The sequence below is a fragment of the Bombina bombina genome, chromosome 4 (genome assembly GCF_027579735.1).
Source record: "Bombina bombina isolate aBomBom1 chromosome 4, aBomBom1.pri, whole genome shotgun sequence".
Classification (NCBI taxonomy): Eukaryota; Metazoa; Chordata; class Amphibia; order Anura; family Bombinatoridae; genus Bombina; species Bombina bombina.
Window position 1 is genome coordinate 866,933,324 of NC_069502.1, and position 72,089 is coordinate 867,005,412.

A 72,089-nucleotide genomic window follows, 5' to 3' on the forward strand; every position below is an offset into this window, starting at 1 on the left:
TCCAGGTAAGGTACTACTGCAATGCCCCTTGGTCTTAGCACAGCTAGAAGGGACCCTAGTACCTTTGTGAAAATCCTTGGAGCAGTGGCTAATCCGAAAGGAAGCGCCACGAACTGGTAATGTTTGTCCAGGAATGCAAACCTTAGGAACCGATGATGTTCCTTGTGGATAGGAATATGTAGATACGCATCCTTTAAATCCACCGTGGTCATGAATTGACCTTCCTGGATGGAAGGAAGGATAGTTCGAATGGTTTCCATCTTGAAAGATGGGACCTTGAGAAATTTGTTTAAGATCTTGAGATCTAGGATTGGTCTGAATGTTCCCTCTTTTTTGGGAACTATGAACAGATTGGAGTAGAACCCCATCCCTTGTTCTCTCAATGGAACAGGATGAATCACTCCCATTTTTAACAGGTCTTCTACACAATGTAAGAACGCCTGTCTTTTTATGTGGTCTGAAGACAACTGAGACCTGTGGAACCTTCCCCTTGGGGGAAGTCCCTTGAATTCCAGAAGATAACCCTGGGAGACTATTTCTAGCGCCCAAGGATCCAGAACATCTCTTGCCCAAGCCTGAGCGAAGAGAGAGAGTCTGCCCCCCACCAGATCCGGTCCCGGATCGGGGGCCGATATTTCATGCTGTCTTGGTAGCAGTGGCAGGTTTCTTTGCCTGCTTTCCCTTGTTCCAGCCTTGCATTGGTCTCCAAGCTGGCTTGGCCTGAGAAGTATTACCCTCTTGCTTAGAGGACGTAGCACCTTGGGCTGGTCCGTTTTTACGAAAGGGACGAAAATTAGGTCTATTTTTTGCCTTGAAAGGCCGATCCTGAGGAAGGGCATGGCCCTTACCCCCAGTGATATCAGAGATAATCTCTTTCAAGTCAGGACCAAACAGCGTTTTCCCCTTGAAAGGAATGTTTAGTAGCTTGTTCTTGGAAGACGCGTCAGCCGACCAAGATTTCAACCAAAGCGCTCTGCGCGCCACAATAGCAAACCCAGAATTCTTAGCCGCTAACTTAGCCAATTGCAAAGAGGCGTCTAGAGTGAAAGAATTAGCCAATTTGAGAGCATTGACTCTGTCCATAATCTCCTCATAAGGAGGAGAGTCACTATCGAGCACCTTAATCAGTTCATCAAACCAGAAATATGCGGCTGTAGTGACAGGGACAATGCATGAAATGGGTTGTAGAAGGTAACCCTGCTGAACAAACATCTTTTTAAGCAAACCTTCTAATTTTTTATCCATAGGATCTTTGAAAGCACAACTATCCTCTATGGGAATAGTGGTGCGTTTGTTTAAAGTAGAAACCGCTCCCTCGACCTTGGGGACTGACTGCCATAAGTCCTTTCTGGGGTCGACCATAGGAAACAATTTTTTAAATATGGGGGGAGGGACGAAAGGAATACCGGGCCTTTCCCATTCTTTATTAACAATGTCCGCCACCCGCTTGGGTATAGGAAAAGCTTCTGGGAGCCCCGGCACCTCTAGGAACTTGTCCATTTTACATAGTTTCTCTGGGATGACCAAATTTTCACAATCATCCAGAGTGGATAATACCTCCTTAAGCAAAATGCGGAGATGTTCCAATTTAAATTTAAAAGTAATCACATCAGATTCAGCCTGCTGAGAAATGTTCCCTAAATCAGTAATTTCTCCCTCAGACAAAACCTCCCTGGCCCCCTCAGATTGGGCTAGGGGCCCTTCAGAGATATTAATATCAGCGTCGTCATGCTCTTCAGTAACTAAAACAGAGCATCCACGCTTACGCTGGCAAGGGTTCATTTTGGCTAAAATGTTTTTGACAGAATTATCCATTACAGCCGTTAATTGTTGCATAGTAAGGAGTATTGGCGCGCTAGATGTACTAGGGGCCTCCTGAGTGGGCAAGACTCGTGTAGACGAAGGAGGGAATGATGCAGTACCATGCTTACTCCCCTCACTTGAGGAATCATCTTGGGCATCATTGTCATTATCACATAAATCACATTTATTTAAATGAATAGGAATTCTGGCTTCCCCACATTCAGAACACAGTCTATCTGGTAGTTCAGACATGTTAAACAGGCATAAACTTGATAAGAAAGTACAAAAAACGTTTTGAAATAAAACCGTTACTGTCACTTTAAATTTTAAACTGAACACACTTTATTACTGCAATTGCGAAAAAACATGAAGGAATTGTTCAAAATTCACCAAACTTTCACCACAGTGTCTTAAAGCCTTGAAAATATTGCACACCAATTTTGGAAGCTTTAACCCTTAAAATAACGGAACCGGAGCCGTCTTAAGCTTTAACCCCTTTACAGTCCCTGGTATCTGCTTTGCTGAGACCCAACCAAACCCAAGGGGAATACGATACCAAATGAAGCCTTCAGAAGTCTTTTATAAGTATCAGAGCTCCTCTCACATGCGACTGCATGCCATGCCTCTCAAAAACAAGTGCGCAACACCGGCGCGAAAATGAGACTCTGCCTATGCTTTGGGAAAGCCCCTAAAGAATAAGGTGTCTAAAACAGTGCCTGCCGATATTATTATATCAAAATACCCAGAATAAATTATTCCTCAAGGCTAAATAAGTGTTAATATCAATCGATTTAGCCCAAAAAAGGTCTACAGTCTAAATAAGCCCTTGTGAAGCCCTTATTTACAATCGTAATAAACATGGCTTACCGGATCCCATAGGGAAAATGACAGCTTCCAGCATTACATCGTCTTGTTAGAATGTGTCATACCTCAAGCAGCAAAGGACTGCAAACTGTTCCCCCAACTGAAGTTAATGCTCTCAACAGTCCTGTGTGGAACAGCCATGGATTTTAGTTACGGTTGCTAAAATCATTTTCCTCATACAAACAGAATTCTTCATCTCTTTTTCTGTTTCTGAGTAAATAGTACGTACCAGCACTATTTGAAAATAACAAACTCTTGATTGAATAATGAAAAACTACAGTTAAACACTAAAAAACTCTAAGCCATCTCCGTGGAGATGTTGCCTGTACAACGGCAAAGAGAATGACTGGGGTAGGCGGAGCCTAGGAGGGATCATGTGACCAGCTTTGCTGGGCTCTTTGCCATTTCCTGTTGGGGAAGAGAATATCCCACAAGTAAGGATGACGCCGTGGACCGGACACACCTATGTTGGAGAAATATATATACAAATATTTGTATTTTTAAACTGTACATAATAAGTTCTAGTGCTATGGAGTGCACATTTAATCACTGCTTAGGATTTGTCTTTTTTCATTGATGATTTTTTATACATGGCATGCCTTCTTTTCTATTAACCTCTTTTTGCAATCCCAAGATGTGTTAAACATAGGTGTGTCAAATACTAATTAAGAGGTTTGCTGCTAGGATAGGTTGTCAGATTTTAGGGAGGTGCTATGTAGGTATATATTCTCTAGCTGTTTAGTCATTAGTTTGCAGGTGGTCATTAATAAAGTTTAGACAGTATGCTAATACGAAACATGTTTGACCCTGCCTGACTGATCATGTTTTTGGATGTCTAATAAAATACTTTTTGCTTTTACCTGATATACTGGTCCTGTTTCAAGTTTCCTGTGATTGTTGGAGACCGGGTGCCTTCTTTTGTTGGTTGGTATATTAGATTATATTGGGTTGAAAATAGTGAATTATTGTGGGAGTTAAGCTAAGATTTCATTGTGAGATTTGAACATAGGTGAGTACAAACAATTGTTAAATAAGCTATATATATTGAATTGGTTAAACATTCTGGCTATTTATAAATTGTTCTAGTATAATTCCTGTGTGATATTTAATAAGCAATTAATTTGAGTTGAGGTTAATTTATAGAAATATTTCATCCATTCATGGGGATAATAGACAATATCTACTGAATAGTGATATTATCTAAATATCTCTATAACCTGCTTTATGTTCTAATATTGTATTGATCAATTAATTAATAGATATAACTGGTCATAGGTGATATTCAGTTACTACATAAATATTATCAATGTGTATATAAAATTAACTGATCAGAATTTAGGAATATTTTATATTGAGATTAAATATTAATTTTTAATAATATTGTTGTCAAATATATAGATGTTTCAATAGTTTTATTTTGGGGCACACTACAGAGATTTAACATCTTACTGGAGTGTATTAACAAAATTCTGCTATATTAATTGGAGACATCGCTGACAATAGTTTTATACTGCTATTAATTATTAATATTCAGAATTACAATACGTAACACGTTGGTGGCAATTGCTGCAGATAAATACACCAACCTTACTGGAGGACACTTCTGAGACGTATAAGCAGTAGGGATATCACTGGTAAAATCATCTATTTCAAATGTCGATATAAAGGTCAATTAGTTATTTGTAAAGCATTTAATGGACTTCAGCAGGTAAAATGGATAATTGGAAACAAATTAAACGGGGAAAACATTGAGGCTAAACTGTCTATTTAAAAAAGAGAGATATAGATTTCAACATGGCAGCTCCCATTTCTATAAAGCATGGGATTTGGAAAGAAAACAATTTACAGCGTTACATTACAAAATAAAAAATGAATGCATATTACAAAATAGTTTTAATTCACATCATTTAACATTTTATATAACAATCTTTAAGTTTTTAATGTCCTTTTCGACCCTTCACTGCTGAACCATTTCACACCCCTGTGCTGAGCCATTTTTAGATGCTGCTCACATTTAAAGGGACACTGAACCCAAATTTTTTCTTTCGGGATTCAGACAGAGCATGCAATTTTAAGCAACTTTCTAATTTACTCCTACTATCAAATTTTCTTCATTCACTTGGTATCTTTATTTGAAAAGCAAGAATGTAAGTTTAGATGCCGGCCCATTTTTGGTCAACAACCTGGGTTGTCCTTGCTGATTGGACAGCACCAATAAACAAGTGCTGTCCATGGTTCTGAACCAACAATTAGCTGGCTCCTTAGCTTGGATGCCTTCTTTTTCAAATAAGGAAAACAAAAGAACGAAGAAAAATTGATAATGGGAGTAAATTAGAAAGTTGCTTAAATTCCATGCTCTATATGAATCATGAAATAAATAATTTGGGTTCAGTGTCCCTTTAAGCACTACTGGAAATCATTTCAAAGTGAGAAACCCACACAAACTATGTATTGTTTTTTCCCAGATTTAAACTATACTATTATTTTATGTATATTCTATAAATGTATGAGAAACCTAGAACAAAAGTTTTGAACAAATTCATATGTTTATTACAATTTTAATAAACATAGTTGTACGTTTTTATCTGACCTATATAGTCCAAACTTTTGTGGATCTATAATTGCATTAGGTGATCTTTCTAAAATAAGGAAAATTAAATATAAATTCAGAATAAATACACATTTTATTTGTGCCAGGTGATCACTTAGCTATTCAAACCTATATAGGGCCCCCAGATTCCCTTGGGGATGACTAACACACTGGGCCAACTTGTAACCACTTGAGATGCAGAGGGATCCTAAAACAGCTCCAAAAGATCGTCCACCAGAGGACCACATGTAGTCATCACCAGCCCTCTATACATTGTACAGATGATGACTAAGTGCCTCTACACTTAAGAGGTTAAGCTCTAATTTCCTTTAATATGAATTTTCTGATGAGTAATACATTTGATTTCTAAGTAAAACATTTAACACATTAAAAACACAAAAATTCTTTCTCTCCTGTATGAATTTTCTGATGTCTGATAAGATCTGATTTATGAGTAAAACATTTTCCACATTCAGTACATGAAAATGCTTTCTCTCATGTATGGATTTTCTGAAGATCAATAAGAGTTGATTTCTGAGTAAAACATTTTCCTCAGTCAGAACATGAAAATTCTTCCTATCATGTGTGAATTTTCTGATGATCAATAAGAGTCGATTTCCGAGTAAAACATTTCCCACAGTCAGAACATGAAAATGCTTTTTCTCCTTTGTGAATTTTGTGATGCATAATAAGATATGATTTCTGAGAAAAGCATTTTCCACATTCAGAACATGAAAATTCTCTCTCTTCTGTATGAATTTTCAGATGATCAATAAGATTTGATTTCCAAGTAAAACATTTCCCACAGTAAGAACATGAAAATGCTTTTTCTCCTGTGTGAATTTTGTTATGCATAATAAGATATGATTTCCGAATAAAACATTTCCCACATTCAGAACATGAAAATGCCTTCTCGCCTGTATGATTTTTTTGATGATCAATAAGATTTGATTTGTGAGTAAAACATTTCCCACAGTCAGAACAAGAAAATGCCTTTTCTCCTGTGTGAATTTTGTGATGCACAATAAGATCTGGTTTCCGAGTAAAACATTTCCCACATTCAGAACATGAAAATGCTTTCTCTCCTGTATGAATTTTCTGATGTTCAATAAGATTTGATTTCTGAGTAAAACATTTCCCACAGTCAGAACATGAAAATGCTTTATCTCCTGTGTGAACTTTGTGATGCCTAATAAGGCATGATTTCCGAGTAAAACATTTCCCACATTCAGAACATGAAAATGCTTTCTCTCCTGTATGAATTTTCTGATGTTCAATAAGATTTGATTTCTGAGTAAAACATTTCCCACAGTAAGAACATGAAAATGCTTTTTCTTCTGTATGAATTTTGTGATGCCTAATAAGATATGATTTCCGAGTAAAACATTTCTCACATTCAGAACATGAAAAGGCTTTTTCTCCTGAGTGAATATTCTGATGCCTAATAAGATATGATTTCCGAGTAAAACATTTACCACATTCAGAACATGAAAATTCGTTTTCTCCTGTATGAATTTTGTGATGGGTAATAAGATCTGATTTGGAAGTAAAACATTTCCCACAGACAGAACATGAAAATGCTTTCTTTCCTGTATGAGATTTCAGGTGGTCAAAAAGAAATGATTTCTCTGTAAAGCATTTCCCACATTCAGAACATACATTTCCTACGTGGTTTCTTTGATTTAGGAGAAGACTGAAAGAAGCATCTGCACTCTGACCAGAATAACTGCAGTTTGTGAATTCACCTGTTAATAAGAAATATAAGAGTTATGTTATTTATTATTGGCATAATTATTTTCTTTTTGAGAACATTTTAAATGTTCTGAATAAGTAGGTATAAGACAGGTTATGGCTCCTAGACCTTTTCCCAGCCTTCATGCTAAAGCTTAAATGCAGTTTACTGAACATTAGGGGCTATTTTTAAGGATGCCTCTGTATTCCATTTGTCAATCACTAAAATAAATAGAAATGAATGTAAACTTTTACCTGTTATTTTTCTTACATGTACGTACAGCTTTTATATTATGTTCATAGACAATGTGAGCAACACAATTATTTCAGATCCAAAACTACTCTTTATAATTGTTGCTTATGTGCACAAAGTATTCAGCTTTATTATTATTATTTTTTTTTTCGAATTTTGCATTTATACCACGTCCTTTACTTTCCTTTAAGGAAAATGTTCTACACATCAGATTAACATTTCTTTAAAAAGTAATGTATATTATTTAAAATAACCATATAATGAACATAAACAAATAAATATGTCTGGAATTAATTTTGCTATTACATTTTTTCCTATTGCAATTAATAAAATAGTAATTTTAAAATGTTCACATAAAATTTAATTAATAAAATGATTTCAGTCACAAAACTATTTATAATTATTGTTTGTGTGAACAACTGCTGCTTTAGTGCTCGCTTCCTTTTCACTACATGCTGTTGGATCTCTAGGCAATATATGCATTTGTAGTGTAGTTAAATATACATTTTTTATGATGAATAATTCAGTGGCATGAAAGTTTATTTAGAAAGAAAAAAAAAATCAGTCACCAATGCCATTGGAGAGTTACACTGCCAATCAAAAAGCACATTCCCCCCAAAAGCTAACTCACAAGAATTACTCCCATATCAGCTCTGGGTTGGCAGCAAGCAGGAAATGAAGCAAGGTTGTATTTTAAAGACAGGTATGTACTGCTTTTATTTGTTTTTTATGATCTAATTTTAAAATACAAAACACGTTCCTTTAATGCATAGAAAATGTAATCTTTAAAATGCACTAAAACTAAATAATAGAATTACTTGTACTTCAATTTCATATTTAAATCCATTAGGTGGTCTCCCTGATTTAAGGGTAGCGTAATCACTCAAACCCTAGAAACCAGTAAATTTGAAGTGTCCACTTGATGACAACTTTTGATTGCCAAACTGTATACCAATCTGAAAAAAGTACATTATTTAAAGGGACACTAAACACAAATTGTAAACTACATAATTATAAACCTTCATATACAAGAATCATTTTGCAAGGAAAACTGCAGCTTTATTTTGTCAAATGAGTATATTGTTTTATGTTTATTCTTTTCACTGATTTCCCTGTCTCCTAGAACAAAGTACTTACACAACTTGTTTACCATTAGAAAGAATTTCACTAAAGATTATCCATCTTTTAAAAGCATGTGACACCATAGAAGTTTAGGGAGGGAGTAAAAAGTAAACAAAAGTATGCAAAAATTGCCTTAAAGGGACACTGTAGTCAAAAAATGTATTTCATGATTCAGATAGAGCATGTAATTGTAAGCAACTTTCTAATTTACTTCTACTATCAATTTTTCTTCATTCTCTTGCAATCTTTATTTGAAAAGAAGGCATCTCAGCTAAGGAGCCAGCAAATTGTGGGTTCAGAACCATGGACAGCACTTGTTTTAAGGTGCTGTCCAATCAGCAAGGACAACCCAGGTTGTTCACCTAAAATGGGCCGGCATCTAAACTTACATTCTTGCTTTTCAAATAAACATAACAAGAAAATTAAGACAATTTGATAATAGGAGTAAATGAGAAAGTTGCTTAAAATTGCATGCTCTATCTGAATCACAAAAGAAATTTGTTGGCTACAGTGTCCCTTTAAAGCATTAACCCAAGCCTCCCTGGGAGAAAATTAAACAAAAACATTTTTTAGATGTATTTTACAACAAAAGGTTTCAAAAAATAATGAATGTATATTGCAATAATGTTTCATTTGCAATTCTGAAACATGTTATGCATTGTTAAAATGTAAAGTTTAAGAGGTAAATTAAAGCAAGAATGTGAGTAATCAATACAGAAGGTAAAATAATACTATATCAGTATGGCAGTATGGCGCCTCTGCATGGCAATTTCATAATGTAAAGTAGGTTTTGCTTACTTAATAAATTAATTTCTTTCATGATGGCAAGAGTCCACAAGATCATCCCATGTGGAATTACACTCCACACCACTAGAAGTCCTGCCACCAGCTGTACAGAATAACAAGGGTGGTGCTTGTGGACTCTCACCATCATGAAATAAATTATCAGGTAAGGATGAATTTTGTGTTCATTCATAACATGGTGAGAGTCAACAAGATCATCACATATGGGATCAAATACCTAAGCAGTGAAGCACACAAAACTACTATAAGTTGTCCCCACAGAAGTATGCCTTATGAATTAAGGCCTTAAGCTAAACAGCTAAAGTAACTGCTGTAGCTTTGTGATTCTTTCGTGGTCCAGAAAAATAGACTAACAAAGAAGAAGAGAGTCTGAAGGATTTTGTGGCTTCCACACAGAACATAAGATTCCTTGCCACATCAAGGTAGTGAAGACGTCACTTTTAAGTATTGCTATAAGTTTAGGCACATGGGGGGAACTACTTAGGTTCAAGTGGAGGAGCTTGAAAATCCCCAAATCCAAGGAGGAGTAACTGGCTGAATCAGAATCTTAATTCTAATCAAGGGCTGAACAAAGGTCTGAATATCATGAATTTTGTCAATTTTCTTGTGATACAGAACAGATATGATCAAAATCTGACCCTTAAAGGGACAATAAATGCTAGATAGAATGAAGCATTCAAAGAAAAGATTAGTCTAAGAATAGCATGTAGATTTATTTTTTAATAAATTAGCTGTTTAAAGGGACAGTCTACACCAGAATTGTTATTGTTTAAAAAGATAGATAATCCCTTTATTACCCATTCCCCAGTTTTGCATAACCAACACAGTTATATTAATATACTTTTTACCTATGTAAGTCCACGGGCATGAACACAATGTTATCTATATGACACACATGAACTAACAGGCTCTAGTGGTGAAAAATGTAAAAATGCATTCAGACAAGAGGCAACCTTTAATGGCTAAGAAATTTGCATATGAGCCTCCTAGGTTTAATTTTCAACTAAGAATACCAAGAGAACAAAGCAACATTGATGATAAAAGTAAAATTACATGCCCTTTCTGAATCATGAAAGTTTATTTTTGACTAGACTGTTCCTATTGACAAAATAAATGTAACGTTTTAGTGTCTATAAAACAATGGAAGCTGCCATGTTGTAACTTAGGTTACCTTCTCTGCTGTGGCCAATTAGAGACAGTTATAAATAGGCCACTAGAGTGTGCAGCCAATGGCTGTGTGGAATATAACAGTTTTCTGCACTATTTCTTAACAAGAACTGTAAAGCTCACAATTTCAGAATGTTTCATGTCTCTTTAAGAGAACTGGCTGATAAGCCTTGCTCCAAGCTATCCTGTAAAAAGTACTCTAGGAATTTAAAAGGAACACCAACAGTATCTATTTTTAAGTACACCACGCCAAATAAAGTTTTTCATACACTGTGGTAGATATTTCTGGTAACAGGCTTTCTGACTTGAATTAAGATATCAATGACCCCATTGGACAAACCTCTGTTAGACATTATTAGGTGTTCAATGCCAGTCCATCAAAGAGTTCTGAGTTCCTGATGAAAGAATGGACCTTGTGAGACAAGGCCTTTTCTGACAGAAAGCTTCCAAGCAGGCAAGAGGACTTTTGAATCAGGTCTGTGTATCAAGTCCTGCGAGACCATGCTGGAGCAAGCAAAATCACTGCTTGCTTCTGGCTATCACTCTGCATAGCAATGACAATGGAGGAAACTGTAGATCAGTCTGAATGACCTGGAAACGACTAGGGTATCTACTAGATCTGCTTGAGAATCCCTGAAACCTGGCAAAATAGCAAGGTAGGCTGTGATTAAGGCAAGAAGCCATAAAGTCCATCGCTGGCAAACCCCAATGTCTCATGATTTGGTCTAACTCTTGGTTCAGATTCCACTCTACCGGGTGAAGTTGCAGTCTCCCAATTTTCCACTCCTAGAAACTGAATGATGGCAATCTGTCTATTTAATTATACAGCACACTTCCTTAATCTCCAGGAAACTCTAAATTAGACATGATTAATGATTTAAGTAAATATCTGCTGAGACATTTTCTGACTGAAATCAAATGGATCCCTGTCTGCTGCTGGGCCAACACTGTAGAGCCTCGAAGATTGCGTGGAGTTCCTGCATGTTTATTGCTAGACTTGTCTCCTCAGAGGAGACCAAACTCCCTACACTCTCAAAGACTCCCAGACAGCTCCTCAACCATTCAGGTTGTCATCTGTCATGATCACAGTCCATACTGGCTAAAGGAAGGAGGTCCCCAAGACAAGGGATTGGTTTGCCTACCAGAAACAAAAGTTATGGTTGTGCGCTGGATAAAGTTTATATAAAGCTAAGAGACTGAAGAGAAAAGGGCCTCTATTCCCCAAAAATGCCTAATCGAATCAAAGAAAATAGTATATAGCGCAGTATCCATTGCTAAATCTATGTCAGGGTGCCAGGAATCAGACTAAGACGAGAAGTGCAAAAATAATCACACCTTTATTAATAACAAAAAATAATAAAAAGTCCACAAGTCAAATAATAAGCCAGGAGTCAAAACCAGAGCTGGTAGTCAGACGAGCCGAGTCAGGAGCCAAAGCGAAGTCAGATGAGCCGAGTCAGGAGCCAAAGCGAGTAGTCAGACAAGCCTGAATCAGGAACAAGGAGAACAGCAGAGTCAGGAACAAGCCAGGGATCAGGAACCAGGAGGGACGTCAGACAGCCAGGTAATACACAGGAACTGGAACTCACAAACAGGTCTAAGACAACGCAAGGGCAAAGCATACTGAACAGAGGCCCTCTAAATAATATGTGATGACATCACAATTCTGAGACTGCAACGTGTCTCACATGGATGATGTACACCAGTCTGTCCATAAAAGGGCGTGCAGGAAATGAGCAGCATCACGCACTATGCACCACAGTCAGCAAGAGATGGGAGTAAAATGGCTGCCAGCAGTACATGGCAAACAAAGCAGGGAAAAACCCCTGACAATCTATAAACGCAATATGCCTGGATGTGCAATCAAATTTAATAAAACATTTTATTTTATTTACATATATATATATATATATATATATATATATATATATATATATATATATATATAAAGAGCAATTAATAAAAACATTCATCAAAAAAATACATAAAAACAGATCAAATGCAATCGAATATATATATATATATATATATATATACAAGAAAATCCAGTTTAAATATATCCATATGAATCCACTTTCTGAAGAAATGTGGACCAGAGAGGGATACATTTGGTGAATGGTGTGCTGAAAGAGAAAAGAGTCAGCGCTCTTTAAAATGAAAGCCAGAACCGTGAAAATAAGTTGCAATTATTTACTTACACCGGTAAGTTTTCCTTGTCTGTATTTATTGCTTTTGGGAAATCTCTGTCAGTGTCTATGTATTGACCCTTCTAGATGTGTCTGGTCCTGCCGAACTTGAAGTCCAGTCTCGGCATCCACGGATCTGTACAAAAATCCTCTCTTCGGTTCAAGATTTTGGTGCGGTCACATAGTTTGACAAACAACGGATCCCCTTAAGTGTCAGGTATTTTGAGCAAGGCGTTTCACTGATGTGCAGTCTTTTTCAAGCTCACTGTCCTGCCGTTACAATGTTACTTTTATAGGGCATTCTGTGTAAATTGTAGCTTCCCATTTGTTCTTCTCTCCTACAATCTAATTTGCAAGTGTTCAGCTTCTGCATTGCTCAAAATACCTGACGCTTAAAGGGATCCGTTGTTTGTCAAGCTATGTGACCGCACCAAGATCTGGAACCGCAGAGAAGATTTTTGTACAGATTTGTGGATGCCGAGACTGACCTTACGGAATTTCAGACAATCCTAGATTGGATAAATCTCTAGCCATTAGCACAGGGTACACTGACAGCTGGTAGAAACAGGAAATATGCCAGCTTAAATAGACCTCCTATGGAAACCTTCAAGTTTCAAATTCATGGGGCCTATATTTTTAACTTTTGGCAATAAAGTCTTATAGTTTTTAGCCCTTGTACATCTCTGTGCTCTGGAACTGTGTGTTCTTATGTGAGCCTCAGCGGATTTGGTCCAGTCTGCATCCTTGATGCACAATTTGGACTGTGGGTATGGTAGTTTTTTCAGTCTACAGCAACCTTATAAGGACGACACATCTACTATCAGCCTTTGAAAGAGGTGCTATTCTGCTTCAGGAATGGTGGTCATCTGGCAAGGGTAGAAGTGGACAAAGAGAGAAAAGCAACTAGAAATTAACAATGGCTCAGTAGCTTGTAGGGATAGACCGATATATATGATTATTAGGGCCGATATTTGGAATTTTTGAAATAATCGGTATCGGCCAGAAACTTACTGATATTACCGATATGGAGCCAATCAAAAGAAATTTAGCTCTGTGTACTTCAGGGAATCTATGTCGTTTTAAGTGACACAAATCACCACACAAATCATCTATAGCACATACTGTATAAGCTGGACATAGCATAGCATCTAATAATAAATAGCACTGATAACAGAGTCCAAGCCCATGTGTTCCTGGGAGCTCAGTTACCAACTACCATACCCCCAATGGCAGGCCTGTAGATAGACTTAAACAAATATATATGATTTGTGAAATGGAAAATGTGATCTTTAAGTGGCACTTAAAGCTACATAGTTTCACTGAAGTACACAAAGCTAAATTACTTTTGAGTTGCTCAGAAGGGTCAGCAATACATAAAATAAATCTGCTTGCTAATTGCTGTCACAAATAGAACATTATTTATTTGTTGCATTCTGATACATTTTACCCATTTGCAAAACATTTCACTAAACCTGCTATATTTGACCATTTTTTAATTTAAATATTTTATTTTCCCCTTTCATGGGCATAGAAAAAAACATTAAAAAAAATATAGTTCAGGCACATCAATTAAATGTCCACAACAAACCTTGAGTAGAAAGCTATGCAGTATAGGAGACTAGTTACATTATTCTCTAGCAGTGGATAACAATGGTCTGATCATTAGGTGGTCCTGTTACACATGTATAAAACTGTCCATAAGTGACAAAATCAAGAAACTTATAGTCCACTCCTCAGTACCAGGGGAGGTATTTGCAATCCAGTAAATATGGAGCATATTAAACATTTAAGCAAATAAATAATCCTAACACTGATATTCTAGCATGTCCTTTCTTTCCCTGTCAAGTGGCAGTATAGGCAGTATATATATATATATATATATATATATATATATATATATATATATATATATATATATATATACATATACATTACTTTACTTTACTTTCAAACCTTATCTGTAAAGTGTACCAAATGAGCTTGTTTTTAGTGAAGTGGCAGCAATATATGAAAAAAACAGAAGCCATTTAACAGGAGAAAATGCTGAAATGTTATGCTTTCTGCACTATAATGTTTTTCTACTTAACTAAGAGTATTAAAGAAATTGTGTAGTGTCTAGCTTTGCAGTAGTGACTTAAATTTATTTTATATCAGTGTGTGGTTTAAAAGGGATTTATGCAATTTTTCTATGTTTTGGGAAGCCCTTTAATAAGTTAATTTTCAAGCACTTTATTTTTCCCAGTTGTTAACTTTTAAATGTTTTTTTCAAAAAAAATTTCCCCTTTAAAGCTTTGTCTTTTTTTTTTTAAGAACACGTTTTTATTGAGGTTTCAGATAAACAGTTACAAACAATCCCAGATGCAATATGATAGGTACATGCAGGAAAAAAAAAGGAAACAGAAATAAAACAATGCAATACAATACAGTACCTCCCAATCCAGGGTTCAAATTCACATATATGTTGTACATATTGCAACAGAAAATAAACCTCAGTTTATATTTTAAGGTGACCCCTTTAAGCTAACGGCCACTCTTGGGCCTATGTATATATATATATATATATATATATATATATATATATATATATATATATATATATATATATATATATATATATATATATATATATATATATATATATAACATAACAAAAGGGGTAATATAATTTGAGGACCACTCTTGGGTCATGATGCAGTATAACATCATTGACTAGAGGGTAAACTAGGTGGTAACAGTAGCCTTGAAGTTGCTACATGTAGCTTGGGTAAGAGTATCGTGTCAAGGATATAGTTATAACATGCTTCAACAATATAAAAACAACAAAACTGCAGATTATCTGTAGTCATCTTGAGACATAAGATTCCAGGTGACTAGTTTATAAATGATGGTATTTTTGTGATGTGTTATGTGACCAAGGTATTATTACCAGCTGTGCAATTAGAATTCAGAGGAGTACTGATACATTGCCACAGAGTCTGTTTTATGAGACCTCAGTGAAAAGTAAGCATATATGTTCACTTTCTATTGCTGTAGAATGGGAGCCTAAGCTATATTTCTTATGACTCAGGGATCCTTTTGTATATCAATTAATGACCATCAGTTATTTATGCTCACCCTAATGTACCTTGAGAGGGTCCTATATTGGTGCTTTGTTATGCCTTGGAGCCTCTCTGTCTAGGGAATGCTATTTGGTAATACGACAAACACCCTGATTGAAAAGGGGGCAGTCCATCAAGTATAATTTCGCCTAATACATCCCTCCGTCTCAGCCGCAGACAGAGCGGAGATGGGGCAGAAGGTAAGCAGTTACCCAAAGAGAAATGCAGACCTTAATGGAGTATTGTCGTAACATAAGTGAAGGTATATATTTGACCCAGAAGAGGGAGCATATTGCTCTTTCAATAAAGAAGCAAGAATTCCTGGGCAGGTTATAAACGTAGCAGAAATGTTTGATGGTGTATGATCAAGGCTCAGGACCAGAGTATAATGGAGCATATTTATATATAAACATAAGGAGTTATTGTATACAGTTTAAATAGCACACTCTTTTCCTATAGAGATAAATGGAGTTAGGCTCTATTAATAATTATAGAATAAATGTAGATTGAGCCCTGGAGCATGCTAAGTAACATATTACTCACTATTTATCTCAGTATTCATATACTCTCAAATATACAGCAAGGCCACGTGTTATAGTGGAATTTAAATAATAGCAGCAAAATGATTGAGAAATTATATAGGAACTTAGCCTACTATTTCATAAGAATAACACTATATTATCCAACCAACTCCTATTTTAAATAATTGGAAGCAGTTTATGGATCATGTCTAGCAGCAGGCAGCACTAAGAAATTGCAGTCCCCCACTAGAGCAATACCCAAGCCAAAGAAATATGACCTATAGAAACAGAGCGCCAACAAGGCAGAGCTTTGATACCTGAGTCTCACAGAAAATATCCATATTTTTAAAACAGCTCCAGCTTATCATTGGAGCCATAGAGAAGTTAGTCCTGATATAATGTTCAAAATTTGGCCTTTGTAAAATAGATCCGTGTTTATCAAGGAGCTTTGTCAGTCAGCTTATAGACCCCCTACACTCAAGCACAACCTCAGAGGGCAACAATATTAGGCTGTTAAAGTATTATAGTAATCAATTAAACTGTGCTACCTCTTACATAAAACATAGGGTCTCAGATCAAAGAATCGTCATTCAGTTTTTTACGTAGAGAGTCACAAAATAAGACTTGTCAGGAGCCAAAAAATAAAGGGAGGTAATAATACTTATAATTAACATCAGCCGATGCCAGCTTTCTGTTGCAAAGTTAGTGTACAATCCCATTGCTTACAAGTCCAGGATCCGAACTTTGCCTGTATGGTAGTGTCCAGTAGCACCTCTAGCCTACAGTCATTGCGGTGGGAGTCTAGAGGTAATGTGTCGCCAGGAAGCCTAGGGTGAGTAGTCCCACAGTCCACTGTAGGAAAAATATTAGCTGCAAGGTATATATGTCGGTCCAGTATTTCGTAGTGTTGAGCGGGGCATTGTGTCGGCTGCTTTAGGGGCCTATTCTCGGCCCTGCAAGGAGGCCCCGGGTCCACCTGCTTCTGTTTTGAAACACAGTGTTTCCTCTCATGGTTCCCCGAGTAATTTTCCAGGACCGCAGGCTTCATCCGATATGAGCTGCTCTACAGAAGGCTGTTGTCTGACTCCAGAGCTGTCACTCTGATCAATCCGGGTTCCAGCTCCATTATCCTCTGCAGCTGCGGAGGGATGTGTCAGGGATGCCAAGTAGCCTCCACCCACTAGGTCAGCTGTAGTTGCGGAAGGTTTTTCATCCTGCCTGGGTACTAGTATGAGATGCGTTGAGGTCCACTCAATAGGTGTTCGTTCAGATGAAGCTGTTGTATGTATCTGGTTATCTTTAACGGCTGTGCACAACTGCGATAGTGCCCAAAATCTGTCCATAATAAGATCAGATAAGTTCCGGTAATGCACCTCTAGTAAATTGGCCACCGTGTCCTTGAGGTGCTGCCACTTTAGTGCCATAGCGCTGTTGGCGATGTGGGTAGTGGAGGGTATGAGTATATATACTCAAAGGCTTATGTGCTGCTAGGTGGGAAAGGGAAAGGACAGCTTACAAAGCTGCTATACCCAGATAACTGGGGGGTTAGGTAGAGGTCTGGCCCGCTTCTAGGCCTCCACTGCGTACCTCACCGTTCCAGTACTTCAGGACAGAAGGTGGCGTCGCATTTTAGATCAAACTGTTCAGCATATGTTGTCGTTTTAGTATAAGTGCATTTTAATTCTAGATGGAGCCGTAGTTAAGCGATATGCAGTGGATAGATATGCTTAACTCTTCAGCCACTGAAATAAACGACCATCATGGCCGCTGCCCGGAAGCATCCCCCAAATGTTTAAAATTTTAATAAGCATGTTCAGTTTATACCAGATTTGTGTAGAAATTGTGTTGATTTTTCAAAACTTTAAATGTACAGAATATCGGCCCCTGTTATCGGTTATCGGCCTGAAAGGCGGTCAATAATCGGTATCGGCCCTGAAAAAACTATATAGTCTATCCCTAGTAGCTTGTTCTTTTGCTAGTGACCACTGGGAGCAGCCTCTTATAGCCCAATTGTGTCTTTCAAAGAGGAGACATTTCCTCAAGCAAATCAGTCTGCTACTGCCTAAAAAGGACAGACCAGCCATGAAATACCAGTTAATCTTTCTCAGAATGGATGAATACAGCAACCCCAGATGAGCAGAAATGGCGCTGTCGACTTTAGGGACTGTTTCCCAAACCTACAACATGGAAGATAGTAGCGGGAACATGGCCTTGTATTTGGCATATGGAACAAAAGGCATACCTGATTAGTTCCATTCCTTACTGAATAAATTCAAAAACATCCAAAAACAATGGATCTTTATTTCATTTATTACATAGCGTCCAACAATTAACTAGCAACAGTTCATGCTTGACAATAGCCTTTAATCATGCTTATCCCCAACCAAGTAATCAGTATTTAAATATCTTTACACAAGGCTCCAAAATTACATAGCAGTCATTAACATTAAGAGATATATAACCTTGTTGTAATGACAACTAGTGGTAAAATAATTCACAACTCAAATATTACATTTACACAGTAAAATTTTTTTTTTTAAAAGCCTAATAAAACAGCTTAATATAAACTTAAAACATATATAACTTAAAACAGTAAAGTCCAAATTAAACCTTCATGGTTATGCAAATTTTAAACAACTTTCTAATTTACCTTTATCATCAAATTTGCTTTGTTCTCTTGTAATTCTTAGTTGAAAGCTAAACCTAGGTAGGCTCATATGCTAATTCCTAAGCCCTTGAAGGCCGCCTCTCATCTGAATGCATTTGACAGTTTTTCTCAGCTAGAGGGTGTTAGTTCATGTGTTTCATATAGATAACACTCTGCTCACACACGTGAAGTTATTTAAGAGTCAGCACTAATTGCCAGAAGTTTAGATACAAGGTAATTACAGAGGTAAAAAAGTATATTTCTATAACAGTATTGGTTATGGAAAACTGGGGAATGGTAAATAAAGGTATTATCTATCTTTTTAAACAATAACATTTCTGGTGTTTACTATCCGTTTAACTTAATATATTTGAGTTGTAAATTATTTAATCACTAGGTGAAGTCATAAAACGTATGTTTTTAAAAAGGTTTATAATGTTGATTATGTTAATGACCACTAGGTGGCTTGTTTGTATTGTGTAATTTTGGCACCTTATGTGAAAATATGTAAACACTAAATTACAAGTGGAGCGCTAAATATCGCTTGTGTGCAAGCGATATTAGAGCTCCACTGAGTAATACCAGCGCACACTAATGTGCGCTGGTATTACGAGTAACGCGCAATGATAACATGAACTTGCATTCGCATTGCAAGGAAGCATTGCAATCACGAGAGTGCACTTCCATAGGCTCCAATAAGATTCTCACTCTGATGTTATCAGAATGGCAGCATATTTTTAAATGAATATGTATATGACTATAAAAGGGCTCAAAATTTCAAGACCTAAGCTACTAGCCAGCCCAAAATGTTACTTGCAACTTTTGATCCCGCCCACACCACACTAACTTCTCCTCTTTGTAAATTTTTAGCCAATGTGAAATACCTCATTGTGCAGTAATTTTTTAATATTGTTTCTTTTATACCATAAATTTAAATAATGCTACAGTAAAAAATTAACAAAAATAAGTGCATAGCAGTTAGCAACATCCACTAGGGTTCTGGGGAAGACAACAGCTGGGCAGAAAAAGGAAGTTGTTGAACTGAGAGAAAGCAGAGAGTGTTGACATCAATGTGAGGTAATAGCAGACCTGGAAAAATTGTTTTATAACTATCATCTCTCATCTATCTTTCTCCACTGCCTCCTCTCTTAAATCTCTTTTTTAGCCTCCCTTCTCTCTTAGGCCATATCTTCTCTTCACACTCTCTCTTCTCTCTCAAATCACTTCAATCTTTTTTCTCTCCACTCTTTCTTAACGCTATCTTTTTCTCCACTTTCCATTTTCCTCTCCAATCTCTCTGCCCCTGTTTACCCTCTCAGAAGTAACCGTCTAAGCATTAATATGGTCCCTATAGCCCTAGAGGAAAAAACGATCTTTGCCCTTTCATGGATATTTAATATGCCTTTAAATAATATTTGTAGACATTCACTCACTAACTTTCACTCAACACTGTTACATTTCCATTTGCCAATGGCTAGTGGCAATTTTGAGCCCTGAATTTATATATATATATATATATATATATATATATATATAGGCATCAAAACTAGGTAAAGCACTCCAGTAACCCTTCAGTCTTTAAGTGCCCAGGGTGCTCAATAAGGATTCATATGTGCATCAAAAACGGAACGGCACTCACTGGGTCTTAATTTACAGATACTTTAATATAACGTTTAGGGGTCTCCCCCTTTGTCAAATATACAAACAAACAAATATATATATATATATATATATATATATATATATATATATATATATATATATATATATATATATATATATACACACACACACACACAGTATATATATATATATATTAGGGATGCACCGAAATTTCGGCCGCAGAAAGTTTCGGCCGAAAATGGCATTTTTGGCTATTTCGGTTTTTTAGCCTGTTATTTTCGGTAAAATGATTGTGTAGCATGTTTCAAATTTGATGCTAGCCTAGAGCTGCTGTTTAAGTTTATTACTTGACTTACTGTTCTGCATATAATGAGTTTTCTAGGACTATACTTTATTTGGATAATTATTAAAAAAACCCTGTTAAATATGATTGTGTTACATAAAACTAAATAAAGAATAATACAGTATATTGATATTTATAATTCTTTAAAGTAGGGATGCACCAAAATTTGGTCGCAGAAACATTTTGGCCGAAAATGGCATTATTGTTTGCCTGTTTTTTTGTTTTTTCTTGGTAAAATTATTGTGTAGCATATTATTGTTTTAAGATAATTTTGTCCAATTTTAGTGTGTTACTTTCAATAAAAGTGTGGGATTTTTTATTGGCTCTAATTATGCAAAAAAACCAAACTAAAAAAATTAATTTGAAAAAATACATTTTCGGTATCAGTTTCGGTTTTCGGCCAAGTGCATCCTGGATTTTCGGATTCGGTTTCGGTCCAGAATTTCCATTTCGGTGCATCACTAATATATATATATATATATATATATACACACACAGTATATATATATATATATATATATATATATATATATATATATATATATATATATATATATATATATATATATATATACACACACACACACAGTATATATATATATATATATATATATATATATATATATATACATATATATATATATATATATATATATATATATATATATATATATATATATATATATATATATATATATATATATATATATACACATACACGTTTGGAATCATTGTCTCCGGTGCTTTCCATCATTGTGCAGTGATCACGGAGCTGCCATTATCATATAAAGTAAGGCCATTATCATATAAAGTAAGTTCTGACTGTATGTGAGACTAATGGAGCATACCAACTAGGGGATATTATGTATAAAATAAAAGTTTTGTCCTTATACCAAAATCTGAACAAGCAACAAATATAAAGCAAAGTTGTCACTACCTGGGCACTCATACATTTCCCCATATTGTTCCTTTTATACCTCCCAACAAATTTTGGTGGAAAGTAGTCAGTTAAAACACACTCTTGCAACATCTCCTTTACTTAAGATTATAAATAAGCTTTTTTCCTGTTTTCATCATATTGACTCATCTGTGTCTAAAAATGGAGGGTATTTATGTCCTCAAAGATATTACAATAGACTGTGCTTCATCTGATATGGAAGACATTTTGGAGGACATAGAAACTGTATTAGATGATTTGTTCCAGCAAATGGATAACCTTAGGAAAAAAGACATTAGATTGGAATTGGACATAAAAACCTTACAAATATATCAACAACATTCCAGAATTCCAAGGGGTTTGAGGATTTCAAAATTCCCCTCTTTTCAGGTCGCCTGCCAAGAATTCATAGCCAAATGGAATGATGTGCTCAAAGCATGCTCTAAAGCCCTTATAGATTTACTCATTGAATATAAAAAGAAACAGAGACTGCAACTTATCCAACATATGCAGGAGTTGCAAACAGAATTGAAAAAGCATCAACATCAACAAGAATTCAGAGATTATGATAAGCATTTCTAGGACAATATGAGATCCTTTAAAAAAGGAACTGTGGCTATTTACAACAGAAAATGCATAGGGATACGTTAGATTACGAAATGAATAAGGTTTATAAGTGGACCAGTGGTAATGATTATAGAGCACCTTTTAAGAACAGAGCTACACACTGAAATGTTAATAGTAGTAAAAAATCAGGGCCTAAGCAATTTAAAAAAAAGTCACGTTTAGTGAGACAGAATATGACTGACACTTCAGAAAAAAGAAAATACGTAGAGGGAGTAGGGGACGAGGGGAAAGGAACAAACTACAATCGATACCCACAGAGGAAGAAAGTGTCCTACAGGACACCTCGTCCCTGAATAATGTTATTAATTTAGCCTCTAAAAACCTCAATACTCAAGAAATGTCTCTCTTGCAAAAAGGTCTAAGCTTTGCCCCTAGTTGTAATTTTGATTTGTTTTCTACCATTTTAGATGTCAACAGATTTGTTAGTGATTTGAAAAAACATTTCTATGGAAATGATCTAGTGGAGCTCAATGTAACACATGAGGATGATACCAATAACACATTGTGATCCTAGACTGAATTTTAATTTTAATGACCAAGCAGCTAGGACTGATATGCAGGAACTTATGAGGGAAAGTAATGCTGAACAACAGTTTGGTCCCTCAGAGAAAGATATTGACCTATGAAGCCAATAGACAGCCTACTAATACAGATGTATACCAACTTCTACCTTGTGATCCTACTGACACATATAGGAGACTGCTAGCAGAGATTATTCCTAAAGCAAAACTGGATAGTGTAATCTCTGAGAAGGTGGTGGAGTATTTATTACCCAAATATCCATCTATGCCTATATTCCACCACCTACCCAAACTTTACAAGGATCCCACGAATCCCCCTGGTATTAGTTCACTTAAAGGGACAGTGTAGTCCAAAATAAACTTTTATGATTCAGATAGAGAATGTAATTTAAAACAATTTTCCCAATTTACTTTTATCACCAATTTTGCTTTGTTCTCTTGGTATTCTTAGTTGAAAGCTAAACCTAGGAGGTTCATATGCTAATTTCTAAACCCTTAAAGGCCGCCTCTTCTCTCAGGGCATTTTGACAGTTTTTCACCACTAGAGGGTGTTAGTTTATGTGTGTCATATAGATAACACTGTGCTCACGCACGTGGAGTTCAGGTGAGCCAGCTCTCATTGGCTAAAATGGATGTCTGTCAAAAGAACTGAAATAAGGGGGCAGTTTGCAGAGTCTTAGATACAGGATAATCACAAAGCTAAAAAGTGTATTTATATAACTGTGTTGGTTAAAAATTCTGGTGTAGACTGTCCCCTTAACGAGAGATTATCAGACTTAGTTGACATCTTTTTACAGCCCATAGTCACTAGTCTATATGGCTATTTAAGGGACACTACTGCACTTATCGAACAGGTTGAACATACAACCTGGTGTGACACTTATACTTCCATCCCTCATGATAAGGGACTGGAAGCTTTAATGTTTTTTCTTACAAACTTCACCACATATGATTTTTTACTATTCAATTTTTACATTCAGCAGTTGAGTACTTACTCACAATTTTTTTTTATTTTTGAGGGCAAGTACTATCTCCAAAAAACGTGGCACAGCTATGGGTGCTAAATTTGCACCATCTTATGCTAATTTGTATATGGGTTTTTGGGAGCTGTGCCATGTTTTTGGAGATACTAATCACCTTTGTGACAATATTGTCTACTTTGGTAGATATATTGATGATTGATTGATGATAGGAACGGTTCTCTTGCTCACTGGTTCCTTGACCACGCCAACAGCAATGATTTCAACTTGAAGTTCACTATGATGGACAGTGTAGACAGTCTTAATTTCTTGGACGTCACACTCACATCTCCCATTGATACACACTCTTTGGAGATTGAACTTTACAGAAAGAGCACAGCAGGAAACACCATTCTTCACTCTTCCTCTTGTCACCCTAAACACACTACTAATTCTATACCTTATGGCCAAATGATTAGAACTAAAAGAAATTGCATCATGGAACACAAATATCAGTTACATATTTCCAATACCAGCCAGCGATTGAAAGCGCGAGGCTATGACAATAAATTATTGGCAGAAATCAAAATGAGAGTGGATGAACTAAAAAGAGAGGATTTATTAATGATAAAAAGTAACAAAAATCCCCAGAACAAGAGAAATAACAACAAATTTTACTTTGTAACAAATTATAGCAAAGACTATAAGAAAATCCTAAAGAGTGAAGTTAAATTAAACAAAAACATTCCAGAAGGATGCAATTTTTCAGCCCGTAAAGCCAAAACCTTAGGAAGCCTATTACCTCCTATGTTGCCATCCAACAAGAACCAGTCTTGGTTAATGAGGAGAATAGGTTGTATTAAATGTCAAGGAAAAATTTGCAAAACCTGCACTCATGTCCAACAGGGACCTACATTTGTGTCCAGTGCCACTAACAGGGAGTTTGACATAAGTTTCATTATTTCTTGTAATACCACTTTTGTCATCTACCTGTTAACATGTCAAGGTTGTAAAAAACAGTACGTAGGGCACACAAAAAACGTGCCTTACGCGACAGGGTACTCCAACATTTAAGGGATATAGGCAACCCAGATAGTACTACGCCTATAGCTAAACATTTCAGGCAGGAACACAACTCAAACTATTCCCTTTTGACAGTACAGGGCATAGACCATGTCCCTAGGCATAGGAGGGGAGGAGACAGAGAGACTTTTAAACCAAAGGAAAGTGTTTTGGAGTTTTAATCTTAAGACCAAGCACCCCTTTGGTCTAAACTCAATGTTGATTTATTTTACTAAAAGTTTAACATCAAATAAAATTATATTTTAATATATAAGAGTACACATGTATATGCTTTTAGTAAGGGTAGCATACTTTTTCTATTTTTCTTGAATGATAGTCTTCATATATAGTATTTTTCTATGTTGTATATTTTATGGCCTTAATATGGCATAACAGGAAGAAACATTCACCTTGACTAAAGAGGAGGTCAGGGGTTAAATTTTGTAACAGGTGCATGTATTTGCTAATTAACTATGCCTTTAAATAGAGCTCTCCGGTACAGCACAAGTTATGCCATTAGGCCCGAAACATGTTTGGCTGTTGCTGTTTGTACTTGGTAACATGCTTGTAACCGAATTTTCATGTTTTTACATGCAAAAGATTTTAAAAATGTTTCATAATAAAGTTGTAATAATTTTTTGAACTCTTTTTTCTCTTTTTCCTTGGTCCGGAGATGCGGATATGCAGAGTGTGTGTGTATATATATATATATATATATATATATATATATATATATATATATATATATATATATGTGTGTGTGTGTGTGTGTGTGTGTGTGTGTATGTTAATATGTGTATATATACACATATTAACACATAAATATAGATGTATATAGTCATAAACATACAGTATATATTTACTGGGAACACACAATTCCCATAGACCGCAATGTAAAGGCACTATGCTGGGGGGGGTTTCTAACACTCCTCTCCTACCAACTTTAGACCCCAAATACTGCCTAGTACAGTTTTTTTTATTTAAAAAAATGCTATTTTTTTTTTTTAACATAAAAAACTATAATGCCGTCTATTCTGAGGGTGTCACGGACCAGCGGCCTATACCAACCTAGAGGGTTGATCCGATGGTCTAACTCTGGGCAGGCTGTGCCGCCGGTCCTTCCCTTTCCCCTCTGCCCTGCCATCAGGGGTTGTGACAGTTATTGATACCAGGCTGCAAGGACGATCTCTTCACCAGTTGGATTATTATGTTTTCCACCAGTTCCCCCATTTGGTGCAGTAATTTAACTTTGCCCTGAAAGAGCTGATCACTACCCCGCTTTACCCCCTTTCCGTCTGGCCGGGTCCCAGCCAGAATCTTATGGAATTATTTGACGTCTGGGATCGCCAGAGATTCCCGCTGGACTTTAACCTAGGTTTCCCTGAAAGCCCCTTGTCCAGAACTGCGCTCTTCAGAGGACTTAATCTACAGTCGATGGGCATGGGTTGGGGTGAGTACTAAGAGGGAGCTCACTCAGGAACCAGGGGTTTTTGATACCTCAACCTTGGACTGTTCCTGAGTCCCTTTTCCAGGCTACCGCTCCAGTCCCCAGTACCGCTACGGATCATGTCGCTTTTTGGACTGTGACATCTGGGGACCAGGAGCTCTCTAATGACACCCTGGAATAGCCACCGCTCCCTCAGGATCACCCCGAAACATCTACCTATCATTTGCGGGGATCTCTATGTTCCTATAGCCTCTATGAAGGCTCCAGACTGTCTGGAGGGGGTTATTGTACTCCTAATGGGATTAGCTCTTATCAGAAGGAAATTGTGTATAAATACTGTGAGTTTTGTTTGAATAAATCAGTTCTTCTTTCACCTTAATACTGGCCTTGTCTGGTTATTGGAGTGGGCTACTGCTATTATCACTTCCAGCACTACAGCTATAGGTTCCAGAGTTGAAGGAGGTCTCTTTTGACGGAGATACTCAGTCGGGGTATCCGGAGTCCGTCACATTTGGTTGGAAGCGGTGGGATGTTTCCTTCTACCTGGAACATTCAAACCACCAACAGGACCCCTTCGGATGGAGCAGCAATACTCTGGGCTTAAGAGGAGTACCCTGAAAGACTTGCTGGAAGCTCGTGGACAAGTGGCTAGCAACAAGGTGAAAGCAGCTATCATTGCAGAGCTGATGGAGGGCGACCGAGCCAACGATCATACCAGTGAGCCAGGCAGTAGCCGGGGCAGTGATCGTGCTAGCGAGCCATCCACCGGGGGGACTGAGATGTCCGAGGTCCAGAGGGAGATCCAGTGGCAGCTGCACTGTATGGGACCACCCTACTACAAGGGTTAATAACCCAGATTATTGCAGACACCTCTCATCTCAAGATGCTGAAGGTCCAGAAGGCTCTGAAGAGAGCCGCACATACCGATCTGGGGCCCACTTCGCACTGAAAGAAGTTACTCCATGCGGCCTTTCGTGCCTTCAAAGTAGGAGAAGAGTAAATCTATTGGTACCTCCAAGTATTTGAGACCCAGTGTGAGCTGGACCAGGCAGACTGGGTTACCCTCCTGATCGGAAAGCTGTCTGAGAGGGCTTTGGACGCTTTGGAGGCTATCCCTCTAGAAGATAAGCAGAGTTATGAGCGGGTGAAGGAGCGCATCCTGGCCAGGTATGCCATCACTCCGGAGCCTGAGAAGGAGAGAGGGACAACCTTTTACCGAGTGGGCCCACAGGTTGACTCGCTCCCTGGACTACTGGTTCTCGGGGTGCCAAGTGACCACCCTGGCGCAAGCCTCACAACTTATCCTTCTGTAGCTCTTCTACGACTATTCCCCGCCGGAGGTAAGAGAATGGGTCCGGGATCAGAAACCTCTTATGGTGGATCAATCAGCCGTTCTGGCAGACCAGTTTCTCTATGCCCGACGCATGGTTCGACCCAAACCTCGTCCAGTGGTCCTTCCTCCTGCAGTGCCCCCTCGTCTTTCAGGGACTAACCGGTACCCTTTAGCTCCCCCTGGCTCAAGATGCCACCCCAGGAAACGGGAATCCGGTGCTATGGGTGTGATCAAGTGGGGCATGTCAGGTTTTGAGAGTGGTAGCCCACTGTTTGGAGGCGGAAAGCTCCACATATTCAGCAGCCTGGAATGAAGAGGAGTTTGGGGTCTTTCACGACGTGGACCCGGTACAAGCTGCAGCTGGCAACAATCGTCTTCATCATTGCCAGCCGGTATGGATTAAATGGCCACCCAGACCAAGGGTTGTGTGACAGCGGAACCACTGTTACCCTTGTCCAGCCACACATGGTCACCAGGTCGGACCAAATGGGAAAATCGATTGCAGTTCGTGTGGCTGGGGGTAAGGTGCTCCGAATTCCCATGGCGCAGGTGCATCTGGATTGTGGTGTTGGTTCCCGCGCTGTGGAAGTGGGAGTTATGGACCATTTACCAGCAGAGGTTTTAATGGGACATGACTTGGGACACCTTTCATCTTCCTTTCAGGTGGAGATACCCGCGGATACTTGCCCTGTCACCACCCGACAACAAGCCCAACTTAATGCTGAGCCACTCGGAGATGGACCCAGGTAAGCCGCTCTGACTCGACTGTTGCCCCTACAGACCTCCCTGTTTCCTGGGCTTCCCCCTCTAATTTTGCACAAGAAACCTTAAGTGACCATACGTTGGCCCCCTACTGACAATGGGTAGGGACCGACCTGGGTGGATTAGGTGGCAACCGATTTGAATAGGACAGAGGACTTTACCGGGTTACCGAGGGTGACGGGAAGAGGCAGGTGCCAGTTGGTGGTACCGCAAAAATGTCTTTACTATCTACTGCGCATCGGGGCACGACATTCCCCTGGCAGGACATCTGGGGATTACTCGGACCCAACACCGACTCACCCAGACCTTTTTCTGGCCAGGCATTACGGAGGACGTTAGGTAGTACTGCCACACTTGTGACACTAGTCAGAGAGTAGGGAAGAAAGGTGACCACTCCAAAACTTTCCGGCATCCCCTCCCTATCATTGATTAGCCGTTCAGTTGGATAGCGGTTGACATAGTAGGACCGTTTCCCCCGTCCCAGTCCCTCGGAAAGAGATATATACTGACGTTAGTTGATTACACTACCTAGAGGCAATCCCCCTGGCCAACATCCAGACAGAGATAATAGCCAATGCCCTGCTCCGGATCTTTGCCAGAGTGGGTTTCCTCCGGGAAATTATCTCGGACCAAGGATCTCAGTTTACTGCTGAGCTCACCCAGCAACTATGAGAGCTCCCCATACCATCCCCAGACTAACGGGTTATGCAAGAGGTTTAATGGGACACTGAAGCAGCTGCTTTGTACTTTCTCTTCTTTTTGCAGGGACCTGCCGCACCTCCTGTTAGCTTACCGGGAGGTGCCTCAGGAATCTACCGGATTCTCCCCCTTCAAATTGGTATATGGCCGGAGGGTGAGGGGGCCCCTAGATCTACTTAGAGCCCACTGGAAAGGGTTGGTTGGGGAGGAGGGACCCCCCATTGTAAGTTATATCCTAGAGTTCAGGGACCGACTGAAGGAACTCGCCAACACTGTAAGGGAGAACCTTCAGCTCACCCAAGGTAGGCAGAAGCGGTGGTAGGACCGTACCATTTGCGACCGCATTCTAGAAGTAGAGCAGAAGGTTCTTGCCCTAAAACCTACCAAGACGGATAAAGCTGCAGGCCACTTGGCAGGGGCCCTATCGAGTAGTAGAACAGCTTTGTGATACTAACTACTTGGTAGCCACATGTTCAGATTAATGAGTCCGCTGGACCTTTCATGTGAACATGCTGAAGGCAAACCAGGAGAGGGCAGAAGTGGTAGTCGCCATCTGTGCTCCGGCCATGGAGGACTCGGAGAGTCTACCTATGCCAGAGCTACCCGGGCGGAATAGGGCACAGGAAGGCGTAGAGGACATCCAGATAGATGAGCAGATAGGGACTGTGCAGCGGGAGCAAGTCAGGCAGGTGCTAGAGAACCGACAGGACATGTTCTCCACAATCTCTGGGTACACCACGGTAGCGGTGCATCGGCTGGAGACCCTAGAACAGGCACCCCTACGGCAGCCGGCGTACCGGGTCCCTGAGTCAGGGAATGCATAAGTAGGGAGATTAGGGAAATGCTTGATACAGGAGTTATCGAGCCGTCCAAAAGTCCATGGGCATCCCTGGTAGTGCTCGTGCCTAAGCTGGATGGCACAACCGGCTTTTGTGTAGACTACCGTAGGCTTAACGACTGGACTACGACAGGCGCCTATCCTATGCCCCGTGGATGAATTATCAGACTGCCTCACCAGGGGTAACTTCCTGACGACGTTAGATCTCTGCAAGGGTTACTGGCAGATTCCTCTGGACTCAGAATCTATTCTGAAGTCGGCCTTCATCACCCCATTCGGCCTGTACCAGTTTAAGGTCATGCCGTTTGGGATAAAGAATGCTCTGGCGACGTTCCATACCTTTATGACATTACCATCTACAGCAATACCTGGGAGGAACACTTGGTTCACCTAGGTACCATATTGGACCACATCAAGGCTGCGGGTCTGACTCTGAAGCCAGACAACTGCAAGGTAGGGATGTCGGAGGTCCAGTATCATGGACACTGAGTGGGATGTGGGAAGCAGGGGCCGGAGCCGGCCAAGATTGAGGCAATTGCTAACTGGCCGACCCCCAAGACCCAAGTCCTAGCCTTTCTTGGTACTTGTCCCCAACTATAGTACCCTGGCCAAACCCCTGACCGAACGGACCAGAAAACATCTACCTCGACAAGTCCTGTGGTCCCTCGAGTGCAAAGCTGCCTTCCAAAAACTAAACACAGCATTAGTCTCTGCCCCTATTCTGGCTGCTCCTGACCCTTTCAAATGTTTTTGTGTCCATACAGATGCCTCGATGTTCGGGTTGAGAGCAGTACTGAGCCAGGTGGATGAGGAGGGCCGTGAGCACCCTGTACCCTACATCAGCCGAAAACTACTGCCTAGGGAAGTGGGCTATGCGGCAGTAGAGGAGTGTTTGGCGCTGGTGTGGGCTCTCAAGAAGCTACAACCTTATCTTTACGAGAGATTGTTTACGGTGCTCACGGAACATAACCTTCTGGTATGGCTTAATAGGGTTTCCAGGGACAATTGACATCTGTTGCGATGGAGCTTAGCCTTGCAGCCCTTCAATTTCACCATTCAGTATCGGCCAGGAAAGAGCAACGGCAATGCAAAAGGCCTCTCCCAGCAAACTGAATTGGAGTAACCTTACCTGACAGCCCCAAGCAGATCCGTCAGGATCTAGCCGGGTATGCCGGACTATGAGTCAGGGGGGAGCATTGTCACAGAACAGAGGCCTATACCAGCCTAGAGGGTTGATACGGTGGTCTAACACTGGGGGCAGGCTATGCCGCCGGTCCTTACCTTTCCCCTCTGCCCTGCCATCAGGGGTCGTGACAGTTATGGATACCAGGTTGCAAGGACAATTCACCAGTTGGATTTTTTTTTTTCCTCCAGTTCCCAGTTTGTTGCAGTAATTGAACTTTGCACTGAAAGAGCTGATCCGTACCCCACTTTACCCCCTTTCCGTCTGGCCGTGTTCCAGCCAGAATCTTATGGAACTATTTGCCGGCTGGGATCACCAGAAATTCCCGCTGGACTTTAACCTAGGTTGCACCGAAAGCCCCTTGCTCTAGAACTCCGCTCTTTTTAGGACTTAACCTACAGTCAATAGGCATGGGTTGGGGTGAGTACTAAGAGGGAGCTCACTCAAGAACCTGGGGCTTTTGACACCCCCACCTTGGACTGTTCCTGAGTCCCTTTCCCAGTAATGGATCATGACGCTTTTTGGACTGTGACATCTGGGGAACAGGAACTCTCCAATGACACCCTGGAATAGCCACCGCCCCTTTGTGATCACTCCAAAACAACCTATCCATTGCGGGGATCTCTATGTTCCTATGGCCTCTATGAAGGTACCAGACTGTCTGGAGGGAGTTATTGTTCTCCTAATGAGATTAGCTCTCATCAGATGGCAATTGTGTATAAATACTGTGAGTTTTGTGTGAATAAATAATTTCTTGTTTCTCCTTAATACTTGTCTTGTCTGGTTATTAGGGTGGGTTACTGCTATTATCACTTCCAGCACTACAGCTACAGGTTTCAGGGTTGAAAATTGTCTCTTTTGGCGGAGGGAAATCTGGAGTCGGTCACAGAGGGCATTTTGGGCACTTTTAGGCCTAGATTTGGAGTTCGGCGGTAGCCGTCAAAACCAGCGTTAGAGGCTCCTAACGCTGGTTTTGGCCGCCCGCTGGTATTTGGAGTCAGTGATTAAAGGGTCTAACGCTCACTTTTAAGCCGCGACTTTTCCATACCGCAGATCCCCCTACGCCATTTGCGTAGCCTATATTTTCAATGGGATCTTTCTAACGCTGGTATTTAGAGTCGTTTCTGAAGTGATCGTTAGAGCTCTAACGACAAGATTCCATCCGCCTGAAAATAGCAGGAGTTAAGAGCTTTCTGGCTAACGCCGGTTTATAAAGCTCTTAACTACTGTACCCTAAAGTACACTAACACCCATAAACTACCTATGTACCCCTAAACCGAGGCCCCCCCACATCGCCGACACTCGATTAAAATTTTTAACCCCTAATCTGCCGACCGCCACCTACGTTATATTTATGTACCCCTAATCTGCTGCCCCTAACCCCGCCGACCCCTGTATTATATTTATTAACCCCTAACTTGCCCCCCACAACGTCGCCGCCAGCTACTTAAAATAATTAACCCCTAATCTTCCGACCGCAAATCGCCGCCACCTACGTTATCCCTATGTACCCCTAATCTGCTGCCCTAACATCGCCGACCCCTATATTATATTTATTAACCCCTAATCTGCCCCCCTCAACGTCGCCGACACCTGCCTACACTTATTAACCCCTAATCTGCCGAGCGGACCTGAGCGCTACTATAATAAATGTATTAACCCCTAATCCGCCTCACTAACCCTATCATAAATAGTATTAACCCCTAATCTGCCCTCCCTAACATCGCCGACACCTAACTTCAATTATTAACCCCTAATCTGCCGACCGGAGCTCACCGCTATTCTAATAAATGTATTAACCCCTAAAGCTAAGTCTAACCCTAACACTAACACCCCCCTAAGTTAAATATAATTTTTATCTAACGAAATAAATTAACTCTTATTAAATAAATTATTCCTATTTAAAGCTAAATACTTACCTGTAAAATAAATCATAATATAGCTACAATATAAATTATAATTATATTATAGCTATTTTAGGATTAATATTTATTTTACAGGCAACTTTGTTATTATTTTAACCAGGTAAAATAGCTATTAAATAGTTAAGAACTATTTAATAGTTACCTAGTTAAAATAATAACAAATTTACCTGTAAAATAAATCCTAACCTAAGTTATAATTAAACCTAACACTACCCTATCAATAAAATAATTAAATAAACTACCTACAATTACCTACAATTAACCTAACACTACACTATCAATAAATTAATTAAACACAATTCCTACAAATAAATACAATTAAATAAACTAGCTAAAGTACAAAAAATAAAAAAGAACTAAGTTACAGAAAATAAAAAAATATTTACAAACATAAGAAAAATATTACAACAATTTTAAACTAATTACACCTACTCTAAGCCCCCTAATAAAATAACAAAGCCCCCCAAAATAAAAAATTCCCTACCCTATTCTAAATTAAAAAAGTTACAAGCTCTTTTACCTTACCAGCCCTGAACAGGGCCCTTTGCGGGGCATGCCCCAAGAATTTCAGCTCTTTTGCCTGTAAAAAAAAAACATACAATACCCCCCCCCAACATTACAACCCACCACCCACATACCCCTAATCTAACCCAAACCCCCCTTAAATAAACCTAACACTAAGCCCCTGAAGATCTTCCTACCTTGTCTTCACCATCCAGGTATCACCGATCCGTCCTGGCTCCAAGATCTTCATCCAACCCAAGCGGGGGTTGGCGATCCATAATCCGGTCCAGAAGAGGCTCCAAAGTCTTCCTCCTATCCGGCAAGAAGAGGACATCCGGACCGGCAAACATCTTCTCCAAGCGGCATTTTCGATCTTCTTCCATCCGGAGCGAAGCGGCAGGATCCTGAAGACCTCCAGCGCGGAACATCCATCCGGACCGACGACTGAACAACGAATGACTGTTCCTTTAAGGGACGTCATCCAAGATGGCGTCCCTCGAATTCCGATTGGCTGATAGGATTCTATCAGCCAATCGGAATTAAGGTAGGAATTTTCTGATTGGCTGATGGAATCAGCCAATCAGAATCTAGTTCAATCCGATTGGCCGATCCAATCAGCCAATCAGATTGAGCTCGCATTCTATTGGCTGATCGGAACAGCCAATAGAATGCGAGCTCAATCTGATTGGCTGATTGGATCAGCCAATCAGATTGAACTAGATTCTGATTGGCTGATTCCATCAGCCAATCAGAAAATTCCTACCTTAATTCCGATTGGCTGATAGAATCCTATCAGCCAATCGGAATTCGAGGGACGCCATCTTGGATGACGTCCCTTAAAGGAACAGTCATTCGTCGTTCAGTCGTCGGTCCGGATGGATGTTCCGCGCTGGAGGTCTTCAGGATCCTGCCGCTTCGCTCCGGATGGAAGAAGATCGAAGATGCCGCTTGGAGAAGATGTTTGCCGGTCCGGATGTCCTCTTCTTGCCGGATAGGAGGAAGACTTTGGAGCCTCTTCTGGACCGGATTATGGATCGCCAACCCCCGCTTGGGTTGGATGAAGATCTTGGAGCCAGGACGGATCGGTGATACCTGGATGGTGAAGACAAGGTAGGAAGATCTTCAGGGGCTTAGTGTTAGGTTTATTTAAGGGGGGTTTGGGTTAGATTAGGGGTCTGTGGGTGGTGGGTTGTAATGTTGGGGGGGGTATTGTATGTTTTTTTTTTACAGGCAAAAGAGCTGAAATTCTTGGGGCATGCCCCGCAAAGGGCCCTGTTCAGGGCTGGTAAGGTAAAAGAGCTTGTAACTTTTTTAATTTAGAATAGGGTAGGGAATTTTTTATTTTGGGGGGCTTTGTTATTTTATTAGGGGGCTTAGAGTAGGTGTAATTAGTTTAAAATTGTTGTAATATTTTTCTTATGTTTGTAAATATTTTTTTATTTTCTGTAACTTAGTTCTTTTTTATTTTTTGTACTTTAGCTAGTTTATTTAATTGTATTTATTTGTAGGAATTGTGTTTAATTAATTTATTGATAGTGTAGTGTTAGGTTAATTGTAGGTAATTGTAGGTAGTTTATTTAATTATTTTATTGATAGGGTAGTGTTAGGTTTAATTATAACTTAGGTTAGGATTTATTTTACAGGTAAATTTGTTATTATTTTAACTAGGTAACTATTAAATAGTTCTTAACTATTTAATAGCTATTGTACCTGGTTAAAATAATTACAAAGTTGCCTGTAAAATAAATATTAATCCTAAAATAGCTATAATATAATTATAATTTATATTGTAGCTATATTAGGATTTATTTTACAGGTAAGTATTTAGCTTTAAATAGGAATAAGTTATTTAATAAGAGTTAATTTATTTCGTTAGATAAATATTATATTTAACTTAGGGGGGTGTTAGTGTTAGGGTTAGACTTAGCTTTAGGGGTTAATCCATTTATTAGAATAGCGGTGAGCTCCGATCGGAAGATTAGGGGTTAATAATTGAAGTTAGGTGTCGGCGATGTTAGGGAGGGCAGATTAGGGGTTAATACTATTTATGATAGGGTTAGTGAGGCGGATTAGGGGTTAATAACTTTATTATAGTAGCGCTCAGGTCCGCTCGGCAGATTAGGGGTTAATAAGTGTAGGCAGGTGTCGGCGACGTTGTGGGGGGCAGGTTAGGGGTTAATAAATATAATATAGGGGTCAGCGGTGTTAGGGGTAGCAGATTAGGGGTACATAGGGATAACGTAGGTGGCGGCGGTTTACGGAGCGGCAGATTAGGGGTTTAAAAAAATATGCAGGGGTCAGCGATAGCGGGGGCGGCAGATTAGGGGTTAATAAGTGTAAGGGTAGGGGTGTTTAGACTCGGGGTACATGTTAGAGTGTTAGGTGCAGACGTAGGAAGTGTTTCCCCATAGCAAACAATGGGGCTGCGTTAGGAGCTGAACGCTGCTTTTTTGCAGGTGTTAGGTTTTTTTTCAGCTCAAACAGCCCCATTGTTTCCTATGGGGGAATCGTGCACGAGCACGTTTTTGAGGCCGGCCGCGTCCGTAAGCAACTCTGGTATCGAGAGTTGCTTTTGCGGTAAAAATGCTCTACGCTCCTTTTTTGGAGCCTAACGCAGCATTTGTTTGAACTCTCGATACCAGAGTTAATTTTATGGTGCGGCCAGAAAAAAGCCCGCGGAGCGTTAACAGCCCTTTTACCGCCGAACTCCAAATCTAGGCCTTAGTATATTAACCAGAGATCGGATCTCTGGTTCATTTTCTGAGCATAGCAATAACCAGCCACTTGGAATAGCTGGTTATTTACCACGCCTGCAAACAGACGCTAATTTAACACTCCACTCATAATGTTTCCCTAAATCAATACTAAATCAATATATTTTAAATTATGCAATTAATTTGTGCTTTGGATAACTTAAAGGGATATAAAACCCAACATTTTTCTTTTGTGATTCAGACAGAGCATACCATTTTTAAAAAGTTTCCAATTTACTTCTATTATCAAATTTTATATTCTGTGTAAAAGAGATACCTAGGTTGTCATCTGGAACACTACATGGCAGGAAATAGTGATGCTATCTATTGCTCTTGCAAATGGATTACATTCTTGTAAAACTGCTGCTATATATTACTCCAGAAATTGTCTGGCTCCTAAACAATCGTCCCTACTTTTTAACAAAAGATACCAAGAAAACAAAGAAAATAGAAGTAAATTAGAAAATTGTTTTTAAATCCTATGAATCATGCAGAAAAATGTGGGGTTTTATATCCCTTTAAGTACAATTTCTAAATATAAGAATACATTATAATATTGCAGAGTATTACACTGCTACTATCTGGCTGCTAGATAATGTCACCTGACTGGCACATTTTCTGTGGAAAACACTGATGCTGGTGCATTGTGTGAACATAACGTTTCTTTGTGTACGTCCTTTACAATCTCTGTAACATTTGCATATGGATGAGCAGGACCAAGCTAGCACAGAGGATGTTTTAAAATAACAAGGTATTTCTTTGGAGAACTTGGTTATAAAACTATTTATGTAGCACAATTGTTTCAGAAAATTGTTAAGTTGCTCTACTTTGAGTTCTGTGGTTGTTCCTGTTTAATGTCCCTTTAAGACACTACAATCCGTACTCACAGTAGCGACTTAAACAACATCTGTCTGTAACAAGTATAGGTAATGACGTGGATAACAAACTGATCACACTCACAGTCGTTACTTAACCGACATCTCACAACAGTGATCTAACATCTGCTTGCCCTAACCCACATGGATAATCTGTCAGCCCTACACCCACATAAAATCTAAGATGAAGCAAATGGCCCAGCAGGTGATTTGTCACATGATTCCTCAGATCAGACTGCTCACACTGCAACCTCATAACCATGTAAGACCTCAGATCAAACCCCTGTACTGCAAACCCTTCCGTTACACCCATGCACAAATTAGACTAGAAAATCTATCATAAGATCAGTACATCATAATTAGTCTTAATTTTTTTTTTTTATCCATGGGATCATGAAATGCACTAGAACCAGTCATATCAAACATAATATTTCTCTTAAATCAAGTAATGCTGGCATCAAGCATCAAGTTTAGGGAGATGATCCACACTTGCATAAATCAAATGTATGATTATATATAGTGACCAATTTATTGGGAATCTGCCAATGTTGCTAAGTTCTTTACCAATTAACATGAAACATCTCTATCAGTGGATGAGAAACCACCAATGAAGACCAATAAGCAGCGGCCAAATGTCAGGTAACCAGATACCAGATGAAAATAGAAAAGTACAGGTTAAAAAAAAAATGGTTTATTGCAAATAACAATAAACAACAATAGGGAAATCTAGGCTGAAGTCAGTATCAAGGGAGAAAATGAAGTGGGTACAATATGCTGCGGTAGTAAAACTGTGCACAATATGTAGCAGGCTAAAAAGACCAAAGCAAAGTAAAACATGGGGACAAAACATTCTTTAGATATATCAGTGAAAGAAGAAAAAATAAGGTAGGAATAGTAAAGTTGAAATCAGTTGATGGTAGAATAATAGAAGGAGATAAGCAGATTGCAGACTGTCTCAATGATTACTTCTGTTCTGTTTTCACAAAAGATTGTGAAGATACAATGTCTACATTAAGGGATGCTACGAAAAATAGAAACAAGCTTAACAGTAATCTTTTTATAGAGGATGAGGTTTTGTTAGCATTATCAAAAATAAATGTTAAAAAGGCAGTGGGTCCTGATAATATTCATCCAAGGGTTTTAAAAGAACTGCGATCAGTGCTAACTGTCCCATTAACTGATCTGTTTAATCAGTCACTATTAACAGGAGCTGTCCCAGAAGATTGGAGAATAGCAAATGTAATACATCTTCATAAAAAGGGCAGTAGAGAAGAATCTGGCAACTACAGGCCAGTTAGTTTAACTTCAGTAGTAGGGAAATTAATGGAAAGCCTCTTAAAAGAAAGAATTATGACTTACATAAAGACAAACAATTTAGAGGACCAAAATCAGCATGGTTTTACTTCAGGGAGATCATGTCAGACTAATCTAATTGACTTCTTTGATTATGTAACAAAAGTATTAGACAAGGGTGGAGCAGTTGATGTAGCATATCTAGATTTCAGCAAAGCATTTGACACCGTCCCACACAATAAACTAATTCACAAACTGTATCTCCTTGGTCTAGATTCAAAAATTGTGAACTGGGTGGAATGCTGGCTTAAGGACAGAAAACAAAGTGTTTTAGTAAATGGAGTTCATTCAGCAGAAGGGGCTGTTACTAGTGGTGTTCCTCAGGGGTCAGTTCTGGGGCCTGTTTTGTTTAACATATTTACCTGCGATATCAGCAAAGGGCTACAGGGGAAAGTATGTCTCTTTGCAGATGATACAAAAATTTGTAACAGAGTGGATGTTCCAGGGGGGGTAGACAAAATGAGAAGTGATATACAACAATTTGAGGATTGGACAAACGACTGGGATATAAAGTTTAACACAGCAAAGTGTAAAATAATGCATTTAGGGAAGAAAAATCCAAAACATAATTTATGTAAGAACTTACCTGATAAATTCATTTCTTTCATATTAACAAGAGTCCATGAGCTAGTGACGTATGGGATATACATTCCTACCAGGAGGGGCAAAGTTTCCCAAACCTTAAAATGCCTATAAATACACCCCTCACCACACCCACAAATCAGTTTAACGAATAGCCAAGAAGTGGGGTGATAAGAAAAAAAGTGCGAAGCATATAAAATAAGGAATTGGAATAATTGTGCTTTATACAAAAAAATCATAACCACCACAAAAAAGGGTGGGCCTCATGGACTCTTGTTAATATGAAAGAAATGAATTTATCAGGTAAGTTCTTACATAAATTATGTTTTCTTTCATGTAATTAACAAGAGTCCATGAGCTAGTGACGTATGGGATAATGACTACCCAAGATGTGGATCTTTCCACACAAGAGTCACTAGAGAGGGAGGGATAAAATAAAGACAGCCAATTCCTGCTGAAAATAATCCACACCCAAAATAAAGTTTAACAAAAAACATAAGCAGAAGATTCAAACTGAAACCGCTGCGTGAAGAACTTTTCTACCAAAAACTGCTTCAGAAGAAGAAAATACATCAAAATGGTAGAATTTAGTAAAAGTATGCAAAGAGGACCAAGTTGCTGCTTTGCAGATCTGGTCAACCGAAGCTTCATTCCTAAACGCCCAGGAAGTAGATACTGACCTAGTAGAATGAGCTGTAATTCTCTGAGGCGGAATTTTACCCGACTCAACATAGGCAAGATGAATTAAAGATTTCAACCAAGATGCCAAAGAAATGGCAGAAGCTTTCTGGCCTTTCCTAGAACCGGAAAAGATAACAAATAGACTAGAAGTCTTACAGAAAGATTTCGTAGCTTCAACATAATATTTCAAAGCTCTAACAACATCCAAAGAATGCAACGATGTCTCCTTAGAATTCTTAGGATTAGGACATAATGAAGAAACCACAATTTCTCTACCAATGTTGTTGGAATTCACAACTTTAGGTAAAAATTCAAAAGAAGTTCGCAACACCGCCTTATCCTGATGAAGAATCAGAAAAGGAGACTCACAAGAAAGAGCAGATAATTCAGAAACTCTTCTGGCAGAAGAGATGGCCAAAAGGAACAAAACTTTCCAAGAAAGTAATTTAATATCCAATGAATGCATAGGTTCAAATGGAGGAGCTTGAAGAGCCCCCAGAACCAAATTCAAACTCCAAGGAGGAGAAATTGACTTAATGACAGGCTTTATACGAACCAAAGCTTGTACAAAACAATGAATATCAGGAAGAATAGCAATCTTTCTGTGAAAAAGAACAGAAAGAGCAGAGATTTGACCTTTCAAGGAACTTGCGGACAAACCCTTATCTAAACCATCCTGAAGAAATTGTAATATTCTCGGTATTCTAAAAGAATGCCAAGAAAAATGATGAGAAAGACACCAAGAAATATAGGTCTTCCAGACTCTATAATATATCTCTCTGGATACAGATTTACGAGCCTGTAACATAGTATTAATCACAGAGTCAGAGAAACCTCTTTGACCAAGAATCAAGCGTTCAATCTCCATACCTTTAAATTTAAGGATTTCAGATCCTGATGGAAAAAAGGACCTTGAGAAAAAAGGTCTGGTCTTAACGGAAGAGTCCACGGTTGGCAAGAGGCCATCCGGACAGGATCCGCATACCAAAACCTGTGAGGCCATGCCGGAGCTACCAGCAGAACAAACGAGCATTCCTTCAGAATCTTGGAGATTACTCTTGGAAGAAGAACTAGAGGCGGAAAGATATAGGCAGGATGATACTTCCAAGGAAGTGAAAATGCATCCACTGCCTTCGCCTGATGATCCCGGGATCTGGACAGATACCTGGGAAGTTTCTTGTTTAGATGAGAAGCCATCAGATTTATTTCTGGAAGTTCCCACATTTGAACAATCTGAAGAAATACCTCTGGGTGAAGAGACCATTCGCCCGGATGCAACGTTTGGCGACTGAGATAATCCGCTTTCCAATTGTCCATACCTGGGATAAAAACCGCAGAGATTAGACAGGAGCTGGATTCCGCCCAAACCAAAATTCGAGATACTTCTTTCATAGCCAGAGGACTGTGAGTCCCTCCTTGATGATTGATGTATGCCACAGTTGTGACATTGTCTTATCTGAAAACAATGAACAACTCTCACTTCAGAAGAGGCCAAGACTGAAGAGCTCTGAAAATTGCACGGAGTTCCAAAATATTGATCGGAAATCTCACCTCCTGAGATTCCCAAACCCCTTGTGCCGTCAGATACCCCCACACAGCTCCCCAACCTGTAAGACTTGTATCTGTTGAGATTATAGTCCAGGTCGGAAGAACAAAGAAGCCCCCTGAACTAAACGATGGTGATCTGTCCACCATGTCAGAGAGTGTCGTAAAATCGGTTTAAAGATATTAATTGAGATATCTTTGAGTAATCCCTGCACCATTGGTTCAGCATACAGAGCTGAAGAGGTCGCATGTGAAAACGAGCAAAGGAGATCGCATCTGATGCGGCAGTCCTAAGACCCAACATTTCCATGCATAAGGCTACCAAAGGGAATGATTGTGACTGAAGGTTTTGACAAGCTGATATCAATGTTAAACTTCTCTTGTCTGACAAGGACAGAGTCATAGACACTGAATTTATCTAGAAACCTAAAAAGGTTACCCTTGTCTGAGGAATCAATGAACTGATTGGTAAATTGATCCTCCAACCATGAACTTGAAGAAACAACACAAGTCGATTCGTATGAGATTCTTCGAAAATGAGAAGACTGAGCAAGTACCAAGATATCGTCCAAATAAGGAAATACCAAAACCCTATTCTCTGATTACAGAAAGAAGGGCACCGAGAACCTTTGAAAAAAATTCTTGGAACTGAGGCTAGGCCAAACAGTAGAGCCACAAAACTGGTAATGCTTGTCTAAAAAGAGAATCTCAGACACTAAAAGTGATCTGGATGAATCGGAATATGCAGATACACATCCTGTAAATCTATTGTAGACATATAATGCCCTTGCTAAACAAAAGGCAGGATAGTCCTACAGTAACCATCTTGAATGTTGGTATCCTAACATAACGATTCAATAATGATAGATCCAGAACTGGTCTGAAGGAATTGACCTTCTTTGGTACAATGAAGAGATAAAATAAAACCCCAGCCCCTGTTCCAGAACTGGAACTGGCATAAATACTCCAGCCAACTCTAGATCTGAAACACATTTCAGAAATGCTGAGCCTTGCTGTGTCAACTGGGACACGGGAAAGAAAAGAATCTCTTAGCAGGAGGCCTTAACTTGAAGCCAATTCTGTACCTTTCTGAAACAATGTTTCTGAAACCAGAGATTAAGAACGGAATTGATCCAAATTTCTTTGAAGAAAACGTAATCTGCCCCATACCAGCTGAGCTGGAATAAGGGCCGCACCTTCATAGATACTTAGGAGCTGGCTATAGGTTTCTATAAGGCTTGGATATATTCCAAACTGGAAATAGTTTCCAAACTGATACCGCTCCTGAGGATGAAGGATCAGGCTTTTGTTCCTTGTTGTGAGGAAAGGAACGAAATGATTATTTACCCTGGAAAGAAAGGGAAAGCAAAGTTGACTTAGAAGACATGTCAGCATTCCAAGTTTAATCCATAAAGCTTTTCTAGCTAAAATAGCTAGAGACATATACCTGACATCAACTCTAATGATATCAAAAGATGGTATCACCAATAAAATTATTAGCATGTTATAGAATAATAATAATGCTATAAAATTATGATCTGTTACTTGTTGCGCTAAAGCTTCTAACCAAAAAGTTGAAGCTGCAGCAACATCCGCTAAAAATATAGCAGGTCTAAGAAGATTACCTGAACATAAGTAAGCTTTTCTTAGAAAAGATTCAATTTTCCTATCTAAAGGATCCTTAAATGAAGTACTATCTGCCATAGGAATAGTAGTACATTAGCAGGAGTAGAGACAGCCCCATAACCTTAGGGATTTTTGTCCCAAAAAACTCTAATCTGTCAGATGGCACAGGATATAATTTGCTTAAACGTCTAGAAGGAGTAAATAAATTACCCAAATTATTCCATTCCCTGGAAATTACTTCAGAAATAGCATCAGGGAGATAAAACACTTCTGGAATAACTACAGGAGATTTAAAAACCTTATTTAAACGTTTACATTTAGTATCAAGAGGACCAGAATCCTCTATTTCTAATGCAAATAACACTTCTTTAAGTAAAGAACGAATAAATTCCATCTTGAACAAATACAAAGATTTATCAGCATCAACCTCTGAGACAGAAACCTCTGAACCAGAAGAACCATTATCAGTATCAGAATGATGATGTTCATTTAAAAATTCATCTGAAAAAAAGAGAAGTTTTAAAAGACTTTTATGTATACTAGAAGGAGAAATAACAGACATAGCCTTCTTAATGGATTTAAAAAATAAAATCTCTTATGTTATCAGGAACACTCTGAAAATTAGATGTTGACGGACAGCAACAGGTAATGTAACAGTACTAAAGGAAATTTTATCTGCATTAATAAGTTTGACATGACATGCAATACAAATAACAGCTGGAGAAAACAGATACCAAAAGTTTATAGCAGACTTAGCTTGGTAGCTCCAGCACTGTGCAGTGATTTTCCTGTAGTATCTTCTGACTCAGTTGCAACGTGGAACATCTTGCAATATGTAAAAGAAAAAAACAACATATAAAGCAAAATTGATCAAATTCCTTAAATGACAGTTTCAGGAATGGGAAAAAAATGCCAGTGAACAAGCTTCTAGCAACCAGAAGCAATAAATAATGAGACTTAAATAATGTGGAGACAAAAATGACGCCCATATTTTTTAGCGCCAAAAAAGACGCCCACATTATTTGGCGCCTAAATGCTTTTGGCGCCAAAAATGACGCCACATCCGGAACGCCGACATCTTTGACGCAAAATAACGTCAAAAAATGACGCAACTTCCGGCGACACGTATGACGCCGGAAACGGAAAAGAATTTTTGCGCCAAAAAAGTCCGCGCCAAGAATGACGCAATAAAATGAAGCATTTTCAGCCCCCGCGAGCCTAACAGCCCACAGGGAAAAAAGTCAAATTTTTGAGGTAAGAAAAAATATGATAATTCAATGCATAATCCCAAATATGAAACTGACTGTCTGGAAATAAGGAAAGTTGAACATTCTGAGTCAAGGCAAATAAATGTTTGAATACATATATTTAGAACTTTATAAATAAAGTGCCCAACCATAGCTTAGAGTGTCACAGAAAATAAGACTTACTTACCCCAGGACACTCATCTACATGTTTGTAGAAAGCCAAACCAGTACTGAAACGAGAATCAGTAGAGGAAATGGTAAATATAAGAGTATATCGTCGATCTGAAAAGGGAGGTAAGAGATGAATCTCTACGACCGATAACAGAGAACCTTATGAAATAGACCCCGTAGAAGGAGATCACTGCATTCAATAGGCAATACTCTCTTCACATCCCTCTGACATTCACTGCACGCTGAGAGGAAAACCGGGCTCCAACTTGCTGCGGAGCGCATATCAACGTAGAATCTAGCACAAACTTACTTCACCACCTCCCTTGGAGGCAAAGTTTGTAAAAACTGATTTGTGGGTGTGGTGAGGGGTGTATTTATAGGCATTTTAAGGTTTGGGAAACTTTGCCCCTCCTGGTAGGAATGTATATCCCATACGTCACTAGCTCATGGACTCTTGTTAATTACATGAAAGAAATGTTAATTACAGACTCAATGACACTTTACTGACTGTTACAGATGAGGAACAGGACTTGGGAATTATTATTTCAGATGATTTAAAACTTAGTAAACAATGTAGTAATGCAGCGAGTAAGGCTAGCAGAATGCTTGGATGCATTGGTAGAGGTATTTGCAGCAGAAATAGTAAGGTTCTTATGCCACTTTATAGATCATTAGTTAGGCCTCATCTTGAGTATTGTGTGCAGTTCTGGAGGCCATATCTTCAGAAGGATATTAACAAACTTGAATCTGTGCAAAGGAGGGCTACCAAAATGGTACATGGTCTAAAAAATAAAACTTACCAGGATAGGCTCAATGACCTAAATATGTATAGCTTAGAGGAGAGAAGGGAAAGAGGTGATATGATAGCAACTTTCAAGTACATTAAAGGGTTTAGTAAAACTGAGGCTGTGGGTATTTTACATAAAATGGAAAATTCAAGAATTTTCAAGAATTCAAGAGCTCAAGCTAAAGGGTAGTAGATTCAGGAGTAATTTGAGGAAGCACTTCTTTACAGAAAGAGTGATTGATTTATGGAATAAACTTCCTCAAGAGGTAGTAGCGACAAACACTGTGGGGGACTTTAAAAATGCATGGGACAAGCATAAGGCTATCCTACGAACTAGATAAGTTTATACTGTTAGGTAAGGTCGGGCAGACTTGCTGGGCCTATGGCTCTTATCTGCCGTCAATATCTATGTTTCTATGTGTGTCCCCAGGACTTACGTGTCAGCCTCCTCAACCCCCACTAATATCTGTTATTCATCTGTATTGTCAAATGCAAATTCCGTAACTTATTGTCCCCTATTTGAGAGAAAGGGTACCTGTGCTCACTTGTGAGCGTGTTGACCAGCTGGACTCCCGTAGCACAGACTTCCATATCGCTGCTGTATGCCAAAGGGGATGTTTCCGTTTTCCTAACGGACCGAGAAATTACTCGGTATATGTTACCATCAATTTCCCCAAGCACGGTCTCCTCCAGTTGCTTCCGGGTCCTTGTTGCTGAGTTTAGATGGCAACAGTGACGTCCCACATGACACGATGGTGGGGGGAGGGGTTAATAACCCTGCCTGGTGCTGCAGTTGTCCGGGGTTTAACAGTGGTATCTGTGGCTGGCATAGAGCTATGCAAAAATGAAGAGATGGAACCACTGTGGCAATTGAATACACACCAAATACAAATAGATAATGTTATAAATATATCTTCAACTCCACTCACAAAGGCTCAAATAGAGGTATTAAGCTTTGGTTTAGGGTTTGCACCTTCTACAAGCTTGGATCTGTTTCAGACTATGATCGACTTAAATAGACTGGTAAGAAATATTACCCTTAAAAACATTACTCAGGTAGCACAGATACTCCCACAGAGCTTAGTACTAGTGCCTCAGCCGCCCCACAAGAATTTCATACTTTTGATGAAAATTGTGACATAGTAAGTCTACAGCTTCTATCTGCAGAAACTGAGCCTGTTTATGGTACAGTCAATACCGCGCAGAGATTTAAAGATAAGTCAAGGTTCTATCCCATACATAGTAGGGGCCCCATTATTGAGACATTTTATAATTGAGTTGAAAAAGATCTTCAAGCTCTGAGAGATAATTTAAGTCCAGTGAAACACAATCTCACTAAAAATCAAAAGGTCACTCTTAAGTCCCTCCAAGATGACAAGTCTATAGTCATACACCCTGCAGATAAGGGCGGGTCTATTGTAGTCATAAATAGATCAGACTATACCTCTGAAGCCCTCCGACAACTTGAGAATACACATGACTACCAAATTCTCACTCACAATCCCACTAACCAATACAAGAGAGAACTTGTGGACATTTTGGATGATGGTTTAGAACTTGGGTTTCTGGATGATTCCACTGTCCAGTATCTAGATGTTACTTTTCCTAAAGTGTCCATGTTTCACCATTTTCCCAAGGTCCACAAGTCTGAGTGACATAAAAGGGAGACCGATCGTCAGTAATATTGACTCTCTTTTAGAACGCCTGTCCCAGTGGTTGTATGCCATATTCCAACCCTTGGTAATTACCCTGCAGTCATATACCAGAGATTCAAAGCATATTCTGAATCTAGTTAGCCAATTGAAATGGCAAACATCCTTTACATGGTTAACTATAGATGCAGTCTCTCTATACTCTTCGATTCCCCATCACAAGGGTATAGAAGCCATACAGTTCTTTTTGGTGTACTACACAGAATACACTACTGAATTAAAAAAAAAATGTGTTATTTGTATACTTATCTTTTTACTCATACACACTTTTTTAAATTTTGAAGGAACTAACCATCTTTAAAGATGTGGTACCGCCATGGGTGCGAAATTCGCACCCTCTTATGCTAATCTATACCTAGGATGGTGGGAACTTAAAGTCAAAGTCAATCCTAGCGTTATACAAACGCTAGGATTGACTATTGAAACAAATAAAGGGGACTTTAATTCATGAAGTATAAGATACTTCATGTAGAAAGCTCCTTTATTTGTTTTAACCGTTCACCGTTCTTAGCTGCTACAGCAGCCCACGGCAAAAAAATTTTTTTGCTAAGAGAAGATATTTTCACCTCTTAGCCAATAGCCGTGCGGTAAATCCAGCTCCCATCACCTCTTAGCAAAAAAATTGTAGCTGTGGGCTGTTGCAGCAGCTAACAACGGCAAACGGTTAAAACAAATAAAGGAGCTTTATACATGAAGTATCTTATACTTAATAGACGAAAGTCCCCTTTATTTGTTTCAATAGTCAATCCTAGCGTTTGTAAAATGATAGGATTGACTTTTACTTTAACCACATCTTTGGAGAGAGCAATCCATACAGGTCCCATATACGCTTTTTTTTAAGCAATTTATCGATGACCTGTTACTAATCTGGTCAGGACCCCCACAAGATATAGAAAATTTCGTGGAGCATCTAAATGTAAATGACAAGGGGTTAAACTTCACTTTTAAATATAATTCCACTTCCATTAACTTCCTTGACCTGTGTCTGGTGGGGGACCCAGATGGCAGTATACATACCAAAATCTTCCGTAAACCTATATCAGGCAATACTTTGCTTCCCGCCAATAGCTGCCATCCCAAGAATATCTCGTATGTAGTGGCAAAAGGCCAATTCACCAAATTGAAAAGTAACTGCAGCAGGAAACAAGACTATCTACGTGAAGCAAACAATTTGGAACTAAGACTAAAGGAAAGGAAGTACAAGAAAAGCCATATCATAGAATCAAGGAAAAAAGGTGCAAGATAGAGAGAGGCTTTTACAGGATAAGCCAACCAATGCCAACAAAAATATGTTTAAAGGTGTACACTTTGTGACAGCCTACAGTGCTCAGTTTTCTCAAATCTGTAGCATTGTTAAAAAGCATTTCTCGCTTCTAGCGGCTGACGATCAACTAAAAGACACAGTACAAGAAGGGGTGCGATGCACGTACAAAAAATGCTGTACTCTCGGCTCTATTCTTTTTCCTACCCAATTACGTCAAACAAATAGAGTGGACAACTCATGGCTTGCTCACACGGGTATGTTCAGATGTGGACATAAGAAATGCAAACTGTGTGATTATGTCCAGGTCACCAAACATTTTACATCATCTGTCACTGGAAGAAGTTATGACATAAAATCATGTCTAAACTGTACCTGCACATACGTGATCTATTTGATCACTTGTGTTAAGTGCAACATTCAATATGTTGGACTTATCTCATCAGACATAAATGCATGCATGAGAGAACATATCTCCACTATTACCAAGGGTAGATCGACCACCCCCCTAGTCCAGCACTCACTTTGCTATCCATCATGACAGTAAACTATACACTTTTAGATGGGTTGCTATTGAAAAGATAACTGTGCCTAAAAGGGGAGAGGATATAAATAGACTTCTCGCTAAACGTGAGGTGTTCTGGATTTTTCATTTAAGAACCAGGACATCTCAGGGCTTAAATTCCCGATATGACCTCATTAATTACTGGGAATAATTCCATCATGTTATATGACTTTCCTCGTATATACATATACCAACTTATGCTCTATGCAAAGTTTTTTGACATATTTCTAAGCGTTTGGCTTGTATTTGCATGTCAACATAATTAAGGATTCCAAACTTTTCCTTACTGTCTAAAACTGAAGTAGCACCTTGGGTTATCAGTATTATTAGTAATCTATTCCTTGTGCGGGTATATATCGCCCATTCATTTAACTAAGATTTTACCTCTATTTATTTAGTTACATTCCTCATATCAAATAGATATATTATATATGGTGGTATTATCAATGCTATCAATATTTGTTATCCATGACTCATTTATATATCTATATACTAACTAGATGCTACGAAGATATAATGTAGTGAGTCCCCTTTGCATTATTCATCCTGCATACATTGTGTTATTGTATTTATATTCCGCATTTGTATTTATATTGCTTATTATGTTACCAAAAGTGACAAATGTGAATGTATATTTTAAGGGAGACTGAACCCAAATTTTTTCTTTCATGATTCAGATAGAGTATGACATTTTAAGAAACTTTCTAATTTACTCCTATTATCAATTTTTCTTCGTTCTCTTGCTATCTTTATTTTAAAAGCAGGAATGTAAATCTTAGCAGCCAGCCCATTTTAGGTTCAGCACTATGGATAGCGCTTGCTTATTGGAGGATTACATTTACTCACCAATAAGCAAGCATAACCCAGGTTCTCAACTAAAAATGGGCTGTCTCCTATGCATCACATTCCTGCTTTTTAAATAAAGATAGCAAGAGAACGAAGAAAAATTCATAATAGGAGTAAATTAGAAAGTTGCTTAAAATTGCATGCTCTATCTGAATCATGAAAGAACAAAATTTGGGTTTAGTGTCCCTTTAATATTCAAATGCATATTGTTGTTGTCTTAGGTTTGACGCATTTTTGTCTTCTAGCAGGCAGTGAAATTGTTAATTTGCCAATTGAAATTGAGAGCGTTATTTATTTTATCGTTTGACCTATCAGACATAACTATAGGGGTTTTAAAATTTACTCCCACAACTACTCCTCATGCTATAACTACGGGCCGAAACAGCACTGGAGTAACGCTCCTGTTTCAACTATGGGATGTTTTCCTGTTCGTTTTTATATTATTTGAATAAAGCATTGGAATTTTTAGACTTCTTAAAAAAAAAAAAAAGAAAAAAGAAAATCACAGTGGTTCCATCTCTTCATTTTTTGTAGAAGTCAGTATCAAGTCAGAGGTCAGACGCCAGAGCAGGTAGTCAGTCAATGAGCACAGGGAGCAGGAACGGGAACAATAGCCGGAGTCAAGAATCAGGAAATCAGTCAGCAAAAGCCAAGGTCATACACAGAGAACGAAAACAAAATATAGGTGTGCACTTGGTGGGTCTGGACTCACTCAAGGGTGGAGACAGAGTGGACTGAGTGTGGTTATATAATAAACTGGTGTTACATCATCACTGAGAGAAAGGAAGTTGCCAGTAGAGTGATGGTGTTCACAAGTTTGCCCATAAGAGGGTTTGTGAGAGGAATGCATAGTGTCAGAAACACTGCAAGAGAACCCAGAAACAGACCTGCACTCCAAGTGAAACAAAGAAGGGTGAGTAACCCTGGTGCCAATGTAGAACATAGCATTATTAATATAAAGAAACAAAGAGCAAAGGAAAGAAGTTCCTTACAAAGGTCTATCTTGAGGATCAAACTTCTCCTCATCAGGTAGTAAGGGAGGTAACCACAATGACAGTATTTTTAAAAAGTAGAAACAAAATGCAACACTGTCTCCACAATTAGTAAATGTGCATACAAAAGCAATTATAAAATAATAACGCTACCATACACGCCAAAAAGAGTCCATAAAAGAGTGAAGTGCAGAAATTGAATTCCACTGCAGCTCTCCTTAACCAGCTCTCCTTCCCTCTGGTATAACAACACGGTTCTGACAAAATAGAAATGAGAAGAAAGTGAAGCTCCGATTCAACAAATTTATTGTATAAAATACGGCATAGAAATATGCAAACTTACATTTAAGTAATCAGTGACAGTTGCCCGCACAGAGCTACGTACACAGGCAGAGTACTAACGCCGAACCAACAAAGCTCACTGATCATATCACTCAGACTGATCCACAGCTTTTATTCATATCAAGCAAGCTGATCCTTGTCTCCAAACTGCGCCGGCAGGCAGCCAGGTGAGTCAGGCTACAAATGGTCAATTGAGACAACAGACCTCGAACCACCCCTTTAATAAGGGAAATAACTAAGCGTCTTACATTCAGATAGAACATCTGCATCAGGCTCCACAGAAGCAGGTTGAACATGGTGATCAATAATCCCAAAGAGTTATTAGTGGAACTTCAAAAACTCCTGTCTCTTCAGCCCTGTCTAGTGCATAAAGGGCATATGGGACCAGCTTTTTTAGTGGGCAAGACACTTGGCTTTCTAAGGGTTGTTATGAGTAAGACATACAATTAACGCCATACATGTATCTTCCCAATAGACTGTGTTTCTGTCCAACCTCCTTAAAAGGGAGCAACTCTTTCTTGGTAAGTGCTATTAGGGTGAGCTAAGATATGGGGGTCAATTTATTATTGTGCGGATGGACATGATACAATGTAGCGTATCATGTCCGCCGCACATCGATAAATCATCATTGCACCAGCAGAGGTGGCGGACGAGATAAGGAGCAGCAGTCTTAGGAACGCTGCTTCTTAACTTCAGCTTCAGGCAGAACTGAAGCAGAGTGGGTCGGAAGTAGCATCCACTGCTTCATAAATCGACCCCATAGAGTCCACAATAGATCAATTTACTAAACAAGAAAAGTTACTTTATGCTAAACTGTCACATAGGAATTTATTACTCACCTTTGGTAATTGGAATACTGCTCACATACGGCTCCTCTCTATGCTCAATCTTTGTAACCAGTACAGGTTTCGCATGAACATATCCTGTATGGACATAAATCACAGGTTATGTGAGAAAGAAACCACTATAAGGTGCCAAAATAAATAATTTATTAGTAAAAAGAAGATTCATAGGTCCTGCTGCTGAAAACTAACTTAAAGGGATACTAAACCCAATTTTTTTTATATTATGATTCAGATAGAGCATGCAATTTTAAGAAACTTTCTAATTTACTCCTATTATCAAGTTTTTATTTGTTCTCTGGCAATCTTTATTTGAAAAGCAGGAATGTAATGCTTAGGAGACGGCCTATTTTTGGTTAAGAACCTGGGTAACACTTGCTTATTGGTTGGCTGAATGTAGTCACCAATAAGAAAGCGCTATCCATGGTGCTGAACCTAAAATGGGCTGGCTCCTAAGCTTTACATTCCTGCTTTTTTTTAAAATAAAGATAGCAAGAGAACAAAGAAAAAATGATAATAGGAGAAAATTAGAAAGTTGCTTAAAATTGCATGCTCTATCTGAATTATGAAAGAAAAAAATTTGGGTTTAGTGTCCCTTTAAATCGCAAAAAACTTTTGAGTAAAAAATTATATTTTCTAGCAAAAAAAAACAACAAAAAACACATTTGTAATTATAAAGTATATTATAAAAAAAAATCCAATGAAATCTTGACTGCACTGCAGTGTATTTTATGTGTCTTTAAAGGGATATTGTACACTAGATTTTTTTTTTGCATAAATGTTTTGTAGATGATCCATTTTTTTTATAGCCCATCTGGTATAGTTTTGCTTATTTTTTAATAACATTGTTCTGATTTTCCGACACCTAACCATGCCCCAAAGTATCAGATATATACTGATGTCTACAGACTCCTCCTTGCTCCTGTTTGTTTAATGGGTCTTCTCATATGCAGGAGAGGGTCTGCTCTTCCTGTTTTCTCTCCCCCTTTCAGTGGGTGTCCCAGCCTAACCTCTTCAACAGTGCTAAACTGGGAGCTTCTAAGTAAGTTTTTAAAAGGTTTTAAACTGGATTTTTAGATCACTATCTGTGCATTTTTCTTCATTATAGTAATGTTGATTATATGCAGTTATACTGTCCCTTTAAACCAAGTATAAGAATTAATATATTTTATATAACCCAGTTAGATTTTCTCATTATCATATTTCTATAACCCCTATATTAGTGTAAGAGGTTTGCATTTAAAATCCATAAAATCCATATTCTGACACAGATATATATATATATATATATATATACACACACATACACACACATAGTTAGCATTGTGCTCTATTTATGCGTGTTATCAGGGGATAGGGGCTCCTTTGCCATTTTTAACACTTGACACTGAAAGGGATATGAGTCTTATCACTGAACATTGACAAAAGGTAAATATTACACATATATGCAGATTATAAAGGTCTCTGTCAGCATCTGCCCCCATATAATATATCCTCTGTTGTACAGTGCTGCAGGGGGTGCTGGTTTCTATGGCTATCACTTACAGCTTACAGTGACATGAGACCCTGCGTTGGAAATAAGGGTCATCTGTCCCTCTGAGTGGTGACATTAGCTAGATACTGAGCCCCACTATAGCCGCTGCTTAGAACTATGATGAGGAGCCTATGACTCTGGACACTCCCTGTGTGTTATTCCCTATGGGCCAGTAGCACAGTGTGTGATGTATAACTAATGGTAGGACCTCAGCTAAATGACCAAGTAGGGAGCAGTGCAAGGGAAGGGTACACAGGGTTGTATATCTCACAAATTATTTTATAAAAGGGACAGTAAAATTAAAATTAAACTTTCATGATTTAGATAGGGTATGACATCTTAAACAACTTTTCAATTTATTTTTATCTTCAAATTTGCTTTGTTAACTTGTATTCTTTGTTGAAGGCTAAACCTAGGTAGGCTCATATGCTAATTTCTAAACCCTTGAAGGCCGCCGCTTCTCTCAGTGCATTCTTCCAGTTTTTCACAGCCAGATAGTGCTAGTTCATGTGGGTCAAATAGATAACATTGTGCTCACTCCCATGGAGTTATGCAGGAACCAGCACTAAGGTAGCAGTCTGCAGTGGTTTAGATACAAGGTAATTACAGAGGTAAAATGTGTATTAATATAACAGTGTTGGATAGGCAAAACTGAGGATTGGGCAATAAAAGGGATTATCAATATTTTTAAACAATAAAAATATTTCAAGTAGACTGTCCCTTTAAAGTGAATGTAAATTTTCAACAATGAGTGCCCGGTTTTTAAAAATACTTTTAAAAACAGGGGCACTTTCATTGATGAAAGGTTACATTGCACCGGATTTGTAGAAATACTTACCTTTTACTTCTCCAAAACTGGATCGCCGATCCCAGCCTCAGTTCCTCTGTACTGACCTCAGAAATGACAAAACCGTCTTCCTCTAATGATGGCTTCCCCCCCAGAGCGTCCATCTTGTGATGCCCAGCTGTGATTGGAGGACGCCGGTTTCGTCATTGCTGTGTTTGTACAGCAGGAAGAAGAAGGAGGGGGGAATCGGCGATCCGGTTTTGGATAAGTAAAAGGTAAGTATTTCTACAAATCCGGTGCAATGAAAATTTTCATCAATGAAAGTGCCCCTGTTTTTAAAAGTATTTTTTAAAAACCGGGCAATCATTGCTGAAAATTTACATTCACTTTAAGTGACAAATGACTGTAATAACCAACACCCAGATTTTATACCTGTTTAACACAAGACCAGATTATGTGTCACTTATATGTGTTTTTCTCTTTGTCCCATTCCCTGTAGAGTTATATAAATTATTACCTAGAGACCTGAGGGTCTGGTAATTCTCCATCATCACATCCTTATAAAGATCTTTTTGTTCTTCAGTTAAACAGCCCCACTCCTCCTCCGAGAAATAAACTGCAACTTCATCAAACTCCATTTGTTCCTTATTTGTTCCTAATTAAAAAAAAAAAAAAATCAAACCATAAAAACAGGATTTAACTTGTAAAGTGTAAACCACACAGAGCAAACTGACTGTGACAATGACCATGTACAAACCCAGAGCTCAACCAGTGACCCTGAACAGACCATATGGCCGGTGTGCTCACTCCCCCTGGGGTTGTGCTGTGGTTTGTTTAAAGCTCAGCACCAGATGTCATGCACAGCAGCAGATAAGTGACAATATGACTAATAGTCCTCACCTTCCCAGTCAGCATGTAGATCTCCGAGGTCTGGTTCTTCTCAGTCACCCAAGTAACAGGTACTCACCTTGTCACAGTAACACTGATCTATAACTAAAGAGGAGGATGTATATATTACATATTAATATACAGATTTGTGTCTACATCACGCAAACCTCATTGGAATCTCCATTATTCAGGAAAACTAAAGAATTTGTGGCTTCAAATTTGATTAGCTATTTAGCCCCATTTCCCTCTTCTCTGTGTAGTAATTTATATTTTAATGATAATGATAAAGTTCTATGATATAAAACTGACTTGTTTTACTTAAAGCTTTTACTTTTATAATCTGACCTTATAGTAAAGATTTAATTATACAGAAATACTGCAGCAAGTACAGACAACATTTTTATCTCCTAAGACACTATATTACATTTAATTTAAACTGACATTAAAGGGACAGTCAACACCAGAATTTTTGTTGTTTAAAAAGAAAGATAATCCATTTATTACCCATTCCCCAGTTTTGCATACCCAACACAGTTATAATAATACACGTTTTACCTCTGTGATTACCTTGTATCTAAGCTTCTGCTGACTGCCCCATTATTTCAGTTCTTTTGACAGACTTGCATTTTATCCAATCAGTGCTCACTCCTAGGTCACTTCACGTGCATGAGCTCAATGTTATCTATATGAAACACATGCACTTATGCCCTCTAGTGGTCAAAATGCATTCAGATTAGAGGCAGTCTTCAAGGTTTAAGAAATTAGCATATGAACTTCTGAGGATTAGATTTCAACTAAGAATACCAAGAGAACAAAGCAAAATTGGTGATAAAAGTTAATTGGGAAGTTGTTTAAAATTATCAGAGGAAAATAGTAAAGATATATATAGGGCATGTAATTTTAAACAACTTAAGGAGAGTTATTGAAAAACCATGCGCTAGATAAGATCAAAGCTACACATAAAAAACAGGCAATCCCTAAGCCTGAAAAAACAATCAGAGGAAAAACATAATTTATGCTTACCTGATAAATTCCTTTCTTCTGTTGTGTGATCAGTCCACGGGTCATCATTACTTCTGGGATATAACTCCTCCCCAACAGGAAATGCAAGAGGATTCACCCAGCAGAGCTGCATATAGCTCCTCCCCTCTACGTCACTCCCAGTCATTCGACCAAGAATCAACGAGAAAGGAGAAACCAAGGGTGAAGTGGTGACTGGAGTATAATTTAAAAGATATTTACCTGCCTTAAAAAACAGGGCGGGCCGTGGACTGATCACACAACAGAAGAAAGGAATTTATCAGGTAAGCATAAATTATGTTTTCTTCTGTTATGTGTGATCAGTCCACGGGTCATCATTACTTCTGGGATACCAATACCAAAGCAAAAGTACACGGATGACGGGAGGGATAGGCAGGCTCATTATACAGAAGGAACCACTGCCTGAAGAACCTTTCTCCCAAAAATAGCCTCCGAAGAAGCAAAAGTGTCAAATTTGTAAAATTTGGAAAAAGTATGAAGCGAAGACCAAGTTGCAGCCTTGCAAATCTGTTCAACAGAGGCCTCATTCTTAAAGGCCCAAGTGGAAGCCACAGCTCTAGTAGAATGAGCTGTAATTCTTTCAGGAGGCTGCTGTCCAGCAGTCTCATAGGCTAAACGAATTATGCTACGAAGCCAGAAGGAGAGAGAGGTAGCCGAAGCCTTATGACCTCTCCTCTGACCAGAGTACACGACAAACAGGGAAGACGTTTGTCGAAAATCCTTAGTTGCCTGCAAGTAGAACTTGAGGGCACGAACTACATCCAGATTGTGTAGAAGACGTTCCTTCTTTGAAGAAGGATTCGGGCACAGGGAAGGAACCACGATCTCTTGATTGATGTTCCTGTTAGTGACTACCTTAGGTAAGAACCCAGGTTTAGTACGCAGAACTACCTTATCTGAATGAAAAATCAAATAAGGAGAATCACAATGTAAAGCTGATAACTCAGAGACTCTCCGAGCCGAAGAAATAGCCATTAAAAATAACACTTTCCAAGATAACAACTTTATATCAATGGAATGAAGGGGTTCAAACGGAACTCCTTGTAGAACGTTAAGAACAAGGTTTAAACTCCATGGCGGAGCAACAGTTTTAAACACAGGCTTGATCCTAGCTAAAGCCTGACAAAAGGCCTGGACGTCTGGATTTTCTGACAGACGCCTGTGCAACAAGATGGACAGCGCTGAGATCTGTCCCTTTAATGAACTAGCCGATAAACCCTTTTCTAAACCTTCTTGTAGAAAGGACAATATCCTAGGAATCCTAACCTTACTCCAGGAGTAACCTTTGGATTCGCACCAGTATAGGTATTTACGCCATATCTTATGGTAAATCCTTCTGGTAACAGGCTTCCTAGCCTGTATCAGGGTATCAATAACCGACTCAGAAAAACCACGTTTTGATAAAATCAAGCGTTCAATTTCCAAGCAGTCAGCTTCAGAGAAGTTAGATTTTGATGTTTGAATGGACCCTGTATCAGAAGGTCCTGTCTTAGAGGTAGAGACCAAGGCGGACAGGATGACATGTCCACTAGATCTGTATACCAAGTCCTGCGTGGCCATGCAGGCGCTATTAGAATCACTGATGCTCTCTCCTGTTTGATTTTGGCAATCAATCGAGGAAGCAGCGGGAAGGGTGGAAACACATAAGCCATCCCGAAGTTCCAAGGTGCTGTCAAAGCATCTATCAGAACCGCTCCCGGATCCCTGGATCTGGACCCGTAGCGAGGAAGTTTGGCGTTCTGGCGAGACGCCATGAGATCTATCTCTGGTTTGCCCCAACGTCGAAGTATTTGGGCAAAGACCTCCGGATGAAGTTCCCACTCCCCCGGATGAAAAGTCTGGCGACTCAAGAAATCCGCCTCCCAGTTCTCCACTCCCGGGATGTGGATTGCTGACAGGTGGCAAGAGTGAGACTCTGCCCAGCGAATTATCTTTGATACTTCCATCATTGCTAGGGAGCTTCTTGTCCCTCCTTGATGGTTGATGTAAGCTACAGTCGTGATGTTGTCCGACTGAAACCTGATGAACCCCCGAGTTTTTAACTGGGGCCAAGCCAGAAGGGCATTGAGAACTGCTCTCAATTCCAGAATGTTTATTGGTAGGAGACTTTCCTCCTGATTCCATTGTCCCTTAGCCTTCAGAGAATTCCAGACAGCGCCCCAACCTAGTAGGCTGGCGTCTGTTGTTACAATTGTCCAGTCCGGCCTGCTGAATGGCATCCCCCTGGACAGATGTGGCCGAGAAAGCCACCATCGAAGAGAGTTTCTGGTCTCTTGATCCAGATTCAGAGTAGGGGACAAGTCTGAGTAATCCCCATTCCACTGACTCAGCATGCACAATTGCAGCGGTCTGAGATGTAGACGTGCAAAGGGTACTATGTCCATTGCTGCTACCATTAAGCCGATCACCTCCATGCATTGAGCTACTGACGGGAGTTGAATGGAATGAAGGACACGGCATGCATTTAGAAGCTTTGTTAATCTGTCTTCTGTCAGATAAATCTTCATTTCTACAGAATCTATAAGAGTCCCCAAGAATGGAACTCTTGTGAGAGGAAAGAGAGAACTCTTCTTTTCGTTCACTTTCCATCCATGCGACCTTAGAAATGCCAGAACTAACTCTGTATGGGACTTGGCAGTTTGAAAGCTTGAAGCTTGTATCAGAATGTCGTCTAGGTACGGAGCTACCGAAATTCCTCGCGGTCTTAGTACCGCCAGAAGGGCACCCAGAACCTTTGTGAAGATTCTTGGAGCCGTAGCCAATCCGAATGGAAGAGCTACAAACTGGTAATGCCTGTCTAAGAAGGCAAACCTTAGATACCGGTAATGATCTTTGTGAATCGGTATGTGAAGGTAAGCATCCTTTAAATCCACTGTGGTCATGTACTGACCCTTTTGGATCATGGGTAAGATTGTCCGAATAGTTTCCATTTTGAACGATGGAACTCTTAGGAATTTGTTTAGGATCTTTAAATCCAAGATTGGCCTGAAAGTTCCCTCTTTTTTGGGAACCACAAACAGGTTTGAGTAAAACCCTTGTCCTTGTTCCGACCGCGGAACCGGATGGATCACTCCCATTAATAACAGATCTTGTACACAGCGTAGAAACGCTTCTTTCTTTATCTGGTTTGTTGACAACCTTGACAGATGAAATCTCCCTCTTGGGGGAGAGAATTTGAAGTCTAGAAGGTATCCCTGAGATATGATCTCTAGCGCCCAGGGATCCTGAACATCTCTTGCCCAAGCCTGGGCGAAGAGAGAGAGTCTGCCCCCCACTAGATCCGGTCCCGGATCGGGGGCCCTCGATTCATGCTGTCTTAGGGGCAGCAGCAGGTTTCCTGGCCTGCTTGCCCTTGTTCCAGGACTGGTTAGGTTTCCAGCCTTGTCTGTAACGAGCAACAGCTCCTTCCTGTTTTGGTGCAGTGGAAGTTGGTGCTGCTCCTGCTTTGAAATTCCGAAAGGGACGAAAATTAGATTGTCTAGCCTTAGCTTTGGCTTTGTCTTGAGGCAGGGCGTGGCCCTTACCTCCTGTAATGTCAGCGATAATTTCTTTCAAACCGGGCCCAAATAAAGTTTGCCCCTTGAAAGGTATATTAAGTAATTTGGACTTAGAAGTTACATCAGCTGACCAGGGTTTTAGCCACAGCGCCCTACGTGCCTGAATGGCGAATCCTGAGTTCTTAGCCGTAAGTTTGGTTAAATGTACTACGGCCTCCGAAATGAATGAATTAGCTAGTTTAAGGACTCTAAGCCTGTCCGTAATGTCGTCCAGCGTAGCTGAACTAAGGTTCTCTTCCAGAGACTCAATCCAAAATGCTGCCGCAGCCGTAATCGGCGCGATGCATGCAAGGGGTTGCAATATAAAACCTTGTTGAACAAACATTTTCTTAAGGTAACCCTCTAATTTTTTATCCATTGGATCTGAAAAAGCACAGCTATCCTCCACCGGGATAGTGGTACGCTTAGCTAAAGTAGAAACTGCTCCCTCCACCTTAGGGACCGTTTGCCATAAGTCCCGTGTGGTGGCGTCTATTGGAAACATCTTTCTAAATATTGGAGGGGGTGAGAACGGCACACCGGGTCTATCCCACTCCTTAGTAACAATTTCAGTTAGTCTCTTAGGTATAGGAAAAACGTCCGTACTCGCCGGTACCGCAAAGTATTTATCCAACCTACACAATTTCTCTGGTATTGCAACAGTGTTACAATCATTAATAGCCGCTAAAACCTCCCCTAGTAATACACGGAGGTTCTCCAATTTAAATTTAAAATTTGAAATATCTGAATCCAATCTGTTTGGATCAGAACCGTCACCCACAGAATGAAGCTCTCCGTCCTCATGCTCTGCAAGCTGTGACGCAGTATCAGACATGGCTCTAGTATTATCAGCGCACTCTGTTCTCACCCCAGAGTGATCACGCTTGCCTCTTAGTTCTGGTAATTTAGCCAAAACTTCAGTCATAACAGTAGCCATATCTTGTAATGTTATCTGTAATGGCCGCCCAGATGTACTAGGCGCCACAATATCACGCACCTCCCGGGCGGGAGATGCAGGTACTGACACGTGAGGCGAGTTAGTCGGCATAACTCTCCCCTCGCTGTTTGGTGAAATTTGTTCAATTTGTACAGATTGGCTTTTATTTAAAGTAGCATCAATACAGTTAGTACATAAATTTCTATTGGGCTCCACCTTGGCATTGGAACAAATGACACAGGTATCTTCCTCTGAATCAGACATGTTTAACACACTAGCAAATAAACTTGCAACTTGGTTACAATCTTATTTAACAAAAACGTACTGTGCCTCAAAGAAGCACTAAACGATTAAATGACAGTTGAAATAATGAACTGAAAAACAGTTATAGCATCAATCCTTGAAAACAACACAACTTTTAGCAAAGGTTTGTTCCCATTAGTAAAGTAACAATAGTTAAATTTGAAAATAAAAATTACAGAGCAACGCTTTTAATCACAGTCAATATATAAGTCTCACAGCTCTGCTGAGAGAATCTACCTCCCTTCAAAGAAGTTTGAAGACCCCTGAGTTCTGTTAGAGATGAACCGGATCATGCAGGAAATACAAGAGTAACTGACTGGAAATTTTTGATGCGTAGCAAAGAGCGCCAAAAACGGCCCCTCCCCCTCACACACAGCAGTGAGAGAGAAACGAAACTGTCACAATTAAAACAAGCAACTGCCAAGTGGAAAAATAATGCCCAAACATTTATTCACTCAGTACCTCAGAAAATGCAAACGATTCTACATTCCAGCAAAAACGTTTAACATAATAAATACCTATTAAAAGGTTTAATGTACTTTTTACAGAGTAATTCCAGTGAAGTACCATCCCCAGAATACTGAAGTGTAGAGTATACATACATGTCATTATAACGGTATGGCAGGATTTTCTCATCAATTCCATTCAGAAAATAAAAACTGCTACATACCTCAATGCAGATTCATCTGCCCGCTGTCCCCTGATCTGAAGCTTTTACCTCCCTCAGATGGCCGAGAAACAGCAATATGATCTTAACTACTCCGGTTAAAATCATAGTAAAAACTCTGGTAGATTCTTCTTCAAACTCTGCCAGAGAGGCAATAACACGCTCCGGTGCTATTGTAAAATAACAAACTTTTGATTGAAGTTATAAAAACTAAGTATAATCACCATAGTCCTCTCACACATCCTATCTAGTCGTTGGGTGCAAGAGAATGACTGGGAGTGACGTAGAGGGGAGGAGCTATATGCAGCTCTGCTGGGTGAATCCTCTTGCATTTCCTGTTGGGGAGGAGTTATATCCCAGAAGTAATGATGACCCGTGGACTGATCACACATAACAGAAGAAATAGTAAAGATATATGTGAGCGCCTATAAGTGTAAAAAACACAAATGGCAATAGATCTTTTTATAATGGCTTCTTTAGTATAGTCTGTTTTAATTTTTGTTTTATTTTTTGGGTAAATGTAGTAAAAAAATATTATTAAGGTTAGAAGGTCCAAAAGTTTAGTGATATGAATAATAAAAAACTATGAGTAATATATAATTGTTTATTGATAAAAATTAATTGTTAATTCATAAAAGATTAGAATTTAGAAAAAAGAAGAATAACACACACAGACAATGCTAAAATAATAAATCTCCCTATTGGTACCAATATAATAGCTAATCTAGTGGTGAAAGTAATATCAAAAATGTAAAAAGACTCTTAAAATATAATCCTGTTTATAAAGATAATGACAATCAGTAGTAAGTTTAGAATAATAACAGTCTATTTTTAGACATATATTTCTAATGTTCTTTAAGAGTAATCCTCTCCTTCCTCTTCCTCCTCAGTCCAGGCAAATTTCCCTGGACTGAGGAGGAAGAGGAAGTGACAATATCTGCACATGCCAGATGCAGGGTTCCTTGCTATACCCAGGGCAAGCTTCTGGATTGGTTGTTTAAAGCTCTTTCACAATTGGATGTAGTTATTTAGGGAAAATGTAAAGTGGTTTCCTGCAAACAGAGGAGTGTCGGCAGCGGATTTTGTTTACAATTTGGTTTGGATTTCAAACTGCTTTGAATAGGAGTGCCTGTTCTTGGAAAAAGTCTGTTTAAAAGGTGCTTGCAAGGTAACTCAAACGGATAACTGGAGGATATATCTCACTTTGCCTGAGGACATATTGTGGTAACTATAAAAAAAAAAAAAAAAAAAAAATTGTGCACAGACTTAAGAGATAATACCAACAGGAGAGGATTACTCTTAAAGAACATTAGAAATATATGTCTAAAAATAGACTGTTATTATTCTAAACTTACTACTGATTGTCATTATCTTTATAAACAGGATTATATTTTAAGAGTCTTTTTACATTTTTGATATTACTTTCACCACTAGATTAGCTATTATATTGGTACCAATAGGGAGATTTATTATTTTAGCATTGTCTGTGTGTGTTATTCTTCTTTTTTCTAAATTCTAATCTTTTATGAATTAACAATTAATTTTTATCAATAAACAATTATATATTACTCATAGTTTTTTATTATTCATATCACTAAACTTTTGGACCTTCTAACCTTAATATTTTTTTACTAATCTTAATAATATATTTTTTACTACATTTACCCCAAAAAAAAAAAAAAAATTAAAACAGACTATACTAAAGAAGCCATTATAAAAAGATCTATTGCCATTTGTGTTTTTTACACTTATAGGCGCTCACATATATCTTTACTATTTTCCTCTGATTGTTTTTTCAGGCTTAGGGATTGCCTGTTTTTTATGTGTAGCTTTGATCTTATCTAGGGCATGGTTTTTCAATAACTCTCCTTAAGTTGTTTATAATTACATGCCCTATTTAAACCATGAAAGTTTTTTGGGACTTGACTGTTCCTTTAAATCTATTTTAATGGCATCTTAAACATGAATTTTTATTTATTTATTTGTTAATGAATGTTCTTGTCCTGAATAAATCTAGCAATAAATATGTGGGAATTGTCTTTATCAGTTAGTTACCGTTCCATCCCTGGGGATGAACTGTGCAGAAATGTGCATTACTTAGTGGTTACCATATCAATGTAAAAAGCTGAGAATAAAAATACTTTTACATTTTAACTGCTACATATTCATGAAAAGGAAAGTTAATTTTTAAAAGGGACAATCAACACCAGAATTGTTATTCTTTAAAAAGATAGATAATCCCTTTATTATCCATTCCCCAGTTTTGCATAACCAACACAGTTATATTAATATACTTTTTACCTCTGTGATTACCTTGTATCTAAGCATCTTCTAACAGCCCTCTGATCACATAACATTTTATTTATTATCTGTTGACTTGCATTTTAGCTCATTAGTGCAGTGTCTGCCACAATCCACGGGCGTGATCACAATGTTATCTATATGGCTTACATGAACTAGCTCTCCCCTGTTGTGAAAAGCAAATAAAAAAGCATGTGATAGGGGGGCGTGTCCGTGCAGTGTTCCAGATAGGACGCATTTTCTGAGGGCTCCAACAGAATTTTTGATAATCCGCCGATTATTAATATTTAACAGCAAGCATAAGAATTGTATCACTCACAGCACCGTAGATCTGGCATCTGGGGTCCGAAATTATCTTTCCTTGCCGTTTATATGACATTGGGGACTCAGAACGGAGACTGGCCTAAGGCGGCGGCCTAATAATAGGTATCCACCTCCCCCCCGGGAAAAGCCGGGTTATCAGTGCTGCCGGAGTACTCTGGCTTACTGAATCTTTTCAATTTCTATCTATAGCTGGACTCAAAGCTAACCGACAAACTACCAAATATAACCAACCGAAGGAAGTGTGCGGGCCTTCTTACATCTCATTGAGCAATGTCATGCCTGGGAGAACCGAGGCTGCAACAGCATCCTTTAACGTCCCTTGAAAAATTAGAGAGACTTTTTGAAAAACTGATTGAGGGAGCGCCATATGACTACCTGATGGACAAGCTATTCACTAACAGCACACTGTCTACCCAGCGTGAGGGAACTGCAGACCCCGGCAGTCAAAATGGCGTTACACCCATGGCGCACATATTACCTAATGCAGAACCTCACACGTCTTCTACAAGAAAACTTGACTCTGCGCACTGCTATGGAGACTCACAGCTACAAGTGGATAGTGGCCAAGTTCCAGGCGTCATGTCTCCTAAAATAGCGGGCCCAGCCTCTGGGCGCTCTGATATCGGGGACCGCTGCCCGGTTTCAGCAGGTTCGTATATGGCGCCCGCTAGAGTACCGAAGCCCATCAGAGTGGAGTATGCCCTAAGAGAACAGATTGCACCATATGATAGTCTCTTTTATATGAGAGGAGACAAGATAATTACCCCTTGTGCAATTTTGAGGCAAACAGACTTGCGGGAACCCCCAGAGACGCTAAAGAGATTTTCTGATCAGCCTGTACAACATGTCTCATCATTAGCAGGTGAATATGGAAGGCGGATATATTTACCTGCCTCAGCTGGGGGCATCTATATCTTCCATGGTGAGGGTTATATCCCAAGAACAGGAGAGGGGTAGTTTGCGGATGCACCTCTCAAGCACTACACAGCGGAATCAGCCCGGTAAATCTGCCTATTAACAATAAACTTATCTTATAGACTTTATAAAGGATTACTATCCGTGTTTCTGTACCATATATCCTATTCAGAACGCTCTATACCTCACAGCAATGTCTTTCAAAATATAGATGATCACGTAGATAGGCAGGCAGCCTCCCTTCTCCAGTGCCATTTCACTAACTGTCAAGTCAAAGATTGGAGCGACCCTGGCAGGACATTGCCATGCAACCTAACAAATTCTTGTAGCTACTCACAGTAAAAACGGGGCCACTGTTAATAAGTTTTTATGTTTTCCATATGCCTAACGTGTATTAATGCTAGCACATACGTTACAATTTTGAGTGCTGGGACTTGGTTTTCATAAGACTGTAACTCAGAATTAATATCACACAGTCCTGGTCCAGTCTTGGTCCTATGGGTACTTTCATTACTTACACAATATGCTCATATTACTGTTTTTAGAGGCCAATTTGTATGCTTCATATCTTAACCGGGTTTCTTCCCTATACTTATAGTTTAATTAAGTTACCAGCACCTCCATAAAACAGCATAAACTGTAATAATACTATCTATTTAACAAATAACAAAAACTTATGTGTGCTATATCTCAGCTTTTGGTTGTCTAAGGGATAAATTGATTGTTGGGTTGTGGTTATTATTTAGCCTTTTATATAATAGGTAAGTCCAATAATTATTTTTACTTTGTGACATGATGCTTTTGTTTTGTTCTTGTTTAAAATGTGGACACTCATATTTTTATAATTACAGACAGAATTAACTAAACTATATCACAGTACTGGTCACGTATATTAGTGAAACTACCTTTATCATTTGAAAGTGATCACATGTAATTGAATCTACTACAATTGTAACCTAAACAGTATTTTGTTGTCTGTACTTTGTTTTGTTTTTTTCCACAATAAAAATATAAAGAAAAAAAAAAAAAAAAAGCATGTGATAAAAGGCGGCCTTCAGGGCATTTGAAATAGTTGATTTAGCCTGTGGTATCCCCACCTTTCCTGAAAGTTTTGGGCCTTAAGGCCAAGCTGTGTAATCACAGCCATCAGAAGAAATGACACTCCCAGTGGGGTATAGAAGAGATAAGGTAATAAAATGATCAGTTTCTATTGTTCTCTACAAGTATTGGTGATTGGTTTACGGACAGATATAAGATAAAGAAGCATGTATATGTACACAATGTGATAAAATAATAAGATCAGATTATATCTACAAGCTCAACCCATTTTATTAGGTTATGGCCTCAAAACACAAAATCAGCAATTTGATATACACAAATAAACCTTAAAAAGCAAATCTCATACATTTTATACTTTATGCAGCTGGTAAAAAAAGTTATTGGAAACACATTAAAGGAAAAACTATTTTATAGTATACTGTCCCTTTTAATATGGAAAATTCTCTTTTCTCTCCAATGTATATTGTTTGAAACTAATCACAAGAATCTTGAAAAGTTAATAAGCTCTCACACGTCCTGATCGCTGCTACACCCATGCCTTATCACAGTAATAACAGGGTGGGGCCAGGCGACACAGTCCTAAACCCAAGTGATGTTAAATTTTACCTTTTTTCTAAACAGATGTTATGTTAGTGATATTTCAGATGGAGTTTAATTAATCAGTAGCAATAAAGATGCACTATAACTTACTTTTTAATATAGCAATTAAATACAAATACCCTTGGTTTCAGCCTCCCACTCTAAAAGCACATTTTTCTGCGAGCTAACGGTTTGAAATATTCTCAGATCAGTGCTCTAGCTACAAAAAAAGTGCCTAAAGGCGAGAGAGCGCTGATTGGAGAACAGTTTAACCTTTAGTGAATGTCAACTTTCAAGAATGAGTGCCCGGTTCTTAATAGCGAGATTGCGCTATTTCTGCATGCCCCACGAGTTGCAGAGTTGTGGCCCTCTCTGCATCGCCCAGTGATGGCGCAGTTCGTTGGTGGGTGGGAGCAGTAGCAGGGAGGCGGGTGGGCGGCCCATCGCTGCAGGGACTTCCTGTTCCTGCAGTGCGCACAATACATCAGGAGCGTGCGGGGGGAGAGGGGTGCGCGCGCACACTACATTAATGTGATAGAGGGAGGGAGAGGGAAATTCATTTTTGTAAAGGGATCAGGGAGGGCTACACTACAGTAAATGATTTAGCAAAAAAAAAAAAAAAAACACAAAAAAGAATCCCACATGTATTACGGCAAAATGGGTACTGGCAGACAGCTGCCAGTACTCAAGATGGTGGAAGATAGGTAGAGGGGGAGGGTTAGAGAGCTGTATGGGGGGGATCTGGAAGGTTGGAGGCTGAGGGGGGGATCCATCACTGCAAAATAAATATATTTTAAAAAAAATTGCCTTTTATTTTAGTACTGGCAGCCAGTACTTAAGATGGCGGTGACCATTGTGAGGTGGGGGAGGGAAAAGAGCTGTTTAAGGGGGGTCAGGGAGGGATTAGGGGGTTGGATGTGTCAGGTGGGAAGCTGATCTCTACACTAAAGCTACAAGCTCACTACATGCTACCTAATTAACCTCTTTACTGCTGTGCATAATCCAAGTGTTGTGCACAGCGGCATTTAGCAGCCTTCTAATTACCAAAAAGCAATGCCAAAGCCATATATGTCTGCTATTTCTAAACAAAGGGGATCCCAGAGAAGCATTTACAACCATTTGTGCCATGATTGCATTAACTGTTTGTAAATAATTTCAGTGAGAAACCTAAAACTGTGAAAAAGTTAACGATTTTTTTTATTTGATTGCATTAGGCTGTGAAATGGTGGCATGAAATATACCAAAATGGGCCTAGATCAATATTTTGGGTTGTCTACTACACTACACTAAAGCTAAAATTAACCCTACAAGCTCCCTAATTAAACCCTTCACTGCTGGGCATAATACACATGTGGTGCGCAGCGGCATTTAGCGGCATTCTAATTAACAAAAAGCAACGCCAAAGCCATATATGTCTGCTATTTCTGAACAAAGGGGATCCCAGAGAAGCACTTACAATCATTTGTGCCATAATTGCACAAGCTGTTTGTAAATAATTTCAGTGAGAAACCTAAAGTCTGTGAAAAAGTTTGTGAAAAAGTGAACGATTTTTTTTATTTGATCGCATTTGGCTGTGAAATGGTGGCATGAAATATACCAAAATGGGCCTAGATCAATACTTTGGGTTGTCTACTAAAAAAAAAATATATATATATATATATATACATGTAAAGGGTTATTCAGGGATTCCTGGCAGATATCAGTGTTACAATGTAACTATTGCTAATTTTGAAAAAAAAAAAAATAGCAAAGTGCTACTTGCACTTATTGCCCTATAACTTGCAAAAAAAGCAAAGAACATGTAAACACTGGGTATTTCTAAACTCAAGACAAAATTTAGAAACTATTTAGCATGGGTGTTTTTTGGTGGTTGTAGATGTGTAACAGATTTTGGGGGTCAAAGTTTGAAAATGTGTGTATTTTTTCATCATATTTTATAAAAAAAATTATAGTAAATTATAAGATATCATGAAAATAATGGTATGTTTAGAAAGTCCATTTAATGGCGAGAAAAACTGTATATAATATGTGTGGGTACAGTAAATGAGTAAGAGCAAAATTACAGCTAAACACAAACACAGCAGAAATGTCAAAATAGCCCTGGTCCTTAAAGGGACATGAAACCCAAAAACTTTCTTTTCAATTTACTTCCTTCTCGTGTTATTCTTTGCTGAAAGATTTATCTAGGTAAGCTCAGGAGCAGCAAAGAACCTAGGTTCTAGCTGCTGATTGGTGGCTTCAGATATATAATGATTGTCATTGGCTCACCCATGTGTTCAGTTAGAAACCAGTAGTGCATTGCTGCTCCTTCAACAAATGATACCAAGCGAATGAAACAAATTAGGTAATAGAAGTAAATTAGAAAGTTGTTTAAAATTGGATGTTCTATCTAAATCATGAAATAATTTTTTGGGGTTTCATGTCCCTTAAGGGAAGGAAATTGAAAAATGGACTGGTCCTTAAGGGGTTAATATAATAGTATATTTAAAAACCGGGCACTCCTTCTTGAAAGTTGACATTCACTTTAATAAAGGGATCAGGTATTCTGGTTACACCAAACTCTAAAGCTTTGTACCCCAATGAAAGAAACCTCTGAGACCATACAGCTATATATACAGAATATTGTCTGGTGAGAAATGTACTTATATTGATGTGATCACTAAAATACAAACAAAGGCATCAGCACACGTACCTTATGTATAGCTGTATAAGATTATAGAGAAGTTCCCTCTGAGAGACAGGCACACACATTACCTTATATATAGATATTAATATTATAAAGAGTGCCTCCTGGCCCTGACACACAAGCACACACCTTGCTCCCCAGCACCCTGTATGAGGTATACAAACAAAGGTTTATTATAGAGAGGTTCCATTATGAGCCCCATACACGCACAGATCACCCTCGCAGTACCTTATATGCAGATACATAATATTATAAATGGTACCTTCCTTCTCATACAGAGCACCCCAACCTCCGTACAGTATATAAAGATACATAGCACAATACAAAGGTTTATATACAGATACCTACCTACCTACCACGTTGAGTGGGTTAGTTTGAGAGCAGCTGGTTCCCATCCATGTCCATCTAAAGGATCTGTGATGTCACAGCAATCACATGACTGGAGAGATCAAATAGTACAGAAGAAAATAGCTGAGCAGGAGACTAAAATGTAGTGCTCAATACCATTTAATCGATCGCTGCAGCCATGTGACTGCTGTGACATCACAATCTTGTAGCAGAAGTGGAACTAGCTCTTACCCTCTCGCATCAAATGGTGGTTTTTACGAAGGTGGCTATAAACAGTGTATTTTTCATCTTGTAAATGATAGCTCTATAATAGCTTATGTCTATATGTAAGGTGCTGGGAAAGGGGCTCTGTATAGTGTTATATATCTGTATATATTATTGTACTGTGTTTGTGTCTCAGGGGCAACTACCCTTTAATATTATATGCCTGTGTATAATGTACTGGAAATATGTTGTGTGTGTTTCAGTGGGAACTACTCCATAATATTATATAGCTGTGTATAAGGTACTCGGTTATGGTGTGTGTGTCAGAGGGAACTACTTCATAATATTATATATCTGTGTATTATGTACTGGGGATATGATTTGTGTGTGTCACAGAGGGAACTACTCCATAATATTATATATCTATAATTTACTGGTGATATATTGTGTGTTTCTCAGAGGGAAATACTCAATAATATTATATATCTGTGTATAATGTACTGTGGATATGGCCAGGTGTGTGTGTCAGAGGGAACTACTTCATAATATTATATATCTGTATTATCTACTGGGGATATGCTGTGTGTGTGTCACAGAGGGAACTACTCCATAATATTATATATCTATAATTTACTGGTGATATATTGTGTGTTTCTCAGAGGGAAATACTCAATAATATTATATATCTGTGTATAATGTACTGGGGATATGGCCAGGTGTGTGTGTCAGAGGGAACTACTCTATTATATTATATATACATCTGTGTATAATGTACTGGGAATATAGTGTGTGTGTCTCAAAGGGAACTACTCCATAATATTAACCCCTTAAGGACAAGGCCATTTTTCAATTTCTTTCCCTTAAGGACCAGGGCTATTTTTACATTTCTGCTGTGTTTGTGTTTAGCTGTAATTTTCCTCTTACTCATTTACTGTACCCACACATATTATATACCGTTTTTCTCGCCACTAAATGGACTTTCTAAAGATACCATTATTTTCATCATATCTTATAATTTACTATTAAAAATATTATAAAATATGAGAAAAAAATGGAAAAAAACACACTTTTTCTAACTTTGACCCCCAAAATCTGTTACACATCTACAACCACCAAAAAACACCCATGCTAAATAGTTTCTAAATTTTGTCCTGAGTTTAGAAATACCCAATGTTTACATGTTCTTTGCTTTTTTTTTTTGCAAGTTATAGGGCAATAAGTACAAGTAGCACTTTGCTATTTCCAAACCACTTTTTTTCAAAATGAGCGCTAGTTGCATTAGAACACTAATATCTTTCAGGAATACCTAAATATCCCTTGACATGTATATATTTATATTTAGAAGACATCCCAAAGTATTGATCTAGGCCCATTTTGGTATATTTCATGCCACCATTTCACCGCCAAATGCGATCAAATAAAAAAAATAATTCAATTTTTCACAAATATTTTCACAAACTTTAGGTTTCTCATAGAAATGATTTACAAACAACTTGTGCAATTATGGCATAAATGTTTGTAAATGCTTCTCTGGGATCCCCTTTGTTCAGAAATAGCAGACTTATATGGCTTTGGCATTGCTTTTTGGTAATTAGAAGGGCGCTAAATGCCACTGCGCACCACACGTGTATTATGCCCAGCAGTGAAGGGGTTAATTAGGGCGCATGTAGGGAGCTTGTAGAGTTAATTTTAGCTTTAGTGTAGTGTAGTAGACAACCCAAAGTATTGATCTAGGCCCATTTTGGTAAATTTAATGCCACCATTTCACCGCCAAATGCGATCAAATTTTAAAAAAACGTAAATTTTTTCGCAATTTTAGGTTTCTCACTGAAATTATTTACAAACAGCTTGTGCAGTTATGGCACAAATGGTTGTAAATGCTTCTTTGGTATCCCCTTTGTTCAGAAATAGCAGACATATATGGCTTTGGCGTTGCTTTCTGGTAATTAGAATGCCGCTAAATGCTGCTGCGCATCACACGTGTATTATGTCTAGCAGTGAAGGGGTTAATTAGGGATCTTGTAGGGAGCTTGCAGGGTTAATTTTAGCTTTAGTGTAGAGATCAGCCTCCCACCTTACACATCAGACCCCCTGATCCCTCCCAAACAGCTCTCTTCCCTCCCCCACCCCACAATTGTCCCCGCCATCTTAAGTACTGGCAGAAAGTCTGCCAGTACTAAAATAAAAGGTATTTTTTTTTTTTTTTTTTTTTTTTTTTTGGGGAGCATATTTACATATGCTGCTGTGTAGG

General features: G+C 38.8%; 1 protein-coding gene across 1 annotated transcript; it reads right to left on the reverse strand.

The window, feature by feature from the left end:
• Positions 1-5,194: 5,194 nt before the first annotated feature.
• Positions 5,195-55,017, reverse strand: LOC128655666 (gastrula zinc finger protein XlCGF26.1-like). The gene is made up of 4 exons (XM_053709250.1): positions 54,951-55,017; positions 54,568-54,705; positions 51,727-51,810; positions 5,195-7,002 (listed from the first exon to the last, which is right to left on the reverse strand). The coding sequence occupies exons 2-4, from the start codon at positions 54,686-54,688 to the stop codon at positions 5,837-5,839; spliced, it is 1,371 nt and encodes a 456-aa protein (XP_053565225.1). The 5' UTR covers positions 54,689-54,705; positions 54,951-55,017; the 3' UTR covers positions 5,195-5,836.
• Positions 55,018-72,089: the final 17,072 nt, after the last annotated feature.

What these genes read in the sequence shown, in the direction of transcription:
- LOC128655666 (XM_053709250.1), bottom strand. Translation starts at nt 54,688, where the DNA reads ATGGAGTTTGATGAAGTTGCAGTTTATTTCTCGGAGGAGGAGTGGGGC. An exon ending in CCAGACCCTCAGGTCTCTAG is followed by an intron (nt 51,811 to 54,567) that starts GTAATAATTTAT and finishes ATGTCCATACAG; the next exon opens with GATATGTTCATGCGAAACCT. An exon ending in CAGTATTCCAATTACCAAAG is followed by an intron (nt 7,003 to 51,726) that starts GTGAGTAATAAA and finishes TCTTATTAACAG; the next exon opens with GTGAATTCACAAACTGCAGT.